Source organism: Gossypium arboreum, chromosome 4 (genome assembly GCF_025698485.1).
Source record: "Gossypium arboreum isolate Shixiya-1 chromosome 4, ASM2569848v2, whole genome shotgun sequence".
Classification (NCBI taxonomy): Eukaryota; Viridiplantae; Streptophyta; class Magnoliopsida; order Malvales; family Malvaceae; genus Gossypium; species Gossypium arboreum.
Window position 1 is genome coordinate 23,715,699 of NC_069073.1, and position 72,089 is coordinate 23,787,787.

Below are 72,089 nucleotides of genomic sequence, written 5' to 3' on the forward strand. Positions count from 1 at the left end.
TAGGGAGAAGAAGTGAAACCCTTATTAAATTAGTAAAAGCATTTAGTGCATATTTAATAGAAAACCAATCTCCTAGTTGAACTAGGGGAGAGGGACTAATAGGGTATACTTCCCTTCATATGTATTATGATAAGGATTCAAGCCTCTCTTGTATTAGGTCCAATTATATGTGCTTTCTGAACTTTTAATCTAACACTTTATAATTTAATCCAATCAAGTATACGCTTTTCTATTTCTCAGAATAGACATTATTTATTAAATTAATTTAAATTAAATTATTTTCTCAGCCTAATTCTAATTCCGTTAAAATCATTACAACTTTATTGTAAAAGAATTTATGAGAAAATATAATTAATTTCTACATTCAAAGGATTTCATAATGACCAATTAATTTAATTCCATTTGAACTTCAATTATTTAATTAAATAATTAAATAATAATTCAAAAAACCATAAGTTAATTCTCAGGCCATTTTCATATTTAGTGAGAAAACCACATTCATTTCTGTATGTGGCCCATTTATCTAACTTTATGATTTCTATCCATTTCTGTTCATTTGGTTCAACATGCAATTCATTTATGGTTTCAACGAGCTAGCAGAAGGACTGATTGAACATATGTGATTAGAGCTCAAATGATTTATTTTTAAGTTTTAGCTTTTTGCCTATTAATTATAAACTTTATTTAGTCAGGAATTCATTCTATTATAGTATCGTAACTGAGCTCTCCCTAATGACATACCATTACAAAAGCTATTTGATCAGTGCTCGTCCAATGATCTTTTCATAAGGGTGTTACCCTCATAGGATATCATTAATCTTTTTGGGTAAATTCGTTTTCCGAATATGATCCTATTTTATTTCATGGTAATTATTACATCTTCTTTAATAAAAAGTCAAGTACTATCAAATAGTAATTAAGTCATTCATCATAAAGACGAATGACTCGTAGCCACGTTTACTTTTCATCTATCAAGTAATGCAAATGAGAGGGTATCATTTACTTATGTCTTGGGCAATAAACTCTATTATTGTGAATGATGCTACATACTACAGAAGTCATATACCCAACGCACCAAATTTTGGCTCCTTATCTATTTGAACTTAGACTTTTACTTACATCAAAGTATACGAGTCAAACATACATAATCCATCTGTAACAACCAATTTTTCAGTGGTGTCGAAAACAGTGGTTTCAGAACCATAACTCTGATGTGTCAGGCCATAAATATTAATTATTTAAATGTTTACAGGGTCGTTAATGTTGTTTTAAATTTTGGTTAAGAAATTTTATTGTTTAGATACTTAATTAAGTAAAAAGGACTAAATTGTAAAAGTCATAAAAGATAGTTTCTATTAGTTAAATTTATCAAGTGATAATGGGAAATATAGAATAAGGGCCTTAAATTGTAATTATTCTATTAGAGAAGTTAGTGGACGATGTTGGCTTATATTTAGCCAAAATTGTATGTGTTAATTAAGGGTAGAATTGTAAATTAGTAAATAAATGATTTTATAACAAATTAATTAGGAAAACATTTCCATATTCTTCATTTTTCCTTCTAAACCTGAAAACCCTAGAAGAAATTAGAGAAAGCTTCGATCAAACTTTGGCCTTTTGATTTGTTGAGTAAACATTGCCCATTTTTAATAATTTTTATGTTTTTAAGTTTGTTGTAGCTTTGATCTAGCTAACCTGGAGACTAACTTGTAAAACAGTAAAATGTTATGGATTATGCCAATGATGAGTTTGAGTTACCCTTGAAGTCTTATGGTAGATTGTTGAGCTTGGTTGTTAGATAGGACTATTTTGGAAAGTAGTTTTTGATGATTTTAACATTTAAGGACTAAAACGTAAAATAGTAAAATTACTTATAATTGATTGAATTAATAGAAAACATGAGCTTTAATGAGCTTCTACATGGTTCGGCTAAGCTGGGTTTAAGTTGAAAATGGTTTCATTGTCTGTTTTGGACTTAGAGACTAAATTGTATAAAAGTGAAATGTTAGGGGTAGTTTTGTAGAAATGTCTAAAGGGCTTAATTGCATAAAATGAGTTAATTTTTCTGTTTGAATTAGTTAATTGAATAAAATTATTATTTTAGATCAATAACAAGTTAAAAATCGAGGAAAAGAGAAAGTTGCAGAATAGGCCCTGTACTTTCGTTATTGTTGCAGTTTAGTTTGGTGAGTTCGTTCAGTTTAATTTTACTACAATTTAAATGTGTGTCATATGAATTTAATTGTTGAGTGTTGAATAATGTATCAGTGCTTGTAATTGAGAATGGAAGTAATGAATTGTTATAGCAATGAGTACTGATGAAATATCCTGAGCCGGATAAACATAGGATAGAGTACGATTGACATGCCAATAGGTTATTTTGCGCGCGGTACGGGATTGGTATAAGATGTGATGATGATTCTTGTATATCTCCTATAACTGAATATATTAAGGCCTTATATTTGTTCTGGACTATCATGTTATATTACAATGTTTTCTGGTGTGTTACTAAGGGCGAATGTTAGCCTACGAGCTAGACACTTAGTGCTGAGGTGTGTTATCGGTTAGATTAGCTCACATGAGCATTTGACTTGTTCTTGGATGGTTAACCGTGTACTCATATCCGTATAACATTTTTCGACAATGTTTTGGTGATAATCAAATGTTATTGATATGTAGAAAAAATTTTATTTATATTCTTGTTAAGCATCGACTCACCTATTGTGACTATGTTGACAAGAAGTTAATTGTTAAGCTTGTACTTAGAATTGATTTGTTTAATTCAATAAGCTTTATCTTTTTAACCTTTGAACTTACTAAGCTTATGAAAGCTTACTTGTGTCCTTGTCACTTTCTTTATAGATTACTATTTTGTGGAAATCGGGAGATCGAATCAACTTGAAGAAATCACACTATCCGAGGATCCTCTTGGTAGATTTTGAATACAACTTGGCTTATATGGCATGTAATAGGAAGATTTAAGTTTCTTTTTTTGTAAATATGCATAATTGCTTATGTTGTATAACTTGTTATGCTTATGATCTTGATGTGTTTTACATTTCCTTGATAAATTATGCGTGACTCTAACTTAGACACAAGTGGATGTAGTTGTGTGAGTCAATTGGTAAGCTTGGTTATCTTAATGTATGCTAGTTGATATTATGTGATCATAGCTTGGAAGTCTAACTAGGTAATGAAATGTTAAGTGATTGAGTTTTGATGTCCTTAATGACTTATTGGTTAGATATTTGGTTGATTGATTTGACATGTTTTAGTTGTTCTTGAATGTGTTTTGAGGCCTTCTGATAATGTGTTAGTAAGTTGGTTTCGACACCTAAGCATTTGGGAGTGAAAATGACAGGTTTTGGGTCAATTTTGGATGCACATAGGCTGTTGTGTCACACATGGCCTACTCACACGGTTGTGTGCTTTATTTGTTTTCAGTACAGGTTGGTCCACATAGGCACAGAGAGTTACACGACCGTGTGACACTAAGTTACATAGTCACAGTGAGTTACCAGGTTGGCGTGCACGGGCGTGTGAGGTAGTAGCATGGGCATGTAAAGTAGCCACACAGCCATGTCTTGAGCCACACGGTCTAGGTTTTGTCACACGGTCGTGTGACCCTTGTTTTGAAAATTCTCACATTTTCCTTGAATTTTCTGATTTGTTTCTATTTGGTCCTCAATTGTTTCTAAACTATTTTTAAGGCCTTGTGGACCCGAATTGACTGTATGTTTCACTTTAAACTACATGATAATATAAATGTTTATAATTAATTAGAAAAATTGATGCTATTTGATATTAAATGTTTTGAATTGCACTCATTATAAATTATCTACAATCCCACCGACGCCTCTAAATAGTTCAGCCCTATTTGACCGGAGTCGTTCGTAATGGACCCATGGCTACCAGATCCAGTATGGGTTTCAACGACCCTTTCCAACACTCTCAACATTGCTTGGGACAGTGCATCGTCTCTAGCAGTCTGAGTCTGAGACCCAGTCTCAGCGGTAGATGTTCCTATGGTCTTATTCGTATCCAAATTGGACATACTGCCCATTGAAGATGGCTCAGCTTGAGCCCCTCTTTACCGCCCGCCGCGTCTACGTGTTCCTCATATACTCATTATAAATTATCTACAAGTTCAGAATTTTATGAATCAGTTTGAAGTTTGGTATCATATATCTTATGTCAAAAATCTTATTAGAATCATTTTCAGTGTTGCTATAGTCTTTAACTAAAGTAAAGTATTTTTAATACTACAATGTTTTTCTAACTAAATAGTGTAACTAAGGTAGAAATACTTATAGGATCAACGCCGGAAACTCGATATTTTTATAACCTTATTTTTTTTTTAAAATTTAATTAGAAAATACATTTTATTCAAAAACACTTTTCATAAAAATTTGAACCCTCAAATCACAGCCCGAGTTTTCAACCTAACTCTAATACCACCAAATGTAACCCCCCAAATTCAGCTTAGACGTTATGACTAGATCTGGAGGTGTTATCTAAGTTCATTCAAAAATCCAGAAACCATTTTGTAACAGTAAAATAATTAAAGTCAGCACACAGTGAATAAAACTCCAGTTTATTTGAGGAAAACATCCTTTTAAATATTCCATTAGTTTTGCTGATAATTACTTGTAAAATCACTTAGTTTTGCAGTGGAATTTCTTAGTTAAATAAAGTTTTGGAAAACACGATTTACTTGCAGAAAGATTTGGCATCGTCTAAAACGTTTAAACGATTATAAATGAAAAATAAAAATAAAACCATATTTAAAACAGTCCAAAAAAATCCAAAATAGTCAAATGGAACGAAAATAAATTAATCTAGACAAAATTTAAGGAAATGCAAAGCAAATATGTAAAATCGAGCTCCCGTCACATCGATTCTCCTTATGTTTGAGGAGTACCTGAGAACCAAACAAACAGAAAGTGAGCTTACAAGCTTAGCGTGTAAGTTATTACATACAATAAATTAGATACACATGCTTTAATAGATTATGGAACTGATACAGACATCGATGCATAGCAAATACAGATTCAGATGCATAACGGTTATAGATTCAAATGGATAATAGAAACAGATTTAGATCCTACCCCCATCTGCTACACACCATTTTTGACCATCTTTACACACTAATTAGGGTATCAAATACCCATCCAACCCCATACACCACTAAATAATCATATGTCACTTTACAGAATAGATGCAGACTACCTACCAAATCAAAATGTAGTAACTACCTGAAATAGATATATTTGACTGAGCCAACAAATACAACATATAAATTAAACTGCCCACACTTCTTCCATAATTATAATCACATCCCAATGCACATGCAAAACTAAACAAATATCATATAAGTGTATGACATACAAGCTTTACACATCATATTCAGATAATATTAGCATATAATAGAACATGCTATCTCAAATATCATACTACGTATGCATTCATAATCTATACTTAACATTAACAGAACATCAGAAATTATGATTTGTAGATAAATCTATACCATACAGACCCTACAAAAGGGCTATATTTGATTCGCATGACGAATACGACCCTAGGGAAAATTTTCAAAATTTGGGCTCACACGTGGACCATACGGCCTGTCACACAGCTGTGTGGTGTCAACAGTCCAGCTTTTCGATTTTCAGTCATTCGAGATTTTTTAGGTTTTCGTTACACACCTTGAATGATTTTGATGCGAATTCACCAACGAGATTACAAAAACTTAACTTTGACAAAATTTAACAAATCACAAACTCAAATATTCAGGGCGTTACACCGCATTTTAATCTAAGGCATGGATTGAAAGTTATGCTTATTTCGATTTTAGGGAATAAATTGAATAAATTGAAAAATATGTATGACTTTGAAATTGAATGTGATTTGATATTGAATTTGATACTGTATTATTATAGAATTATTAGTCGTAGCTAAAGACAATGCAAAACTGTCGAGAGGGAAAAGAAAAGCGAGAGTGGATGACGAGAGACGTGAGTTTTCAATTTTTATTTCTTTGATTCGAGAACCAGTAATTTTCTACATGTCCATCTTAATTTGCATTGTAATAGGCCCAATTCGCTCGACCTATCATAAACCAAAAATAATAAATATAAAAAAGAAAAGAAAAACACAATAAATGGCCCAAAATTAGTCAAAGTCCAAGTTCTTTTACAAATAATAAAATAACCTAATTAACCCAAATAAATCCCCAAACCCAATAATAAATTTAACCTAAATATATATATATATATATATATATATATAACCCAATTAGCCCAAATAACCCATTACCCCAGGCTCAAAACACTAATGATTTTTTTTCGGCAGAAACCCTAGGTCATTAGAAGCTTCAGCCGCTACAGCCTCCAACCGATCCTTCCAAGCGTGCCACGCTCTACGCCCACGAATAACTCCTCCACGCCATGCACACCTGCAACAAGAACAACAACGGATAACAAATAACAGCAAATTCCAGCAAGGAAAATTTGTATTATTTTATTTTATTTTATTCCTATTTTTTGGTTATAAAACCGAATGAAGATGAATGTAAGGGGGGACGCACATTATACGCATATAGATATACAAAAAGTTTGAATAAAAAGGAAAAGAAGTTTCCAAGAGGTGATTTGAAAATATCATTTTTTTTCATTTGATTTTGCTTCTATTTCTTCTTTGATCTTCATTATTGTAAGTGAAAAACAAATAAATAAAGGCGTAGAAGGCTTCGAAATCTTTCTTTACTTCGTGGTAGTCGAAGCTTAGATGAGGATTGAGGTTAGGCCTAGCAAAACTCTCGGATTAGAGGTCGAATGGGGCCAGATTAGGCCTTTGCATGATGACCGTCGGCCGAATATGGAGGAAAAATGGCAGTTGAAGGGTTTTTTTTTGGTTCGGCTGAATGGGAGAGAGATAGGAAGCTTAGGTTCTTTGTTTTGATTTTGTTTAAGGGGACTAAGGGTCATTTTAGGGTTTTTTCTTTTGTTTTTTAGGAAGTATAAGAAACGGCGCTGTTTATGGGGAAGAAGATCCGCGCGTCGACCCATTCTGCGGCCCAGATCCGCGTTTTTACCTTGAATGGTCCATTTGTGTCCATGGTCCTTTTACTTTGCTGAACCATTCAATCGTGCCTTATTAGTTTTGCCTTGTTTTTTAATTTGGCTCTTTAATTTGTGCATGTTTTCATTTTAGTTCGTGATACAGTGCTGCATTTTGGGCTAAGGATGTTTGCAATTCTGGTCCCCATACATTTACGCGCATTGCACATTGATCTTATTTACGATTATTTTATTTGTAAATTATCCTTCTTATTTTGGTTTCAATCTTAATTTGGTCTTTCATTTGTATAATCTACTAATTTAAAACACATTTAATATTTTTGTATATGTTAATTTATTTTAATGATTTTGTTTGTTTTCATTTGTACGATTATTTTGAGGTTTCTTTTATTTTATTATTTTTATATTTTTGCACGATATTTTTAAATATTTTATACATATTAGTATACACATTATTCTCATTGAATTTTCAATTTTTAATACCTATTATTTTGAAGTTTACAATATTTTTGTATATGAGTTGAGACATCCTAATAACTTTATTTTGTTTTATAAAATAATCATTTAACAATTCTTTTTACATTAAGTTATTTTAAATACTTTTATATAACCTCTTGTTTAAATATTTTATATATATTAATATATCTATTACTCTAGTAGATTTTTGTATTTAAAATACTTCTTACTTTATGATTCACTTAGTATTTTTCTTTATGTATAAATGAAACTATTTTAGGAACTTCATCTTTGTACTTGTAAAATTATTATTTTGGAATGTTTCTTTATATTATATTATTCTTATATTTTATATAGTATCCCATTTAAATGTTTTTATGTATAATGGTACGTATATAATTTATAGATTAACTTAATTTTATATATATTATTAATCTCATGCTATTTTTACAAATAATTATTCCTAAATCTATTTATATATGCATGTTTTGTGAATCTATTATGTGTATTATATCTTATCATGCGTTTCATTATTCTTTCATATTTTATATATTATTTAAGTTATCATGTACATTGTCAATTTTAAAATGAATTTGTGTTTAAAATATTTTGCATATAATTTGATTCAAACTTTTATTCTATAATATCTATTTCAATAAATATATATCCTTAGTTTTTATGCAAATTTGTCTACTTATATATTATTCTATAATTTGTGTTCATTAATTCATCATTACTTTGAAAATGTCTTATACCATATTGACTTCAAATTTCCATTTTATTTTGTACATGTTTTGTGGATCGTTTTATATTGTGCCATATTTATTGTTGATGTATATCATTTAGTCATTGTTTTATTCATTATATCAATTGTTCTCCATCCATGATTAAGAATTTGGTTACATTTTACTTAGAATAGTTGTACATAATTGTTGGATTTATTAATTGTGGTTTATTGTACTATATGTGTGCATATTATTTCATGTTCATTAATCCTTTTCTATACAAATGTTTCGTTACAATGCATTAAGTATTCCATCTATTTTTTAAAAAAATAAATGTGTTTTGAGCTAATTTCCAACTTTCCTTATTATTCAAAAATTATGAAATAAGGCAATATCTAATATTTGGGAATTCGAGAAATCGTGCCCTACCGTGTTGGGTATGATTTTTCGGTGAACTAAAAAATTGGATATCCTTTTATAATTTTAGTGTACGAGTTTTTGAAAGTCAAAAAAGTCAATCGTATCTTTGAAGGTATAAAGGATCGTATCCAATCGTGCTGGGTATGATGCTGCATATCTTTGAAATGAGAGAATTTTGCCAATTAACTTGAACTATTCACATATTTGAAAAGAACCATGCTTTGAAGGATCTTTTTTAAAATCTTTGATATAAGGATAGCATCGAATCAATTTGGTACTAATTTTTGGATGTAATGAGGGTGCTCACCCTTCCTCATGCGTAACTGACTCCCGAACCCATTTTTTTTAAAAGAATTTTACAAAATTGTTTTAAGTGGAACAAAATATTTTAATGGGTGACCCAATCCCACCTAAGCAATGAGATTGGTGGCTACTCCATATGTTACTTAAAAGTCGATTTCTGTTTTTTCTTTCAAATAAAAAATGGTTTCGACATGCATCATATAATATTGAGGTTAGTCACTATTGGATTTTTGAATTGAATTGCTTCGATTGAGATTGAATATCGAAATAGAGACTAAATTGAATAGAATAGAAAGTTGTATGGCTTAATTGATATAGGAAATTGGTATGAAATTGAGTTGAATTATGTTATAATATATGATGAATTGATATTGAATTGAGAATGATGGAACGTGAATTGAACTATGTGATGAAATTGGAAATTGGTTACTCTATTAACTGTATAGGTTTATACTTCGGTATATCCGATGATGCACTTATGTACCAGTATATTTTCTTCGGCTTATCTGATAATGCACTTACGTGCTAGTTTGATGACTTCGGTTTATTCGATGATGCACTATGTGTGCCAGTATAATTACTTTGATTCATCCAATGATGCACCTTGTGTGCCAGTTTAATTACTTTGGCTTGCCCGGTGATGTACTATTTGTGTCAAGTATCATTCCTTCTTTTTATTCGATGGTGCATGACGATGCCAAATTGAGATGCAGGTGACGGATCCACGTATTTGATATGAGTCCATGTTGGTTAATAGTGTTAGAAACGAATAAATTGTAAAAATGTTATGTGATGTTATATATGAATTTAAATTGTAATACGCAAAACAAATGGAAAACGAGCCTTAGGAGACGATTAAGTACGAATAAGCTTATGGAATCGAAAAAAAATTAAAATGGTAAGATGGGATTGAGTATAAATATATGTATAAATAAGTTCAAAATGATGAATTTATATCTGTGAATTGAATGGTATGTTTAGATACTCATATGATGAATTGAATTGTAAAAAAGAATTTGCTCAAGTTAAGTAGAAATGATAGTTTTAACATGAATAGGTAAATAAATTGGGATGTAAGACTTGTATAAGCATGACAATATGAAATTGAAAGTGTTTGACATAAAATGGTAAGAGATTAGGTTAGTAATTGAACATGTTCATTTTGCATAATCTTGTTATATTGTCTTGAATCATATAGTTACTACTAAGCGTATTTTCTCGGTGCACGATTTGTTTTTCTCCGTGTACAGGTAAAGTAGATTCCGGTAGTTTGAGCAGTTGATCCAGCATCTAGTAATCGATCCCTGACTCAGCAAAGTTCATACAAATTCTATTTTTTTTCTAAGTTTGGCATGTACTTAGGTTGAGTCATTTTTGGTATAATCATGTCACATGCATTTTGGTTCAAAAAGTTGATGAATTTGGTTAGTTGATTATGGCCTGTAAAAAGATTTAAGTTTAGTTTGAAATGGTATGGTATGCTGAAAGATTAATGGCCTTGGTTAAATAGGTATGAATTTATATAAGTTAAGTGTATTTCAATAGGTATTAAGCTTATAGATGATAAAATATTTGCAAAGCATTTTCATTTTGTTGAGTAAGGCATTAAAAGAACTTGAATTGAAGTTAGAGGGTTACATATGTTAGCTAAATATGAATTGATTGTATTTAGAGATTGATTGGAAGAAAATTGCATTGTGATGTGTATTAAAACTACAAAAGTAATATGTGACGTGGCGACGACATTAGACTTTGGTCTTTGCGTGAGGCTAGACAGTATGTGATGTTAACTCAATGTTTTAAATTTTTTACAAATTGGTCCATTCTATTCTCAGGTTAACTTTGGAGCTTCCGTAAGCTTGTATAAGACCCGAAAGTGGTCGTATATTGTATTGTATGTTTATTGAGTTGAAAATTGAAAATTTGACAGAATGAATTGGCTTTGATTGTTTTTAGTTGCTCCAGAAACGGATGTGATAGCTTATAACTCAGACCCAGTGATTGGGTCAGGTATCAGGGTGTTATAGTTCTACTTTGCTTTACGTGCAAAAATCGTTGGGGAAAATATACCAAGAATATTAATGTAATCAATAGATATTTTGTTTAATCAATTTGTTCAAAAAATACAAGTATACATAGAAGAAAATACTACACTAAGGGCATTAGATCTAACATATAGTTGTGCCATCAGCACCAATAGCTCTACAACAACTAATAAAAACCTTTTATATGTTATCAATTAGTTAGATTAAAGGATGTGCAAGCATTGGTGAGGCTTTCATGATAATGAATACAAATTGATAATATTTAGCATAATACTGTAGTACAATAGGAAACCAACAACAAAACTAGTTGTAAACTACACATTTAAGGAAACACTTTATTGAGGGCAAGGAAGCTAGAAATCAGGGTTGGATTCCATGTGAAGAAAGGCTGTAACAGCCCGATTTTGGGGCTAGTCAAAACTTGGTTTCAAGACCACAAATCTGAAGTCAAAAAAATTATTTTATTATTATTTTGGAGTCATAACATGTTATTAGTAGTGTATAAAAAATTTGGTGAGTTAATTTTGACGTTTGTGAGCCCAATTGTGAAAGAGGACTAAATCGCATAAAGTGCAAAAGTCTTAAATTGATAGCTAAGGGTGTTAAATTGTTAAGAATCTAAATTTGGGGGTCTTTAAAGGGGAAAAATACCCTTAGATCTTAGCTTGGCCGGCCATGGGAGATAAAAATGTTGAAAAGTCAACATTAGGTAATTGGATGACATAATGTGTAATAAAATAATGCCTAAGCCTAGCTATCATCTTTTCTTTCATTCTTTCTTCATTACCACCAATTTTTCAGCCATTCTTGGGGGCTTTGAGCATCAAAAAATTCATCAAATTATTCCTCTTGCAAGTAAGTGATTCACATACTTTTTGTTGATGATTTTTGCATTTTTGGACTCCTTGAAGCATGAGCTTACAAATGAAGGGACTATTTTGAAAAATAGTTGAAAGTCTAGGGTTTTTACATGAGAGTAAATAGGTTGTTTTCTTAAAGTTTATGGAAGAATATGAGTCTTGGTTGTGAAATAAACAATTTTTGTTAAGGGATTTCTCATGAAAACCCTTATTAAACCATTTTGTAAAAGTTGGTAAAATAGATAGTAATTTTGTGAAATATTGGAAATTTAGGGTTGTCATAAGAGAGATTAATGGTAGGTTAGGCTTGGATGATAAGGAAATTTGATAAAAATTGATTTTCAAACCTAGGGGTAAAATGGTTATTTTGTAAAAGTTTAGGGGTAAAATGATCATTTTTGCCCAAATATAGATTTATTGAATGCCTAGATCGATAAAATGATTAAAGCTATGAATTTTGTTATTATAGATCAAAAAATTCAAAATCCAAACTTAGACCGGGGGAAGGCTCAGCAAATTGATTAGACCGACTAGTCGTCATATTTTGTAGCCTGAGGTAAGTTGTATGCAAATAACACAACTACATTGTCATTATATGTGTTGAATTGATTTAGCATGAATTGCTTGATTGTGGAAATAAGAATTTATGAAGACGATTGAGATAGTAATATTCCCAGTTGAACCATAGGAAATAAATTGGATATTCATGCCATGACATATGGGTTATTGTGAGCCAGTGTAAGACCATGTCTGGGACATGGCATCAACATTGAGATGAGAGCTAGTGTAAGACATGTTTGGGACATGCATCGACCTTGATATGTAAGCCAATGTAAGACATGTCTGGGACATACATCGGCTATGAGATGAGCCAATGTAAGACCATGTCTGGGACATGGCATCAACATCCGACCCCATGTTTGAGACTTAATGAATATTCGGTAGTATTCTAAATGGTTCAATGGTGAGAGTTATGGTTTAAGATCATGAGAAAAGTATAATCGTGTTGTGAGTAATACAGTACCTATTTGATATATATAAGATGAGAGTTCGATATATGCTATATGATGGGTATTGGATAGTGATGAGTAAGTTATGCTTATGCCTACTTTTGTATTAAGAGCATGTTGTTAAATGGTAAAGTTGTTATATATTTGTATGCTTCTTACTAAGCTTTATGCTTACCCCCTCTCTTCTCCATTTCCTTATAGTGTGGCCTATATAGCTTGGGAATTCACCAGACGTCGGAGGCTACAATCACACTATCATCCAGAGTACTCGGTATAATTATAATCCTTATTTTGTGTATGGCATGTATAGGACTAGACTTTAATGTTACGTGTCATTGAGAAATAGCCAAATCTAGTTGGCTTAGGATAGATACCTTTAATTTTGTATAAGGCCATGGATAGTGGTCAATATTCATTTTGATATTTATAAATTGAAGATGATATTTTCATGGATGAGTAAATTGTACAAATGAAATGTTTTCCATTGTGGCTATTTTGGCTATGTGATGTATCTTTGTATTGGCATAGAGTGATTTTATACAGGTATGCAAGGGTGGCAAAGAGGCTTGATAAATAGCCTCATTTTACCCACATGGGTAGGCACACAGGTGTGTGTCTAGGCCGTGTATGACACACAGTGCGCCATATGGGCGTGTGATCTTGTCGTGTACCTCCTGCATGTAAAAAAATTTGCAAGTCAGTATGCATGGTAGTAAATGCACGGGCAGAGACACGGCCGTGTGCCTCAAACGTGTGAAGGACACAACCTAGCACACGGGTGTGTGCCTTGGCCGTGTGACCCTTAAGAATTGCTGACGTCAGAAATAGAATGTCCAGGTTTTTGCACACGGGCTAGAACACTGGCGTGTCATGGCCGTGTGAAAGACATGAGCTACGGACACGAGCATGTGCCAGGCCATGTGAAAACCCCTGTAGGTGTGAATATAGAATTTATTCCACACAGGTAGAGGGCACAAGTGTGTCCCTGTATTGCTTAGGTCGTGTGAGCCATACGGGCTAACAGCACGACCATGTCGAATCGGTCACACGAGCGTGTTGCCCTTCCCACAAGGGCGTGTGCCCCTGTGTCTAATAATATTTTTTCGAGTTTGTGGGAAGATCCGAATCATTCCTGAATGGTTTTAAATGAACGTTTGGAGCCTCGCAGGCCTTTGTTATTAAGTTCTTGATAAAGATCAAAAAGTTTTAAATTTGACCAAATATTGGTGACTCGTAAATGTGAGAATGTATGTGTTTAAGTTGGGTAACACCTCGTATTCCGTCCCGACGTGGGGCACGGGTGTGGGGTGTTACAAAGGCAATCAAGTCATACAAATCCTAAAGGGTGGGTTTATACATTGGCATTGGAATAATATGTTTTCAGTAGAAAACATCAAAGTACTGAGGCATCAATGTAACACCCTTTATACCTTATCTAACCCTTGGAACTCGATATAGGAATATTACATTTGGTGCCAAAGAAATCATGGCTAACCACAAGGTTATTTGAACATTAAACAATGAAATTTTAATTTAATCAATCCGAAAATATTATTTTAGAAGTTTAGGGATATTACTGGTTAACCGAGTATGTTTAGAACAAAATCAAATATAATTTTCAATCAATAAATGGGACAAGTATCAATACTGAAACATGAGGCATCGTTACTTATATAAAAGTATCTACACCTCTGATAAGTATCGATACCAACATACCATTCCGGAATTCAGAAATTTTAAAATTTTGATGAAAGGATCAATACCTTAGGCTTAAGTATAGATACCTAGCCTCTAATGTCGATACCAAAATCATTATAGATACCAAAATTTCTTTCTGTTTCGAAATTTTTTTATTTTAAGGCTCAAGTATCAATACCTTACCCCCTAGTATCAATACCTTGGATTAAATTAAGGCAAAATTAGTTGGAAAAATTTCTAAAAACCCCATGCATTGATTCAAAACAACCAAACACTTCAAAACCAATTCAATTAACCTCAAACTCATTAAAGTTCATTACAATAGCCATATAATAACATCATATATGCATGCATATGTTAAACTCTTATAAATTCATTTCCAATACTAACAAAATATATCATTAGATCACCAAAGTAACAAGGTTTCCAAAGTTTTGCATTTTAGTCTGTTTAACATTCACTTATACCAAGAACCTATGTACATGCCATACTAACCCCCAAAATTCATACATACAATCTTTCCACTTGGAGTTGTGATGAGATGGGATGCATTCGACCTCCATATTAGCCCGATGGGATCTACTGTACCCTTGCGTTAGAAAATTAATGCGCTAAGTCTGTAAAAACTTAGTAAGTACTTCAAATTTTTTTTTTTAAAAAAATCTACTACTAATAGAATTAAATTGCATTCATTATATATTCGTATAATTCATATCAAATTTAGTCTCAAAAGTTCAACATATTCTAAAATCATACTTACCATTACTTACCGTAACCCATTAATGGAATATAGCTAAATTACGATACTGTAGCCTGATGTAGACTAGCTGAATGCTTAGGATATATGAAAATGAATTCATAATGCATTGTTAATCAATATCATATATCACTAAGACATGGTGCAAATAATGATAAGCACTGAAGTGCAAAATAATATCAATAAACACCGAAGTGCAAATTTTACAATGATAAGCACTGAAGTGCAAAATTGTAATACCTCCAAACTCGGCCTAGACGCTATGGCCGAATCTGGCGGTGTTACATGTGAGTGCTTTTTAGAAAACCTTAGCATGTAAAAAATCATCCAATTTGTTATCTTTACTTAAGTCGTGAAATCTCTAATCCAGGTATTAAGTGAAAACTTTTCATTAACGCCGAAGCTAAAACATCATTAAGTCATAAATCAAATAATTTAACAAATTAAAATCCCAAAATAAACCAAAGAATAGTTCGAGTCTAAATACATATTAATCCCAAAATAAATATTTAAATAAAGCAGACAAAATAAAGTGTTACTCAAAAATCTGTAAATGTCTACCAGTGGTCACCATTGAGCCCTCCGTCACACCGATCTATCTACTGCTGAGGATTACCTGACAACAAAATAAACAAAGGGGTGAGTTTTCGCAAACTCAGTGTGTACATCCCCACAAACAGCATGCATACAAATAGATAACAGAATACAGTTATTCAGCCTTAGCCATACAGATATTGTATGCATAACAGATTAGATATCAGAAATATCATGCACACCAACCCTGCACACCGTCTCCGTCCAACCCATCACACCATGTGGGGATAAAATCCACCCACCCAGCCTTACACATCAAGTATGGGGATATAATCGACCCATCCAACCCTACACACCAACTGGTACCGTAAAAACAGTACATAAAAAATATAGGCAGCATGGCTGCCAGATAACAGGCTAATTGCCTCTCAGACTTCCTTCTCTTCACAACAATCCCAACCCAATACAATGCAACACAATTGTTATGGCATGCTTATATGCAGATATCAGATCATACGCCATGGTAGAATAGATATACATGCTGGTATTATTCATACTTCTGCATACAATGTAGTAATCAAATAGAGTATAGGGTCTAAGTAACGCTTACTGCCCCTACACTCAGGTCACAGTCAACTTAGGCGACCCGTGCAACCTTACAGAACATTTCAAACAAATTGGGCTCACACGCCTGTGTGCCTTGCCCGTGTGGGCCCAGACACCCGTGTGGCTCATGCGGCCCAGGTTGGCCTTACCCATGTGGATCACACGGCCTGGCCCAAACTTCCACACACCCATGTGGTTCACCCATGTGACCCACACGCCCGTATAGGCCACACGACCCAAAAGGTTGACCCCGTGCCTTGCACACAGCCTCGCCAGCCTCATACGCCCGTGTCTGTCGCACCCGTGTGGCGCGCGCACAGCTTGGCTCGTCAGTGACACGCTCGTGTCTCACGAAACAGGCTACCACATGGGCAGATCACACACCTGTGTGGCATCGACAGGCCACTTTTCGGCTTTTGCCAAAACTCGTTTTCTGCGTAATCGGAGTACACACCTGGTTCATTTTCGCTACTAATCCAACCACGAGCACTCTAAAGCCTAAAATCTACAATACCGAGCCCAATATCAATCACTTAAATTGACTTCCTTAAGAACTGCCGAATCCCGAAAGAGAAATCTACTTACCTTCAATGAATACGGTGATTCCTCATTGTTTAGAACCCCGATTAATGACCCACAGAACCTTGAATATCCCCTAAATAGCAAACAAAAACCTTATTAAACGATCTCCAAAGAAAATCACACAACTTAATAAATCGATACTTACTGAATTGACAGAACCGCTAGCAATGCGCCTAAGCTTATTGAAAAAGAAGAAAAACGAAGGAAAAGGAGAAAAAGAGAAGAGAATTTTCTGCAGCAAATGGGATTTAGGGAAAAAAGAGAAGACGACCAAGAAAAGCTTTTGTTAAAAAAAAAAGGAAATAAGCCCTAATTTCCCCTAAAAACCCCAACTCAGAATTCTGATAAAACCTAACTCTTAGCCAAAACTTATAGCAAAATAATTCCAAAGCCACTGCAAGGATTCGAACTCAGGATCTTGAGCAGCCTGACACTCCTCTTAACCATTAGACCAGCAGGCCCATTCTGTTAAGTTTTTACTAACAATTCCTTAAAAGCCCACTAACCTAAAGTTTGGCTTTATTCAAATAAAACCAAAATTTAGCCCAAGCTAAAGCTTGAACTTGGGACTTCCCAAACACATCCCAGAGTACATAAACACTTAAACCAACATTTATTTTATGCCAAAAAGAAACAAAACAAGAGTTCTGATATTTCTATACTCAACTATCACAAAAGCCGAAATTACAGAAATTTGGGGCATTATAGAAATAGTACGATAAGCGCGCTAATTTTCCTTAATGGTATGCCTTCTATATTCTTATAGTTCGAGACTCGTCTACATGGGCTTTTCTTATTATCAAACCTTTAAATTCATTCACTTGACCATAAAACTTCATAATTTTCACAATTTAGTCCTTATTACAATAATGGCACTAAAACTTGTAAATTTCTATTCATTTTAATCACATACAACACCATACTTTTTGCATTAATTTATCTAAACCCTTTTTCCACATATTCAAAATGTCATAACATATTTGAGTTCCTTTCGATTTAGTCCTTTTTCACTATCATCACAATTCATCATATAATGGTACACCAAAACTACAAATTGTAAGATTTACATTACCTCATAAGGTTAGTAAATAGATCATTACATGTAAATCCCAAGTAACATGGCATATACTTGATAAACATTTAGGCTTTATTCATAATCCATCACCCATACATATATCTACACATATTTTTTATTTAAATCATATGGTTAATAGATAGTAAGTAAACAATACATCTATAAAACATAACATATATTAAAAAAAATGGATTCCATGCATATTTCATCCATCACTCGATAAATTATCATCCATTTTCATTTTGTATATGCATATTCATCTTTTTATATCATATGAACATTAAGTCTTTATACATGTCTTTCCATTAACCTTTTCTTATCCGTTGAACCTTTTCGAATAACATCGGATACACGGAATACCTTATCATGTAAATATAACCTTTCCTTTTCCTTTTCAATAATGGTCACAAGAGTTGTGGGTAGAGACGGTAGCTACATGATGCTGCTTACATGAGCTGTGGAGTATCTGCAACACATGCTAGATCTCAGCCATAAGTAGAACTTCTAAAACTAGCACCTAATACATATACTTCCTAATGACATGTCATTTGTATCCTAAGCATTTTCTAGGCTCAACGGGTCTCTTTTCATATCCTTATCTCTATCCTTCATTCTTGTATAACCACTCATGAAATTTACATGCTCATAAATTCATTATAACTCACTTTAATTATTAAGTACAATATCATCATCCATGTTATACATAATAATCCATCCAAAATTCATTTACCTTAATTTTTGCTTTCTGTTATATATTTTTTTTCAATATACAATTCCTTCACCATAATTCCCCTTTTTATTATTTTACCCAAACCAAACACATTATGTCATTCAATTTAATTAACTTAATATTTTGGTCTATATCACTAGAATATTGTATAATTGTAAATCTAACTTAGTAATTATAAATACGACATACAAAATAATTTATAATAACTTAATCCTTATACGAACTTACCTCGATTGAAACGGTTACTAAAACGGAGTTGACGACTAGCCCGAAACTTTAGCTTTTTCTTGATTTAAATCCAATTATGGCGTTTCTTGATCTAAATTATAATTCAGCCCAATTAATACATTTCCAGCATTCTAACAAGTAATTTTATGCAATTAAACCCTTCCATTAACAATTTACAAATTTGGCCCCAATATTTTAACTTTTATACAATTTAGTCCCTAAACCCGAAACTTGCAAATTTATCATTTTTAGCTAAAATTCATGTTAGCCGATTTTTACCTAGTTTCATAAAAACCCAGATTTATCATCAATTCGTAATATTTTCCTTGAATTTTACCATTTTCATAAATAAGTCCTTAAACTTTAAAATCATCAAAAATTACTCAATAAAACATGTATATTTAACAACCAAGCTTAACAATCTATTATAAAACTTCAAAAATATATCAAATCCATTCATGGCATAATTTATAACATTTAAAAATTTTAAAAATTAACCCCGGGTTAGCTAGATTAAGCTACAACGATCTCAAAACCATAAAAATTACTAGAAATGAATTAAAAATACATACCATGAAAGTGTAATAGCCTTGACCGAAGCTTAGAAAGTTCAAAAATGGTGTTTTTCACCTAAGATTCAGTGGGGTGTTGAAATGAATATGATAAATCATTTGTCATCTTTTGTTTATTTTAATTTATTTATTAATTTACCGTTATAACCTTTGTAATTTAACTAAAGTTGCTTAACTTTACACCTCGAAATCGTCCACTATAATAAACAAGGTATATTTACCTTATAAAACCATTAATTCATTGTTCATTAGCCATTTTGTACAAATAAAATAATAACGTTGACTTTTACAATTTTTACGATTTAGTCATTTTCCTCAATTAACTATCTAAACATTAAAATTTATTAACCAAATTTTAATACGACCTTAATAACACTCTGTAAATATTTAATAAAATATCTACGACTCAGTTTATAGAAACGAGGTTTCAATACCTCATTTTCTAAAACCACTTGACTTTAGGGACATACCACTTGAACCTAATTATTTTTTCATTTAACATAAATCATTAAATCAAATTTTATTTTAACACTATATTTGACTCATAAATATTAAATAGTAATATTTACGGACTCAAAAGTTGGATTTGTGACCCCAAAATCACTATTTCGACACCACAGAGAAATGGGTTGTTACAAAAATAGCATTCTGGAACTCCAAAATTATAAAATTTTTATGAAAGTATCGATACCTTAGGCTTAGGTATCGATACCTAGTCTTCAACGTCGATACCAAAATTGCTTTTTGTTTCAAAAATTTTTTATTTTAGGGCCCAGGTATCAATACCTTACCCCTTGGTATAGATACCTTGGATTAAACTGAGGCAAAATTAGTTGGAAAAATTGCTCAAAAAGCCATGCATTGATTCAAAACAATCAAACAGTTCAAAACCAATTCAATTAACCTCAAACTCATTAAAGTTCATCACAATAGCCATATAATAACATCATATATGCATGCATATGTTAAACTCTTATGAATTCATTTCCAATACTAATAAAATATATCATTAGATCACCAAAGTAACAAGGTTTCCAAAGTTTGCATTTTAGTCTGTTTAACATTCACTTATACCAAGAACCTATGTACATGCCATACTAACCCCCAAAATTCATACATACAATCTTGCCACTTGGAGTGGTGATGAGATGGGATGCATTCAACCTCCATATTAGCCCGACGGGATCTACTATACACACACATTAGAAAATTAATGTGCTCAGTTTGTAAAGACTCAGGAAGTAATTCAATTTTTTTTTTTAAAATATACTAATAATAAAATTAAATTGCATTCATTATATACTCATATATTCATATCAAATTTATTCTCTGAAGTTCAACATTTTCTAAAATCATACTTACCATTACTTACCGTAACCCATTAATTGAAAGTAGCCAAATTACAATACTGTAGCCCAATGTAGACTAGCTGAATGCTTAGGAAATACGAAAATGAATCGATAATGCATTGTTAATACATATAATATATCACTAAGCACATGGTGCAAATAACGATAAGCACTGAAGTGCAAAATAATATCTATAAGCACCGAATTGCAAATTTTACAACGATAAGCACCGAATTGCAAATTTTACAACGATAAGCGCGCTAATTTTCCTTAATGGTATGCCATCTATATCCTAATAGTTCAGGGCTCGTTTATATGGGCTTTTCTTATTATTAAACCTTTAAATTCATTCACTTGACAGAAAATAATAAAACTTTGTAATTTTTACAATTTAGTCCTTATTACAATAATGACACTAAAACTTGTAAATTTCTATTCATTTTAATCACATACAACAACATACTTTTTGCATTAATTTATCTAAACCCTTTTTCCACATATTCAAAATATCATAACATATTTGAATTTCTCTCGATTTAGTCCTTGTTCACTATCATCACAATTCATCATATAATGGTAAACCAAAACTACAATTTATAATATTTACATTACTTAACTCTACTAAATACTTCTCATAACACCATTAATATAATAATTAAACTACTTAATTAACATAAATATCTAATTAACATAACTTAAACAAAATTAACTACTTGAAGTACTTACAACCAAAATTTGAGATGATTTGTTCTTTCCTTCTTACTCTTTGACCTTCTCTTTTCCATTTCCTTCACTTTTGCCCTCAAACTTCTTCTCTTTTTCTTCAACAACATATCAAACACATAGTATTTATATGTTAAAATCTAATCAAACAACTTTCCTATACCATATAGTGAAATAAACATGTATGTTATGAGAGTTTCCATCATTTCTTACCTTAATATATTAAAATCACTAACTAATTCTTACTTTCTCTCTCTTTTAACTCCTCTTTAGTATCTCTTCTCACAAAACAAAGGTATCTACTAGCTTTATCTATTGTTTTTACTAAAGAAACATCAAATAAATGGAAGAAAATAAGCTTGATATGGCTTAGAAATTGAGAAAATACCTAAATGGAATAAAAAAATAAAACTTGGTGAAGATGATAAGGGGGTGACGGTTGGCTTGCTCAAGAAGGAGATGAATGCTTTTCTCTTTCTTTGTATCTTTCTACACATTTCTTAAGAAAAATCTAATGATTTTAATAAAAATGGTAAATTTGCTACTTAGTCCTCCAACCATCAATCTTTACACTTTAGCCCCTAATAATTACACCCCAAAATATATTATTTAATTAATTATTATTTTTCCTTTAATCATTTTCACAATTCCATGTATGAATCATATTTTAATTTGAAAAATTTTCTATTAGACCTTACTTGTTTTTCCACTACTTACATTAATTCTCATAACCTTCTAAATTCCTACTTCCACCATAATAATTTTTATACTCTTTCAATTTAGTCTAAGCTTATACTTAAATTTTCCTATCTTGGAAAAGATTTTCTACTTTCCTATCGGGTCTAAATACTTCCTAATTTAATACTAAAAATCTCTATTTAGTCTATTTCAAAAATTCTCCACTATTTCCTGACCCGATCCATTACTGTACCTAGCTTCGAGTCAAAACTTGGCCGTTACAATCAAGTTCTGATAATGAATTGTAGTCAATAGTAGTTGTCTATAGTAAATGAAGTAAGGAAATAGGCTAACATAGTAACTATAAATAGACTTATGTATATTTTTGTTTAAGCCTACATTTTTATGTTGTTTGTGATAGTTTCCTTGTAAGAACTTTGCTTGCCTTGGAAATAGAAAAAGACAAAAAGGTACTTTTTCTTATACACTACAAGTTTCAACTCACACTCCCATACACACACATATTACACTACCACATAAGCAAACTTGCAAATCAAACCCTGGTCTCAAGCTTGAATGAATCACTTTAGCCAAAACACTTATTACTTGAGTTAAAAAAAACTTCTAATAATATAATAAAGAGATCTCTTGAATATTTATTCCTTTTAATACTCTTTTTTAAGGGTAAATATAATAGAGGTGACCCAACTATTTGGTCATCTAACTACGAAAAATTATAAAATGATCATTCAACTATTCAATTTTATCTTTTTTAGTCACCAACTGGCTAACGTAAAAATGCAAGTACCCTAAAATACAAGATAGTTGGGTGACACAAAAGAAATTTACTAACAGTTAGGTGACCCAAAAATGAAAAAGACCATAGTTGGGTGACTACTAATATAATTTACCTCTTTTTTTTTTTTTTTTTAAAGCAAATCCTTTTATACTCATATTAAGTGCTTGGGTCTTCCTTTTTATACTTAACCAAGATAGCCAACACTGAACCAATTGGTGTTTTCTCTTTAACTTAGTATTAGTGTCATGGGGTTAGAACTTTAGTCTGGCAAACCGCGTGACCTTAGGCGATTTTTTTGGTTCAAATCTGCCTAAGTTAGCCTAATTCTCGAAAAGTGAGAATTCTCGTAGACATTCTTTAAGGCATCGAAAATAAATCAGAAGCAACTCAAAAGTGATAGAGTACTGAAAAAACATGAAAATCCACAAGAAACCAATGCATACCAAGTGTTTGAGTAAATGCTCTCAAATATATATTTTAACTTAAGAATGAAATTACAATGGGATTATTGCAAATGAGGGGAAATACCTCTTTTTATAGTTAAGTTCCCCTAGATCTAACGACATAGGTTGAATTTCATCAAACTGAGATTAGTGCCTATCTACAATATGAGAGTTTTAAGGGATTTAAACTCTATACATCTTTATCCTTTAGGATTTACAATAATTATCTTGGTAACTCTAGTTTTACTGGAGTGTTTCACTAGACTACTAAGGCTTAAAGTAAATAAGCTTCTCCATTTGTTCCACGAACTGAGCCAGTTTAAGTGGGTCAAATGAGCCCCATTTAATTAGTTGATTTCCATGGGACTTTTTGTGCGAATTGGTCAAGAGCTTTGATCCGCGGCTCGTGACATTAGTATATAGTACCGGTGTGCTTTGATATGTCGTTTCAGATTTATTATTATTTTTAAATATTTTTCACACATGTTTTTATAGTCTAATGTTTAGTTTCTTAATAAATTATATATTTTATATATACAAATATATTTCAATTACATTCATATAAATACATTTATATGTAAATATAAGTTTTAAATTTATTAATTAAGTTGAATAATTTAGTCTAATAATTATAATTTAATTTTAAATAAAAATAAAAACTTAAAATAGTTATGATAAAAAGAAGAAGAAGAAGTTTAAAATGTTAAAGATTTTGTATCAATTGGTAAAAGATGGAAATGGAAGGGAAATAAACGATTGAAATATAGCTTAACGCTATACAACAAGTAGGAAAAGTCATTATCGTGTTGGGTAAGCTCAATCCCATCAAATACATACATGCTTGTCAACATGATTTTGCACTTGATTAATATCATCATCTTCAACAAAAATTCCCAACCTATATCTTTAATATAATTATCTTCTAATTTTCCTGCCTGGATTCAACTTATTGAAATTATAGGCTTTCAAATCTTGCCATTATTACTCAAGGTTTTGGTGGTTTTAAATCCTTTTCTTTTCAATTTCACACCCCAAATTACAAAAACAATACAGGAGGGAGGAGATTAAATTTTTATTTTATTTTATAATTTGAGTTAAATTTAATTATGAATCTTTCAAAAGTGATAAATCATTTTTCTTTAATGGAAATATTGACTAAATTATTAATTTTTAACGATATTGGGTGACCACCGTATGACTATTTATATGCACTTCAAGTTGACATAACACTTTGTTTATCTCATAATTAAAAATAATTTTAAAAATTATTAAAATATTAAAATATCTAAAAATTCATAAACATTAATATGAAATACACGTAGATTATTATGATAGTTGTCATGTTAAAAAAATTAACATTTTATTAAAACTAATCTAATTCTTTTTAAATAGTTAATAGTCAAATTTAATTAAAATAAAAATAAAAACTAAATTGATAAAGAAAATAAATTTTAAAATTATATTGGTCATTATACCTTAATCAATTAACATTTTCTAATGTGATGCATGTGATCGATGGGTTTTTTTTTGGGTTATATTATATTTGTTTGTCCTTTTCTTTTATGTTTTGGTCGTATTGTATGTCAATTTCTTAGGGATCTATGTATATGTTCTTTGTATATTTTCATCATTAATGATGTATGAATACATGGTGTTTGATTTTTCTCCTTATAAATTCTTTTACTCTTCTTCTATTTTTTATTCTTTAACAATTTAATTTTTCTATTTTTAGATTTTAAAATTATTTTGTCAAATTTTATTTTATTATAGTCAATTTTAGTTTTTATTTTAAAATATTATACTAATTAAATTTTTTATTTAAGATAGTGTTAATAAATAAATTTAAATTTTAAAATCATAAAAATAAAAATTTAAAATTTGAATTTGTGAAGAGTATTGAAACCTGTAAAACATTTTAATTTTTTATCTAAAAATTTTGGAACTCAACTGTGTAGAAGATTGTTATAGGAATGAGACCACAACAATAACCTTTCCTGTAAATATTCGCTTACAAAAATTAAGTAATTAGAGCTAAAAATACTCCAAAATGCCACATCATTGCATCAATCATTTTTACCTTTCTCTTTTATTAGTTTACATATAAGCATGTTTCATCCGCAAAGCCTGCTCCTTCCAAATAAAAATCTCTTCTTCTGTTTTTTTTTTTTTTTTTTTGGTTAAAAGTACAAATATTTCACAGCTTGGATTGAAGAACAGAAGCCGAAAGCTCTCACAATTAAGAACACTTTCTTCTTTCTCTTGGTGGGTTATTGGAGAATCGCAGAATGGGAAGATTGAAGGAAAGATTTCAGGCTTTCGTGAACAATAGATGGCTGGTTTTTGTGGCTGCAATGTGGATACAATCTTGTGCTGGGGTTGGGTATATATTTGGTAGCATATCACCTGTGATAAAGATTTCTTTGAATTATAATCAAAGACAGCTTTCAAAGTTGGGTGTGGCCAAAGATCTTGGAGATAGTGTTGGGTTTCTTGCTGGTGGTTTATCTGACAGATTGCCTTTATGGGGTGCTTTGCTTGTTGGTGCATTTCAGAACCTTATAGGTTATGGTTGGGTTTGGTTAATTGTTACGGGCAGAGCTCCAGTTTTGCCTTTGTGGGCTGTGAGTATCACTTTAAAACCTCTCTTTTTTATTACTATTTTTAAAGAACAAGATTGATATAATCTGAGTCTTTTGGTTTGTGTGTGTTTGTGTTCATTGATCTTGATTGGAAGACAATTGTTTTGATTGCTTGATTCAAGTCTGTCACTTTGTAAGGTCTTTTCCAGTTCTCCTGTTTCCCTTCTGTTGGAAATGATTTGATTCTCTGTTTCTTCTTCCATTTGAGCATTTTGGTTCATACAGTAATGCTTTTAACATGTCAATTATGTCTTTTAAAGTCTCAATATGAACTGTAAACATGCTTGTTGAGTCATAATTTGATCATTTTAACATTTTGGTGATTGGCTTTTTTATTTGATTGCAGTGATTGAACTCTTTAAAAAAGCAATATGTCAAAACAAGAAACTTGGGTTATGAGGGAAAAGAAAAGAAAGAAGAAATAAAGTAGTATTAGATTTGGGTTAAAGGTAGTAAACTAAGGTGGTTGAGTGATCGATTGATTCCATGTTTTAACTGAAATAATTTCCAGCTGGCTTAGGACACAAGGTTCTGCATCTTGAGAAACTTTTAATGCATACAGCATTTGGCATTGCTTAGATAATTAATCCTTCTTAGAATGCAGATGTGCATCTTAATATTCGTGGGAAACAATGGTGAAACCTACTTCAATACAGCTGCTCTGGTTTCTTGTGTGCAAAACTTTCCCAAAAGCAGGGGTCCAGTGGTAGGGATACTCAAGGGCTTTGCGGGTTTAAGTGGTGCAATTTTGACTCAGATATACACGATGATCAATTTCCCTGATCAAGCATCTTTAATATTCATGATTGCGGTTGGGCCAGCAATGGTAGTTATTGCTCTAATGTTCATTATCAGACCTGTTGGAGGTCACAGACAAGTACGGCCATCCGATGGTTTAAGTTTTACCTTTATTTATAGCGTGTGCCTCCTATTGGCTGCTTACTTGATGGGAGTCATGCTTCTGGAAGATCTTGTTAGTGTGAGCCACACTTTAGTCACAATTTTTACAGTGATTTTGTTCTTTCTTCTTGTCACTCCCATAATTGTTCCTATTGCATTGAGTTGCTCCGAAGAGCCTAAAGATCCGGCAGAAGAAGTTCTTCTACCAAAGTCGGAGCAACAAGAAGCTGGAAAACCTGAGCAGAGTGATCAGGAACATGAAGTGATATTCAGTGAGGTTGAAGACGAGAAACCTGTGGAAGTAGACTTGCTTCCAGCATCAGAACGGCAAAAAAGAATTGCTCAGTTGCAAGCAGAACTTTTCCAGGCCGCTGCTAAAGGAGCAGTAAGGGTGAAGAGAAAGAGAGGTCCTCATAGAGGAGAAGACTTTACCTTGATGCAGGCTTTGATCAAAGCAGACTTTTGGCTCATCTTTTTCTCTCTTCTATTAGGTTCAGGATCAGGTTTGACTGTGATAGATAATCTTGGTCAGATGAGCCAGTCTCTGGGGTATGATAATACTCACATATTTGTATCCATGATTAGCATTTGGAACTTTCTTGGTCGTGTTGGTGGGGGTTACTTCTCAGAGATTATAGTGAGGTACTGACTGATACCTTTATCATATTGATGCCAATGGCTTCAGACTTTAATTTAGTAATGGTTCTGACTCATTTTGATTACCTTTTTGCTGTGACATCACTGTATATAGGGATCATGCTTATCCAAGGCCAGTATCTATGGCTGTTGCTCAGCTTGTTATGGCTGTTGGTCATGTTTTCTTTGCTATGGGATGGCCTGGGGCAATGTACGTCGGTACTTTATTAATAGGGCTTGGCTATGGTGCTCATTGGGCAATTGTCCCGGCTGCTGCCTCTGAGTTGTTTGGCTTGAAAAAGTTTGGGGCTCTGTACAATTTCCTCACGCTGGCAAATCCTGCAGGTTCACTTGTCTTCTCAGGTGTAATTGCTAGCAGTATTTACGACCATGAAGCAGAGAAGCAAGCTCATCAACATCATATCCAGCTGCAGATGTCAGGCTTACTTTTCTCAGGGTTGTATGGTCAGGATGAAGTGCTCAAGTGTGAAGGTTCTGTATGCTTCTTTCTGACTTCCATGATCATGTCTGGATTTTGTGTCATTGCAGCTGTTTTAAGCATGATACTTGTGTACCGTACTAAGACTGTTTATGCCAACCTTTATGGAAAGTCTCGCACTTGATTTCAAGAATGCAATCTAGGAATGTCTCTCATGGATGTTTTGTCCCTTTTAAGTGGCATTTTTTCGTGAAAACTGAGATTGTATTAGTTTTCACTAAGTTTGTGATAACAGTGTTGTAAAGATGGTACTGCAGAATCTGGTTCAGTGATTCCATTTACTTGTTAAAAGACTCTGCTTTAAGTGTTGAAGTGGTGTACTTCACATGTTATTTATACTACGTTTGATTTTGATGATGTATGTTTTTCAACGTTTTCCACTGCAGATGGTCTAGATTCTAGATTATAATTCCATCTTGATCATGGGGATTGTACTTGTCTTGATAATTAAATGAGGTTTTGGTGGTACATTTAGAGATTGCATTACGTAATAGCCATCTCCGTTATTCTTAGGATGAAATTAGCACTTGCAGGGTCCCCGGAGAGTCCATCTGTCAACTGTTTCGATACAAGAATTGGTAAGAAAATCCTGGCATTGCAAAAGAGGAGGGATGTACCAATTACCAAATGAAGAGAACACTGGCCTTCGAGCAGTCAGTATTTCTTCTTCACTCGTTTTCGAGTTCATTTGACCATTGAGAAGATTATGATGAAGGTAAGCAAAAGAATTTAACAAAAGCAGTATTGTTGACCTTACAGATGTTGAAACTCTTGTCGGTAGTTTGACATGGTACGAAACAAGCATTTTTGGGTAAAATAAATAAAAGGAACAATTGTGTAATTCATGTTGGTTTCACATGGTAGAGACCAACAAAGATGCAGAATTCATTGCAAAGATTTTGTTTGAAACATACCTACTAGGATTGAAGGCTGGCTTATCTATCACCAAGTTGATGCAGAAGGAACATAGCAACTTCAGTTTCTTGGTAACATTAGAGATTTCTATTGAAGATAATTTATGATCTCTAGCCAGGTCATTTTCTTGATTGTTATGGAAGGCATTGAGAAAACTATAAGCTTCTTTTCACCTAATATGTATGGAAATTTAAGTTTTTTATGTTGCGGAAATTCTGAATTGTTGGTGAGGAAAATCTTGAATACACTATCTCACCATACAAGTAGTGGTGCCAAATCTTAAGCGCAAATACCACAATAGTTAATTTCAAGTCTTGGGTCGGGTAATTACGCTCATGTGGCTTCAATTGTCTTGAGGCATATGCCACAACTTTACCATCCTGCATCAACATACAACTGAATCCCGTATACAAAGCATCACTATAAACCACAAAATCATTCCCTAACTCCTGTTGAATCAACATGGGTTCCTCAGCTTGTAACACATCTAACCTATACCCGTCGCCAGAACAGGGTTTCGGAGCATTACCAGAACATTCAGAACATTTTCCAATTAATTCATGCAAGTCATTATTCATTAACCGAGATTATTCATAACGTCCCTTAATTGGACCCTCGAGGTCCAATACGAGCATTAGAATCGAATCAGGACTTAATCGGGACCTCTAAGAATTTTACGTGAAATTTCAAAAAATTTTCAAGGTGTAGGGCTCACACGTCCTTGTGGTCCAAGGGAAATGCCCGTGTTAAAGGCCGTGTTCAACCTCGTGTAACTCTTTGACTTGCACACACGGTCATGCCACACGTCCGTGTGCTAGGCCGTGTGGTTAATTAATTTAATTCGAATTAGGTGCAGGTTTCACACGGCCAGGACACGCGCCCATAATCCAAGCCATGTGGCACACACGGCTGAGACACACGCTCATGTCTCTGCCCGTGTGCCCAATTCTGAGTATTTTGTTTCTCAAAATTTAGGTGCAGGGGACACACGGCCTAACCACATGCCCGTGTTACCAGGCCGTGTGTCACATAAGGTCTAGACACACGCTTGTGTGCCTGCCTCTATGGACAAAATGAAGACATTTCCTAGCTTCATTTCTCACCCAAAAATCACCCAAAAACCTGCACTTGAAACTCACAACCAATACCAACCAATTCAAGCATTCTAATTGAACAAATCCATCATTCATCAAGGCATACCATTTCATGCATACATGGTTTCAAACTCACCTTAACTTAACTTAGGCATTCATAACATTAGGTCACATGAACTTAGTATAACACATGTGGATATATATATATACCATAATAGTTTACTAAATCATATCTAAAATGAACCACTACTAGCCATTCCAATGGCTAGGTTACAAAATGACATTTCAAGCCACTAATGATTTCACTAAATATACTAAAAATGCTAGTTGATAGTGTGACGATGCTCCATGATCATCCAACTTTCACGAGCTTCCGAGCACTATAAAACAGGAGAAAAATAAAAGGAGTAAGCATTACATGCTTAGTAAGTTTGTATAACAGAAACTAAGCTTACCAATCTTGTTTATTAAAATCTAGGCATATAATGTTATGTTTCCATCCATTTGGCTAAATGGCCTAATCACATACATTTCATTAAACATGTTAGTCACCAAGTATTCATATAAATCAAGTAATATAGATAAGCTCATGAAGCAATGTTTTTTCAAATCATCATTATTTTATCTCAAGATTTTCATGTTGAGTCAAGAGTTATATGTCTATTGAATTATTGAAATTTCGATGAAGGCTCAAGTAGTACACTCGAGGTGTACGATTCATTAATCCGTCAATTCTTATTGAGGGTACCACTTAGGGTACTTAACCAAAGAACACACTCACGATCCACATGTCGTATAACAGGTTTACCAGTCCAAATTAAATCCTTTATATAATATAGGCTCATAAAAAGCTCAATTAGGGTTACCAGTCTAGGCTAAACCCTAATCATAACGTGTGCTCGAGAGGTATTATATCAGGATTACTCATCCGAGCTAAATCCTTTTTATAACAAGGTCATTGGGATTACTCGTCTGAGCTAAATCCTATCCGCAACAAATGCGGGACCTTATTATTTTCGGGAAAGCATATACATTCATCGGAACTCAATATTCAATCGGGACTTAACCCCATTTTTCATAGTTTCAAGCTTATTTTCATTTTTCATCATAGCATACAAATGAAACACATCAACATAAATCACATTACATACAACACAACAATTAATTAACGTAATTACATGTCCGATTAAGTTACACGAACTTACCTCGACACTTGTTCGCGTAATAATCTACTAATCCAAAATCTTTTCCTTTCCTCGATCTAACCTCGAGTTTTGTTTTTTCGGATCTATATAAATGAATTTAATCATCAATTTCATACATTTCATACTTAGACAGACTCAATTTACGTCCTAGGTAAAATTACCATTTTGTCCCTAACTTTTCCAAAAATTTTTGATTTTGTCCCTAGCCTGGAAAATGAAACTTGTACAAATTACTCCCTATCTCAAGCCTACCCAAAACCCCATTACAAATTTCCCAGCACATATTTACATAAAATTTTAGAATTTTTCCTTCAATTTCACAAGTTTACATTTTAGTCCCTAAATCAAGTTTTCATAAAAAATCACCTTGCAAAAGTTGTTTATCTATCAATAATCTTTCATTTTCTATCATAAATTTCTAGTTTCCAGAATAATACATCCATGACCCATTTTCATACCTTGATAACTTTTCAAATTAATCCCTCAAATAGATAGATTAAGTTATCTCGGTTTCAAAAATACAAAAATTACTAAAAACGGGATAAGGAAACTTACCCAATTAGGCCTTGAAAGCTTCTTTTCTCTCTCCTAAGGTTTCCATGTGTTTTTAGGTTGAAGATGATGAAAATAAGATGATATAATTTCTTTTCATCTTTTAATTAATTAAGTATTTAGGTATTTCCAATTTAGTCCCTTGTCTTTTTCTATAATTCCATGGATGAGTCACCATAAAAATCTACATACTTTTATTAATGGTCTAATTACCATATAAGGACCTTAAGTTTTGAATTCCATAGCCATTTGATCCTCATAGCTATTAGAATTCAACTTTCGCATTCCATGCGATTTAGTCCTTCTCGTAATTAAACATTTGATCGATAAAATTTTCGTATCAAAATTTTTACACGTCATTTCTAACATATTACGGGCTATATGGTAAAATAAAAATAAAATATATTTTGGATCGGATTTGTGGTCCCGAAACCATTATTCCGATTTCATTAAAAAATGGGCTGTTACAACTCTCCCCCCTTTAGGGATTTTCGTCCCCAAAAATCTTACCAGTAAAAAGATTTGGGTATTCTTTTCTAATTGTATCCTCTAGTTTCTAGGCAGCCTCTTCAATACCATGCCTTTGCCAAAGAACTTTTACTAAAGCTACCTTTTATTTCTTAACTCTTTTGTTTACCGAGCTAAGATTTTGATTAGTTCCTCACCATATGTCATATCAGGCTGGATCTTTACCTCTGTCGGAGAGATAACATGTGAATGATCATATCGATACCATCGTAAAATAGTCATATGAAAAACATTATGAATCCGTTTAAGCTCTGGTGGTAAAGGTAACAGATATGCAACCGGTCTAATTCTTTCTGTAATCTCATATGGTCCAATGAACCGTGGGCTCAATTTTTCTTTACGACCAAACCAGAGTACTTTCTTCCAAGGCGACACTTTCAAGAATACCTTGTCACCAACCTAAAATTCTATTTCTTTTCTTTTCAAATCAGCATAAAACTTTTGTTGATCAGAGGCTGCTTTCAAGTTGTCTCGAATTACCTTCACTTTTTCTTCGGTCTCTCGGGCCAATTCAACTCCGTGTAACTTTTTCTCACTGAATTCTGTCCAGTATAATGGAGTTCTACACTTGCGACTGTACAAGGCTTCATACGGTGCCATTTTAATACTAGACTGATAACTGTTATTATAAGCAAATTCAACTAGAGGCAAGTACCTTTCCCAGTTACCTTCAAACTCGAGTACCCAACACCGAATCATATCTTTCAAGATCTGTATTACTCATTTAGATTAACCATCTGTTTGGGGATGAGACGCAGTACTAAAGTGTAACTGAGTACCTAGAGCTTCTTACAATTTGCTCTAGAATCGAGAAGTAAACTGAGGATCTCTATCTGAAATAATAGAGACAAACACTCCATGCAATCTGACTATCTTAGAAACATATAACTCAATCCATACGTACCGGAATAAAGTGTACAGACTTTGTCAACCGATCAAAAATTACCTAAATAGCATCTTTCTTCTTTGGAGACAGGGGTAGCCCTGATACAAAATCCATAGTGATTCTTTCCCATTTCCACTCCGATATCATAACTGGCTATGATAGTCTAAAAGGCAACTGATGTTCAGCTTTTACTTGCTAACATATCAAGCATTTAGATACAAACTCAGAAATATCTCGTTTCATTCTCGGCCACCAGTATATTTATTTTCAGATTGTTATACATTTTATTACTACCAGGATGAATAGACATGTTACCATTATGAGCTTCATTCAAGATTTTCTGCATCAATTCAGAACCTTTTAGTACACATACTTTGCCTCTGAATAACAAACAACCATCAGTCCTGGTTTGAAATTCTGAATTAAGAGTGGATTCACGCTGTACCCTATTGTTTGCAACTTGTTTGAGCTTCAGAAATTTGTAAAAACATTAGTCTAGCTTTTAAATCAGCTATGATTGAACCATCATCAGACAACGACAATCGTGTGTTCATTTCTCCCAAAGCATACAAGGATTTTCTGTTCAAAGCATCGACCATTACATTGGCCTTCCCCGGATGGTAGTCAATAACAAGATCATAATCTTTCAACAATTCTAGCCATCTGTGCTGTCTCAAATTCCAATCTTTCTGTGACATCAAATATTTCAGACTTTTATGATTAGTGAATATGTGACATTTTTCACCAAACAAGTAATGCCGCCAGATTTTCAATGCAAACACTATGGCTGCCAATTCAAGATCATATGCCGGGTAATTCTTATCATGTGTCAGGTAATTCTTTTCATGTGGCTTTAGCTGTCATGAAGTATAGGCTACTACCTTACCATCTTGCATCAAAACACAATCTAAACCATTTAATGATGCATCATTGTAAACTGTAAATTCCTTACCCAATTCAGGCTAGACTAACACAGGTGCTTCTATCAATAAATCCTTTAATCTATCAAAGCTTTATTGATATTTATCAGTCCACTCAAATTTTACATCTTTCTGTAGCGAACGAGTTATCAAAGAAGCTATCATTGAAAAACCTTTTACAAATCTCCGATAATAACTGGCCAGTCCCAAAAAACTTCGAACTTTAGAGACATTTTTCGGTGGTTTCCAATTTATAATCGCTGAAATTTTATTCAGGTCTACTCGGACACCTTCAGCAGATATTACATGCCCAAGGAAACTAACTTCTCATAGCCAAAATTCACATTTACCGAATTTGGTGTACAATTATTTCTCTCGTAGGGTTTACGACACTATTCTCAAATGTTCAGCATGTTCACTTTCATCTCGAGAGTAAACCAAAATATCATCTATGAATACCACCACAAACCTGTCCAGATACGGGCTGAAAATTCTGTTCATCAAATCCATAAACACTGCAGGTGCATTTTTCAAGCCAAATGGCATTACAAGAAACTCATAGTGTTCATATTTGGTGCATTTGCCCATATTACAAGTCATATTGTAAAATAAAAATAAAATATATTTTGGATCGGATTTGTGGTCCCAAAACCACTGTTCCGATTTCACTGAAAAATGGGTTGTTACACAACCAGAACTGCCTTAAACTGCTCGAAGCTTTTTTGTCTTTTATTCATCCATTCAAACACTACATTCTTCTGCAGTAACTTCGTTAAGGGTGCAAAAATAATAGAAAACCCTTCAACGAATTTAAAATAATTAACCGCGTGTACTTGTTCCCATAAAACAAATGATTTTATAAAGTAATTTTAAAGTGCGGTTTTACTGCAAGTGCACAAGTTAGTTGTAATATTTATAATTTCGATAGAACACGAAGTATTCCAAGGGGTCAAACCCAAAGGTTTGGATATCGTGATACCCAAAGTGGATATCACGATATCACTAAAGGGTGGTCTCTAATCTTCAAGTCTGTTGGAGGTATCGTGATTCTAAGGTTTGGATATCACGATACCCTTTCCTTTGGTACTATTTTCACTCTTTTTTAACCTCCAACACGCCTCTATAACACTCAACCACATGTTAGGGCCCTCAATGGCACTATTGGCTAAATTGGGTTACAAAAATGAGTAAAAACAAGACATTTACGCTTATTAACCTAAAATCTAAAAATTAAGAAAAACTACGAAAAAGATACTACTTTGCTTGAGAATAAGATTCTTAAGTATATCGGGAAAGCTTAGTTTTCCATTCAAATTATGGAAAATTAATAATAACCAGTTATACCTAAGAAACTTTATACCTCAGAAACACTTTTTGGCGGTTTCTATTCCAAAACGCCTCAACCTTTTTCGGATCCACACGAATTTCATCTACCGATACAACATGGCCTAAGAATGTCACATCCTTTAGCCAGAATTCGTACTTTTTCAAATTTGCATAAATTTTCTTTTCCTGTAATATTTGAAAAACAACCCGCAAATGTGCATTATGATCCTCCTCAGTACGTGAATAGACTAAGACATCGTCTATAAAGACAACTACAAATTGATTTAGAGATGAATGGAAAACACAATTTATTAAGTCCATAAACGTAGTAGGAGCATTTGTTAAACCAAATGGCATGACAAAAAACTCATAATGCCCATACTGAGTCTTAAATGTAGTCTTTAAGATGTTGACTCTTTCTCCTTAAGTGGATAATACCCTGACCTAAAATCAATTTTTGAAAACATAGTCGCTCTTCATAATTGTTCAAATAGGTCATCGATTCGAGTCCAAGGATAATTGTTCTAGATGGTCAACTTATTCAGTTGTCTATAGTCAATGCACAACCTTAATGCACCATCCTTTTTCTTTACAAAACCAACACACTCCACAGAGATGCACTTGGTTGAATGAAACCTCGGTTAAGCAATTATTGCAACTGCATCTTCAACTCCTTAAGATCTTTTGTTGTAATGCGATAGGATACAATAGACACTAATACAGTACCAGGGAAGAGCTCAATGTTGAACAATACTTCACGACCTAGTAGCAAACTAGACAACTCCTCCAGAAACATGTCAGGAAAATTCTTTACGGTACGAATATCCTAAACTCTCAGTTCTTGGTTGCCCGAATTTAGCACATAAGGCAAATAAAGGTTATTGAAACCACATTAGATAGAAATTCGGGTCTCTCCCTAACAACTACGATCTCCATCCCATCACTACTTCGCAAAGTAATCTATTTTGACTCAAATTCTACTTTTTCTTTATGCTTGGTTAATCAATCCATACTAAGAATCACATCAAATCTATAAAAAAGGTAACTCCATCAAATTTACAGGAAAGACATGTCCCTAATTATCAAGGGCACCTACAGTGTATGTAATGACCAGCCAATCTCGAGTATCAAAAAGTGTATTTTCGGGTCTCTGTTTTCGTAAAACAGATTCGTAAATATTTATTAAAAATATTTATGAAATTAATTGTATGGTTAATTAGTTTTGGTTAGGTGAATTTGCTTGAATTAAGAGTAATTAGGTAAAAGGACTAAACTGCATATAGAATGAAAGTTGATTATAAATTAAAAAAAGTAAAGGGACTAAAGAACTAAATAATCCTTATTCCAACAAGTGTATGGTAATAGTAAATACATGTGTAAAAATAATATACATATGTATAAATTAATAAAATATGTATTACCTAATATTTAAGTATATAATAATAATAATAATAATAATAATAATAATAATAATAATAATAATAATAATAATAATAATAAGTAAATGATATAGTAATAAAACAAAACAAATAAATAGAAAAAGAAACAGAGATAGAAACTAAAACAGAAAGGGAAAGAAAGAAAAAGAGAAAGAGAAAGAAAGAAAGGAGAAATTATGGTTTCAAAGTTCAAAGCTCAATTGGTGAATCAATTTAGTCCCTTTTTCTTGTAATTTTTATATTTTTAGAATCCCGGTATTAAATATTACTTGACCTATGTCAAAAATTTTGAAAATATTGAGATTTTAAATGTTTTAATTTGAATAATTAGAGTATTAGGGACTAAATTGATAGATTTTAAGTTAGAATTGAAAAGGATTTAATTGTGGAATAAATTGTACATTTTGAGTACAAGGGACTAAATTGTAAAAAATTCAAAATTAGGGATTTGAGTGAAATTAAAGAGTTAAATTTAGTTAAAAGTGGAAATTGAATGAAAATATAGAATTAATTGTTAAGAAATAAAGTTAGTTTCGATTTAAGGACTAAATTAGAATTTAGGCAAATGTTAAATTAAAAAAATTGAAATATTTAATGTGAAATTGAATTGTATTGTATTGATGAATTTTAATGCTTCAATTCCGTAGCTAATGTTGTGTCGGAGACTTCGACTAAGAAAGGAAAAGATAAAGTCGACGAGGAGTAGCTCGAAAGTTCTGGTTTGTATTTCTATAATACGAATCTAATTATTAATTGTTATATTTTAATTTAATATTTATGGTAAGTGATTGAGGTGGGTGATTAGCATTTTAATATTGAATTGAATTTATAAGAATTTGTGATTAATGTGAAATGTGAAATGTGAAATGTTAAATGTGAAATGTGGATATTGGATATTGATTGTTTTTGAAATGTGGCAATAAAACCCTATTAACTGTATCGGGCTAGGTCGGATATAGTTGGCATACCATAGGGTTGGAAAAGTATAGGGATTACTTCGACCTCAAGTCGATGAGACATTGGGTGTCAATCTATTACTTCAGGTTAATTCAATGAGACACTGGGTGCCAATTTAATTCCGTTTAGTCTATGAGACCCTGAGTGTGAAATTATTATTTCGAAACATCCGATAAGGCACTGGGTGCCAAACTAGAGTGTTTTGGTTGGATCCGTGTATCTGTCTGTGTCTGAGTCATGTTAATAGGGGTAATTAAATGAAATGATACTACGATTGGTATTGTGAAACATTGAATGTGAAATGAAAATAAGACACATGGATTGTGCATCATATTGTGAGAAGCTATTGAGATAGCAAATTATGAGAATTGAATATGTTATGAATGATTCATTTATGAATTATTAATTGAAGGGCTATTGTTATTGTATGATTAAATGAGTATGTTATGTTAATTTTTTTTAAAAATTTCAATTATAGAAATACCACTGAGTTTTTATTCAGCGTACGGTTTTGTTTTCTGTGCGCAAATTAGGTACTTAATTTTGATCACCGATTCAATATCCAACAATGATCCCAAACTCAAATGTGGTGATGTTTTTCCTTTTGTTGGCATGTATCTAGGGTGCCTAAATAATAATCATTTTGTGGATTGAATGTAAATGAGATTATAAGATAATGTTTGTTGGCATATATCTATAAGCATGTGCTTGTGTTTGAAGCCTTAATATGGTATGTTAAATTAATCCTTAAGTGTTCATGATTTACGTAAAATTTTATTGAATTTGGTGTGTTTGAAATTTGGAATTGAATGGTACTTTGATTATATGTTTTGATGATGTAATTGTCGTACCATTAAGGGTACATTGGTTAGGCACCTAGAATGATTGTTTTGACATGTTTTCGATGTGTTCGATTGTATTTTGAATTGGTTAAACGAATAGTTTTTGAGTTGCTTAGTATGCAAGCTTGCAGGGAATGGTAAACTTGTTAAAGGTACATTTTGAGTCCACACGGCCAGACACACGGGTATGTGACTTGACTGTGTGAGACACACGGGCATGTATCCTCTGTTTCTTTGAAAATTTTTGATATTTTCAGAAAAAAATTGCTGAGTACTCGGTTTAATCCCGATTTGTTTCTAACACATATTTTGGGCCTCCAGGGCTCATAAAAGGGACAATATGATTAATTTATGATATTTATGTTAAATGATATGTAATATCTATTTTTGATCTGAAAAGTCCAGTAATGCTCTGTAACACTGTTCCGGCGACAAATAAAGGTTAGGGGTGTTACAGTATACCTGATTCACCACAATGCTTCACTGAAGGAACTAGTGACAATCATACCCAGACTAATAACCTCTACTGGAATCCCAGCTCACTAGCCAAATCAATTGAGATGTACGAATATGTAGAATCAGAATTAACCAAAGAAAATAAGGAAATAGTCTGCAAAGTAAAAGTACCTAAAATAATGTCAGTTGAATCTCGATCCTACGACTTCCTAATAGAAGAGACTTGAGTTGGTCCTCTTGTCTCAACTTGAGTAGAAATAGTGTGAGCAATAGTCTGCTACCCAGCTTGTCTTTCATTACCACTTCTACCTCGGCCACAACCTCTAACAGGCATGGTGTAAAACTTTGAATCTGTGAAACCTTGACTCTTTTTGGACAATCCTTTACATATATTCCTTAGAGCCACATCTAAAACATCTCTCAGTTAGTTTTTGACCAGGGTGCCTATGGTCACAATGTCCACAAAATAGCTATCCTGAAACTCCCGATGTCCTACTAGTACTAATCACAACCTTTTTACTGCCTAGACTGACTCAGTTGAAACCCACGCTTATTACCACTATAGAACCCTGAATATCACACCTTCTCTTAGACGGTTGTCTAGATGCACCAACCAATGTCTCTTCAACAGCCTTGGCATACTCAGCCAATGTCCATTGATCACGACGACTCAACCAATGTCTCTTCAACAGCCTTGGCTTTCTAAACCATTTCATCAAAAATCTTAGTACTTTGAGCCACCAGATGAACTCGAATATCCTGATTCATCCCAAAACGAAACCTTTTGCATAAGTCTTTCTCAGTAAGAACCATCTCAGGAGCATATGAACTGATTTGCACAAACTCTGACTTGTACTCAACCACAGTTTTACCTTCTTGAACCAAGTCAAGAAACTCACTAGTCATACCCCAAACCCGATTGGGACAGTCCGACTTGAATTTGGCACGACACATTAGTCACTGAAGTGACCTAGAACACAACACAACATTTTCGCATACCATTAACTGATCGTTTTATTTTTCAAACAATGACGAGAGTCTTATGCATGCATTCAACTCATATATATATACATATACATAACTAAACAATTGAAACCTAGTCGAATATTTTTTCTAACAAAATTTACTCAAACGAGGCATAAGGGCAAAAATATCATTTCATGTCCAATTTACGCAAACACAGGTATATTTTAATTCTAAAATATTTTTAGGAACATTTGTTAAGGAATTAGTTTAATTCGACTAGCAATTCTAGGTTAGTTTTAAAAACAAATATCTTATAGACTAAAACGAAATAATGAAAAAATATTAAAAATAATCAAATTATAGAATTATAAGTATATTTACAAAATGAAACAACTAAGACCTTATTACGCAAAATTTTAAAGTATTTCGTAAACGTTTGGAACTCCAATTACATTACCAAAACCTAAGGACTAAATTACAAACATGTGAAAACATGTCATGGACAAGTAAGATGCCACATCGAGACGACACGATGCAGTATGTCAGGACGAGCTTTGAAAGAGGTCCCTCATTGAGATGACTCAACAAAGGAAGTCACGACATCGATTCTATGTCGAGACATCACCCGAATGAGGTCGAGACGTTGACCGCAATTCTAGTCCGAAACTTGCATTTTTCAAGTTTAAACACTACCATACATACCATTTTGTGCATTTGAGGCAATTTCTTACTTTAAACATGTCATATTACTTCAAACAACAATTAGAATATGCTCACATACACCATAACATATCATAGCGAAATTTGACATACTATATAACCATCATGCTAGCAACCATACTTTTATTCCAAGAAATCATTACTCAACACAACAAATCAGTATCTCAAGGTTTCCTAAGGATCCTAAATGTCCATTTTGAACCATTTGGTCATTTTAAACATGCTCAAAATTTCCAGAATACTAATTTAAGGCCATTAACACTTTTTAACCATTTTACATGCCACTTTATTATATATTTATCAAGAAAACATCACATACATCCTCAATCTCATTCCCAACCATTAAAATATCCACAATCAAAGTCCAAAACATTATCAACAATCCATGAGACTAGTCCCAAAATAACAACCACATTGCCTTTATTCAAAATTTTCAAAACCATAAAAACATACTCAACTATAATGCCTTGTGCAAATCACTTCCTTACCCACTTCACACTTCCTGATTGCATTATTTTTCTGCAGAATTTAAAAGAATAGTGTGAGCTCAAACAAGCTCAGTGACTGTTCATAAGTACCACTGAGCATACATATTAAAATAAGTTAAAAAAGAGCATATTAAAAGTAAGTACACAAACACTTTCCCATCATGTCAAAACATTAGTTTAACGTTTCACTTATTCACATAAATAGACATATATTCTTTCACAAGACACTTGAGTTACAAATTATACATTCCATTTTGATATATTGGCTCCTTGAGATTATGAAACATAAGTGAACCTAATCACATTTATTGGATAAACGGATCTCCAACACACCAATGACTCAAAGAGTCTAACATGTCCTATTAAGTGTAGCCTTAAGCTAAATACTCTCCAACATATCAAACATGTCCCGTTGAATAGATCATAGCTCAACATTCCCTTATTTCTCCAACCTATCTCGGGGCCTCAGTCGCTCTATCATAAAACACAAGGATGAGTACTTACAATCATATGGCATGCCAACTATATCTAACGGTCTCAGAAGATCACAAGGCCAACATATCCACATTAACACAAGATTACTTACTATTTCATTGCACAATTCCTCTGTTTTGATCATCATATACACAACACTATTACTTTCACATAGCATGCTTATCATACGCACAATTGATGCACTTACAAGTGCTAATACAATGCTCAATGAGGGACAATATCATTAGATCACATATGAGTGATTAAAACCAATAAATCCCATAACACTTACTGACATAAACCGTGTATCACATGTTGTTTTGTTGCATCAATTACCACACCTCGCAACACATAATCACCATTTAATAAAAAAAAGAGGCACAAAGAATAGGAAAGCTTACTCTCGGGGACATAGGATAGGTGTTTAGGCTAACCTAAGCTATCGATTAACACAATGAATTGTGCATACCAACAACGACTCCAGAATACTCAACAATTTTATTTTTTTTCTTGCTAGCAAAAAACTTAAACAAGCTTTGCCTTGCTATTAGAGGACTTCGACAGTTCTGAAACTTCATAGGCATAATACACAATACAAATCATTAACATATGCACACACATCAGAAATCAAACAAAAACGCAGATTCAATCTAGCTCCTCTTAAACAAAAAATTTCGACTAGTTTAGTTGAATCCTAAATTTCTTGATCTGAATTTTTTCCATTGCTTGGAACTTATTCTAAACTTCTAGATAATCTATTTATAATATATCTAAACCACTTAGAACCCCTAAAATCTCAAAATGGAATTTTTTTCTCGGAACTCCCCTGTGAGCACTTTGAAGAAAAATTATCAAATCTTTAAAAATTTCTTAATGATTTGTTAAATTAAGATTAGAATCCTCTTAATCTTATCAAATATATTAAAAACCAATTAAAAATAGAGGTTTAACTTAGAGATTCGAATTTCACCATTAATACGATCAATTTCGGCTAAAATCGTTAGATCCATAACATTCTTGATATCATGGATCACAACTTGATTTGAAAAGCTTAATAATCTTATAACTTAACAAGGAAATAGAAACTCACCTTGATTCGAGAAGGAAAATGAATTGGAGATTGAATTTCGTGAAAATCCTATAGGAAACGAATGAAGAAATGATGTTGTTCTTGATGGTTTCCTTTGAAATTGGGAGAGATTTTATTGTTTGGGAGAAGTGAAAATCAAATTGAAGAATTTGCTTGAAAGAAAATAGGCTGATTTAAAAACAATGATACAATTGTATTTGGGCTACTCCCAAATTTTACCATTTTCCAAATCATTTCCCTTTTCTGGTTAAAAGTCTTTTTCTCGTTTCTTTTTAAAATTGATTTTGTTTTTGAAAGCCGTTTAAAGGATAATATTTTTCGATTACTTAATTCTGAATCCCCAAACCTAATTTTGGCTCTAATTTCTAAAAATTAATTATAAGGCCTAAATTGATAAAACTCGGTTCACTAACATGGAACTACTAGGTCGAATTTTGAGATGTGACATTTTATTTATAGTTATTGGAACAATATATTTATTTTAATAATGTTCCAAAATTTCCCCTCCCATTTTTAAAATATTATAGATTTTAATAATATTGGAAACCAATCTACATAAATGAAGGTATCTTATAATTGAACATTCACTTAGTAAAAACATGTTAAAGTTAATTGAAATTGCATGATGACATTTACTTTTTGATATGTCGTCCAAATGAAATCTCATTTCTATTTACATGAATTCTTATATCTCTTCATAGAGAACTAACTTTTCAATAGATATCTTTTCTAAATAATTACACTCTTAAATAATATCTCTTAAAATAAATATAACTATTCAAGTACATCTCTCAAATAGACTTAAATAGTTATAATTATTTGTTAAAAAATAAAGTGATATAACTCTTCGTATTTAGAAGACATAACTCATTATTATAAATAAACATAACTTGTGATTAATAATCAAAATCTATAATTATTTTATTACTTACATCCTCTCATGTACAATTTATTAGAACATTATATATATATATATATATATGTATTGTTGGACAACCAACTTTCTTTGAGCTACTTATGTGGCATGTATTTGAACATTGAAGTATGGAGTAAGATTCTCAAAAAAAATGAATTTCTTTATCCGTTATGACATTCATTTATCATGGAAATCACGTTATTTATCTCACCTAATTATAAAATTTTGTTCAAATTTTATTATTTGTTTTGTATTGTTTGTTTGTTGCACATTATATTCTAATTTTGTTATTTTTAATTAATATATTTCTAAATTTAAAATTTTAGTTCTATCTTGAATTATAACCGTTTAATTACATTATTTTCAAAATATTGTAATAAATCATATGTTATGCCACATTGCTTTGCTATTTTCATGTAATATGCACAAAAAAAAAAGGATCATTTTAGTTCATGGATTTAATCGTTACCAATTGAGTTAAGAGTAGTTTCAAATTTTAAAAAATAAAGAGAATAAAAATGAATAAATTGGAGAATATAGACTTACGCATGGTATAGGACTAATAACGAAATTTGATCCTACTGAATTTTATTGATACCGCTTGAGTAAAATTTGTATAAAATTAAAATAAAATAAATTTAAATCGAAATCATGGTGGGTGTTCACCTTCCAAAATTGTTATATAAAAAGAAAGTGAAATTAGAGTATCTACAAGTAACTGAAACTTTTTTTTCTTCCCATATGCGATGCGAGTTCAACGATATCTTCGATCTGGATTTACAGGATACAAAGGTCAGCCTAATAAGTAATAATTTTCTGAAGGCACATGGCATTAGCAAGAATTAGAAAATTCAAACATTGTGAAAAGAAAACTAATCTTTTGTTTAAAGCAACACTTGGGTTCAAAATTACATATTTATTCTTTTTTCCAATTGCATGGCCAATTAAACAAGTTTGCTGCCAGCTAATGGAATACTTTATTGCATAACAAAGACAAGTATACAAGTTTGTAACTGCAAACTGTCCTTTTATTGTCTAAATTACAATATATGTAAATAAATGATCAAGAATTAATCATTTTGAATGAATGCTTATTATCTAATGAAGACAAACAATGAAAGGTAATATGAAGCTCCTTAGTTAAAGGCTGTGCAGTCTACTCTTATCTCTCCGTGTTTACCAGTCTTAACTCCCACCCTTCCAAGCTTCCTCATTGCTGCAATGAAGGCTTCTTTAAACACATTTTGTTTCTTCGAAAATCGAACCACTGTTGGTCTAGATGCTCGATTAGTGTACAGCACCTCGTCTGATGTAAACAATCCCTTCTTAGCAACCAGATTCTTGAAGTACTTATTGTCAAAAGTTCGTGGGGTTACAGGATCCATGTTGATGGCGATACTGGGGTCTACATTCTGAGGACACGCTTGCTTTAATTGTTTCACGTATGTAGGATCGAGGTCGGGATCCACGGGAGAAGACGGTGAAAACGAATAAAAGCGGTTTGCGAAGTGACTGCAGTGGGAGAAGCCTACAGTATGAGCACCTGAGAGTGCAATCATATCAGTTTGTGTAAGGTTGTGTTGGGCAAACATGGAGTTGAGTTGACTGAGATTGAAATTAGCCCCCGGTAGCTGTCCGGCTACCCTTGATGCTTTCGATACAAATCCATCACGACGTCCCAATTCTACTTCGAATGAAGGACCTCCAGCCTGGACATTGAAAGACAGCAAGGAAGATATATGAGATTTGTTTCTCAGGGATCATGTATTTCAGGTAAAATTGTTGGGGCATTTCTTACCAGGACTATAACATCTCTAGTGGCAATGGCCAATATGTCTGCACAACAGACTACTTTAGGACATTTAGCTTCCACTGCTTTCTTGGCCTTTATTACGGTATCGAATCCATCTCCTGCTAGGGACAGATTGTCTGGAGCATCCTTCTCTGCATCCCCATTTGGCGATGCGATCATGATCGATGCATCACAACCCTGGAAAAACACAATAAAAGAACTCGAACTTAACTCAATTGGTTCATGTAGTCAATCGTAAGAAATTGATTGATGGTACTAACGTACCTCGACAAAGCAGTCATGGAAAAACAGTCGTAGGGTGGCGGGGACGGTGACGAAGGTTTGGCTAAACTTTTCCTCTACAACCTTTCTTACAATAGATTCCACATTTGGACAAGTGGAGTTGTAGAAGGCTTGAGATAATTTTCCCTCTCCAACCTGCAGAATTATGACAAGTATGAACAATGTGAAACATCTCCTAATTATCTCCATTTTCTTCCTTAGCTCGAACTTCTCTTTGACTTTCAACCTTTTCACAGGCATTGTTCATATAAGAATGATTATATATATATATATATACAAGGAAGATACAAAGAAGTAAAAGTCTTTTGATTCTGTTATAAGTTGCTTGATGTGTTGATTAACTGGCCTAAGCCTATAAATATGTATTAATTCAAGAAGCAGCCATATTAAATGTTTTTAGTCCTTTGTTCAGAATTACTCCGTTTCTTCTACGAACGTCCAAGTGGAGAATTGCAGATGAGCTTAAACCCTGAAGTGCAAATCCCCTGCTTGTAATTAGATATGAAAGCAACACGATACTGGCAATAACCAAGTCAAATCATCATTTAGCCCTTCACATGGGCCAAAAATATTATTATAATAATAAGGGTTAATACATAGAGTGCTCCAACTAGGTAACCTGTACTTATTTGATATCTAAATTTCAAACTCTGTTGGAGAAGTAATTAAAATATCTTTTATATTTAAAATAAAATATATTATTATTATAATAATATTTTTATATATTTTTTATTTTAATAAAACTAACAATATCTTGCATAGGATGAGTTTGAACCCTTGACACCAATAGCATTATTATTTTCACCAAAACTCTTGCTATAGAAAAATACAAATATAAACTAAAAAATGTTAGGTTTTTGAACAATTTATTTGGAGGAAGTATGAAGCTTAGTCAATAACTTGGGTAACAATGTAATAAATCTGGATAAAAAATGGCAAAAGCTTGAAATTCAAGTCTGGAGGTTTTTGAGCAAACGAACAGAATCTGGCATGAACTATGAATGCAAAAAATTGAGAGAGTATTTTTCTTTAATTATTTCTATTGAAATTCATTAATTAAAAAGATGGCATAATGCCAATACATGTATGAGTCATAAGTTGGTCAGCTTTTAACATATTTATTATTTTTAGACTTCATTGTAACTTGCATCGCTTGCAGATTGTAACTTGCAAATTAGGTAAGCTGATCTATCAATCTTATCAGCACCGAATGCATTAAATACATTACCTACTTGGTTCTAATTAAACTAAGTTACAAAATATTACTTAAAGTAACAAAATGAAACCGAAATTGAACAGTAGCATCAACTTCAGTAAATGCATGTACTTTATCTAGAAATGTTACAGTAGCTTGATCTTCATACTTCATCCACATAACTTGGACTGTATGTACTTCATCCGCATAACTTATGTGGCATTGTCTGCTCCGTGCCTGTTTCATGTGTTGCATGCAGGCCAACTTCAACAAAAAACAATCGCATTGTATTCAATATTTTTAATCATATGTGTTAGATTTACACATATGCAATAACAATAATTTATTAAGGTCAAATGCAAAGGTTTTCACAGTTGGCATGAAGCATTCCAACCTTCTCTCCGACAACTAAACCATTGTTGGCAATGGCATGTTACTTGATGAAATGATTAATTGAGAAACATAGTAAATAACTTGATAGGGCAATTAATTAATGACGTTTATTGTATGTGTCGAAACCATTTTATTTTATTTTATTTTGAAAAAACGGGCATTAACTTTTCAAAACCAAATGTGGAGTCGCCACCAATCTTTTGTTTTGGTGTGATTGGATCACCTTAATAAAATATTTTATTCCATTTAAATCAATTTTGACCTACGAAATTTGAGAAAATGGGTTCGGGAGCCGGTTACGTACGAGGAAGGATTAGCACCATCGCTATGCCCAAAATTGGTACCGAATTGATTAAATAATGTCTTTATGTCTAAAAAAAATATTTTGAAATACGATTTCTTTTAAAACACTTGAATGACTCAAATTGGACGTCAAGATTCACTTGTTTCAAAGGAATACAGTATCACATCTAGCACGTTAGGACACGATCCTTTAAACCCTCGAAACTGCAATCAATTCCGATTTCTAAAAGCCCATACACTTGAAAATTACAAAAGGATGTTCGCTTATTTGATCCAACGAAAAAAACGAAACCCAGCACGGTAGGGCACGATTTCTCGAATTTCCAGACATTGAACATTGCCTTATTTTAGAATTTAGAAAATGCGGATGAAATTTCAAAGGAATATTTGATTATTTTGGAAAAACGGAAAATCGAAACCCAGCACGGCAGGGCACGATTCCTCAAGTTCCCAAACATCAATCATTACCTTTGTTTTAGTAAATTTTCAAATAAACAATTGTAGAACTAGCTCAAAACGCATTAATTTGACTTGAAATAAAATGGAATAATTAGTTTTAAAGAGTTGAAAATTATAAAGCGACATTTATAAACCAAAAGGGAAAAATAAAAATATGGGATAATATGCATGCACAAAATACGATAATGGATGAATGAAGATAATATAACCTTATTTAATCAATCAAACCAAACAATCGAATATAATTAATCTAAGCAAAATGAAACCAATTTTCTAAGCATATATGGAGAACAATTGATATAACAAAAACGAATAAATAACATGCGATAATAATATATAGAATAATATAAAACAATCAATACCAAATGTACAAAACAAAATAAAAATTAAAAGCCAACATGATACAAAACAATTTTAAAATAATGATGAATTGATGAACACATAATATACATAATATATGAATTGGTCAATTGATGAATTTGAAATAATTTATATAAAAACTAGGGATATATATATATATATATATATATATATATATAATCGTTAAAATAGACGTTATAGAATGAAGACATTTGAATCAAATAATATGCAAGATGTTAAAAAACATTTATTTAAAATTGACAATATTCATATAATAAAGGAGAATTTAAATAATATACAAAATATGGCATGATAGCAAAAATACATAATAAAATATAATATTAGTAAATACACATAATAGATTTATAAAACATACATATGCATAAATAGATTTAGAAATAATTATTTGTAAAAATAGCTTGAAATTAATAATGCATTTAAGATTAAATTAATCTATAAATTATATATGTACCATTATATATAAAAGCATTTAAATGAGATACTATATAAAATATTAGAAAAATATAATATAAAGAAGAATTCCAAAATAATAACTTTATAAATACAAAATGAAGTTCCTAAAATAACTTTACATATACATAAAGCATGTAAGATTTTCCTTGAAGTAACAAAATTATATAATAAAGTAGGTGAATAAATTTAAAAGAAATCATATGTATAAAATAGCATGAAATTAATAGTATGTTCAAATAAAATTAATTTTATCATGAATTATATAATATATATATATAATAATATACAAAAAACATTTATAAAAATATTATACAAAATGTTAAAATGATATGATATAAAAAATAATAATGACTTTAAAACAAAACACAACTATCAAAGTACCTCAAAATAGAAAATAATTAAACAAGAATTAAAAAAATGAATGTGAAATAAAATTAAAAATGATGAAAAATTTAATTGAAATAAAATTAAAATAAAAGGGACAATTTACAAATTCTTGAAATTAAACTGAGGACTAATGCGTAATGCGCGCGAATTCACAGGGACCAAAGCTAGAAATATCCCCGATCCTGAAACGCTGCGCTATATCGCGGACCAAAATGAAAATACGCGCAAATTATAGAGCCAAATTAAAAAAAATAAAGACAAATAAGGCGCAATTGAATGTTTGCGCGAGGGGAAGGATCTAACGCGCAAATTCCCCATTTTAAACAAAAGGGTGTGGTTTTTGATTCTGATGCTAAAATCACTATATTTATTTTTCTTTCAAAGCACAAATAACCTTTTAAATTTTTAAACAAAAAACAAAACACTTCATTCTGTTTGGTTCATTAAGCAGTCGCCCAAACCACAATCAACCCGATGGCTGACGGCGCACAAATCGCGATTAGATCTTGCCAAAGAAAGCCTCGCCCATGAAGGTTCGGTAAGTGTACTCCTTTTTCTATTTTTTTTGAAAAAAAACCCTTAAAATCCTATACTATTCTGTAAAAAAAAAAGAGAAATCCGACGAAAAAATAAGAGAAAACAACCCTAGCCCGAATCACCATATTTCTGAGACATATGGGCTTTCATCGGTGTTGTTTCAATCATTCTTTTCATTTTCCATGTTAAAAAATTGCAAGCAAATCGAAAGAAAAAGGGGGAAAAATATATATAGGATTTGAAATCACCTTTCGATAACTTTTTTGATTTCTCTTTTTCTGCTATTTAGTATGCGTATTTCAGTGTGCGTAAAAAAATACATTGATTATTACATGGCTTTTATAACCAAAAACAAAAAAAAATGAAAAGAAAATACAAATTCTTTTATTTGTTCCTCTTTGTTGTGCTATTGTTTTTGCATTTGCTTGCAGGTGCTTGGCCAGCTGTGGCGTACGGAGGAGGTGATGTGGCGCGCAGTGACACGGAGGGTACAGAGCCAGGCTATGGGTGCACGGAGGCCGTACATGGGGTGTTGGCTGCGGCGCAACTAAGGAACCTAGGGTTTCTAAAAATGTTTTGATTTTTGGCCACTTGAGCCTTGTATTGGGTTTGGGTTTAATTAATGGGCTGCTCTAATTTGGTTTGTTTTTTGTTTAGTTATTTTCTGTTTATTTGCTTTGTCTTGGACTCGGGCTAAATTGGCCTATTACAGCTGCCCCTCTTTGCTCATTGTCGTGTAACGAGAATAGAGCAAAGACTTCAAAGAGGACCAATTTTACCCGGTCTCGCCGAATCATAACTTCTTTAGTGCTTTTCTTCTTCAAGGTAACTTTGTTCCAATCCTTTGCAACTTCAGGGGTATAGGAATTGTTGCTCCGATCTAATCCGCTGTAACTCTAGAGAGACTAACCTTGTAGCTTTTAATCTGCTCTACTGCAACTGCTCCACTGCAACTTCATGGAGATACGGTTGTGTATTTTTATCCTGCTCTACTGCAACTTCAGAGAGATAAGGATTGTGACTTCGATCTGCTCCACTGCAACTTCAGGGAGATAAGATCTGCTAACTTCAGTCTGCTCCACTGCAACTTCAGGGAGATAAGACTTGGGTAATGTCATCCTGCTCTACTACAACTTCAGAGAGATAAGGATTGTGGCTTCGATCTGCTCCACTGCAACCTCAGGGAGACAAGATCTGTTATCTTCAATCTACTCCACTGCAATTCTAGGGAGATAAGACTTGTTTCTTCAACCCACTCTACTGCAACTTCAGAGAGATAAAGTTTGCGTATTTTTATCCTGTTCTACTGCAACTTTAGAGAGACAAGGATTTGTGGTTTCATTGGTTTGTTATGCCGCTCTCTAGGGGACATGATCTGTAGAATCGATTTTATGGGCCTATGCTTATACCAAATGATTAAGATGCTTTGATCAAAATGGATCGAATACTCCTAACTAGGTGTGTATGATGTTTGCATGAATACAGAATGTCGTGAGAATGATCCCTTTCAATATTTAGGTTGTCATTGCTCATTGTTCATCAAAGTTCTATCACTGATGTGTTATCCTGTCTCCTTTGCTCGACTGGTATCTTTGGCAGAAAAATCCAAAAATAATCACTATTTGCTTAGCTGGTTTGCTCTACTGCATCCTTAGGGAGATAGAATTTGTGGTTTTTTCTATCCATCCCACTACAACCCAAGGGTATAGGATTTTAATTTTCCCTCATCAATTCGGTCTGCTACATTATTCCTCGGGTTTCACGACTAGACGTGTATGCCTGATATTTTCATGAATGTAAAATATCATTTTTCTTTTTTCGAGAGTGACCTCTTTTTACACTGATCATTTCTTATCGAGATTGCATCATTGACGTAATATCTCGTCTTTTTGTTCAATCACCGTTTTGGACCAAAAATCTAAAGAGATGGTCTCAACTTAAACCATTCCCACTCAGATATTTCCTTAAGCTTGGTGAGTTCTAAATAACAGTTCCGTTTTAGATTCTTGTATTATTTAGAAGCTTTCCAAAGTAATATGCGAAACTCTTTTTGTAAAAGTATTATTAGTCCATTAATCATTATTTCAATGCAACATGCTTGCAAATCATAGCAATGGATAAGAATGGAATTTAATTATGGCATAACTTGAAATAAATAAATTATAGAAGATAAAAATGAAAGTCTATTGGGGATGCATATCTTGAAAATAAAAATATTTCAAAGGTAGCTGATTTATTATGAATAAGATGAAAACTAGGTGCCCCTGATATCGTAGCCTGAGTTTCTCTGTACGAACTTCCTGAAGACCAATTTAGACTTGATATGTGTTTAGGAGATCAGAAGCACTTTTTCAATGCCCCAAGATACGGCATACCCTTTCCCTTGTTAATTCAGGTATTGCAAGATCATCGCTTTCCCCATTTTGACCAATATCTGAGCCGCTCTTTTTTGAGTTTTCAATTCAAATTCCCTTTAGTCTTAAGGCGCCCTTTGCGGGTTTTCACCTTGGCCTCTCTCTTTTTTTTTTTTTTTTTTAAGGAAGGTCTCAAAGCTCCCTTTTCGGGTTTTCACTTTGGCCTCTTTCCTTCTTTAAGAGTAATACTTTTTGACTGAATCCGAGTTCACTAGATTAGATAAATTTTTTCCATCCATTTCGGCTAGAATTAATGCTCCTCTAGAGAAAGCTTTCTTCACCACATAAGGCCCCTCCCAATTGGGCATCCATTTTCCTCTAAAATCATTTTGTATAAGAAGGATCTTTTTCAGAACTAGATCTCCTTCATGAAACTCTCTTGGGCGAACCTTTTTGTCATAAGCTTGCATCATTCTTTTTTAATACATCTGACTATGCTGAATAGCTCTTAGCCTCTTCTCCTCAATCAAATTCAACTGATCATATTGAGATTGTATTCATTTTGCTTATCTAACTTCAACTCTGACAAAACTCTGAGAGAAGCTGTCTCCACCTCAATAGGTAGAACTGCTTCCATTTCATAGACCAATAAGAAAGGCGTTGCCCTAGTAGAAGTTTTTACAGATGTTCGATAAGCATAAAGAGCGAACGGCAACTTTTCATGCCAATCTCTGTAAGTTTCAGTCATTTTTCCCACAATCCTCTTGATATTTTTATTGGCTGCTTCTACTGCCCCATTCATTTTTGGATGATATGGTGATGAATTATAGTGTCTGATCTTAAACTGACTACAGACCTCTGCTATTGTGCTATTGTTCAAATTCAATGCATTGTTAGATATGATCCCTTCAAGCATCCCATATCGACATTCATCTCCTTTTTTAGGAATTTGTTTACAGTCGATTTTGTAACATTAGCATATGAGGTCGCCTCTACCCACTTGGTGAAATAGTTAATGATCACAAAGATGAACCGATGCCCATTTGAAGCCTTCGGTGACATTGGCCCTATGACATCCATGCCCCACATGGAAAACGGCCATGGGGAAGTCATAACGTGCAAATGCGAAGGAGGTGCATAAATTTTATCATCATAAATTTGACATTGTGACATTTCTTGGTATAGTTAATGCAGTCTCCTTCTATGGTAGACCAATAATATCCGAATCTCATAATTTTTCTAGCCATTGTGAAGCCGTTAGCATGTGTTCCACAAACGCCTTCGTGAACTTCTTCCAAAATTTTCTTGGCTTCCACAGCATCTACACATCTCAATAGTACTTGATCCTTTTTTCTTTTATACAGTATTTCCCCATCTAAGATATAATTATAGGCTAGCCTTCTCAACGTCCTTTTAACATTCTCAGTTTCCTGATTAGGGTACTCACGATTTCTCAATCGCAATATATCTTGATACCAAGGGTGATCATCTCTCTCCCCTTTTTCCATGTTGTAACAATAAGATAGGGCTTCACAAATACTCATCTGAATGGGTTTTACATCTTCTTGTTTGCTCACATTAATCATAGAAGCCAAAGTAGTCAAAGTATCCGCTATCTGGTTCTCATCTTGCAGGAGATAATTGAAAGTAATATCATCAAAATCCTCAATTAACCCCAGCACTATGCCTCAATAATTAATCAATATGGAGTCTCTTGTCTCCCATTCACCTTTAACTGGTAGATCACTAGCACGGAATCTCCATATACTTCTAACACATTGATCTTGCGTTCTATGGTTGCGCGGAATCTCCATATACTTGTGACATTGATATCCAGGAACCTATTACAGGTACAAAAATATACAAAGAATGAATGAATTTAAGAATTATTGTTTGCATGGTATGATTATGAAGGAATGATTGAAGAAAGTCTAAAAGGACCAAGATAATTACTCAGACGGAAAGAATAAAACAATTACTTGTGAAAAGAATGAAAGAATATTTGCTCAAAATGATAGCGAAAATGTACTTCGTTGAAATAATGATGTTTGAACATGAGCCTATTTCACAAAGAAATTCTTATTGCCTCTAGGTTTAAAGTAACAAGATTGTTTCGAACATTACTTTGAGTAAGCTCTAAATACTACAGGAATGTCTTCTGTAGTCCAATTGCCTAGAACACTCCCAGGTTCATAAGGACGAATATCTGACAATGTCCTTTCTTCAGTTGCTTCTTCGAATATGGCATTGATGTGCATATCCTTCAACATTTCTTCAATATCTTTTTTCTTTGACGTCCTTCGTTCGGGATGAATAATCCCTCCCGATACAAAAGTCTTCGATATGTGAGGGATTACCATGGGTTCCCACTTGATTTCTTCACGGCTCAATTGTGCCTTTCTTCTCTCCTGCCTTTTTTCTAATTCTTTCTTCCTTTATCTTGCACCTGGCCTGAACCCCAAACCAAAACGGTCACATTTTTCTTTCAACATCGAAACTTTAATTCTTCTCTAGAGATGTCTTCCAAGCCCCTTTTCTGGTAAAGCTCCTTTCCCTACCATCAACTGTAGACCCATCCTCGTAGTTTTGGATATTTTCAGTGCCGGAATCTTGCTCCCTTCAGTGATGAATGTTGCATTTACAAACTCCAATGACCGAAAAGAACATTCGATTGCTTCATCATCTATCTCCAAATATGGTGCACCACTGCTTACAGCTGCAATGATATCCTCTTCAGCATTTATCATTATCAACCGATCCTCTGATACTAACTTCAATTTCCGATGCAACAAGGAAGGCACTACCCCTGCTGAATGTATCTAAGGTCTTCCTAACAGGCAGTTGTATGAGGGTTTGATATCCATAACTAAAAAGTCCACTTCATATGTAGTTGGGCCAATCAACAAAGGTATTTCTATTCTCCCCATGACTCTTCTTTCTATGCCATCGAATGCTCGTACTATATTCTGACACCCCTTCATGTGCGAGCTATCCACCGGTAATCTATTTAATGTAGACAAGGGCAATACATTCAATGCCAACTCATTGTCTATCAAGACTCCTGGAAATGTGTATCCTTTGCATCTGGTAGTAATGTGCAGAGCTTTAGTGGACCCCATACCTCCTAGTGGTATTCCGTCATCGTTGAAGAAGATGAAATTATTAGCACTTATGTTATTAACCAGCTGATCCAATTTATTGATAGAGATATCATTAGTCATGTACGTCTCATTTAGCACTTTCATCAATGCATTTCGATGGACCTCTAAACTTAGGAGCAAAGCTAGTATAGATATGCGAGCTAGTTGTTTATGCAACTGTTCCACTACGCTATAGTCACTATGTTTCAGAAATTTCAAGAATTCCTTAGCTTCCTCTTCTTTCACTGGTTCATTAACAAGCAACTCAGACTCAATAGCTTTTCCTTTCTTTTGTTCCGCTATCAGAGCTTTTCCTTTTACAGGTTTTGTTCGGGCATTTACCAAATCATAGCATCTTCTACTATGCGTGTGAGAACCTATATCTTGGTCCTCCTTAGCTGAATTCTCCTTCCCCGAGATTGTCAATTACAATCATAATTTCAATAGACCCTTTTGTTGTCATCGTAAGAGAAAGCTGCTGGTTTCTGAATTATAACCTTTGGTGCCATTCGAACTCCTGCTTCATTTTTCGGACGCATAATGATGACCATAGGATAATTGACTTTTGGGCCCTTCGACGTTGATTCTGATGTGCATATACACCCCTCATCTTTAGCCTCTTCATAAAATTCTATCTCCTTGTTGTCCATTAGGCCTTGAACCAAAGCTCTGAACTCTTCACATTCTTGAATTCTATGTCGCTCTTCATGATGGAATTCGCAGTAGCTCCTCATCTCTTTGCCGCTCCTTTCTGGATCCGAAATAACTAATCCCTTTTTTGCCATCTCCTTCCAAACCCATTTCAAAGGAGTTTTCACTTCTATAATGTCTGCCTTGACCTTTCTCCCCATATTTTCACTTATCATGTTTACCCCACCATTGGCGTGATTAGGTAACGGGTTTTCTGCACTGGGTGCATTATCAAACTTCACAATGCCCACTTTAATAAGTCTTTCAACCACTTTCTTAAAAGTCGTGCAATTTTCTATTGAATGTCTCGAAATTCCTGCATGGTAGTCATATTGAGCGTTTGTGTCGTACCATCTAGGGTATGGGGGTTGTAGTGGCTTTAAGTAAAAAAGGGCCACCACATATGCATCGAAGAAACTTTGATACAACTCTTTATATGACATTGGGATAGGCGTAAATTGAAGCTTCTCAGTATTTTGCTTTGTACCAGATTCTTGTCTTAACGAACCTTGAATCCCAGTAGTCACTGCTCTCGGCTGATTAACGGTAAACGATTTTGAGTACCCTATGTTCCTATTGCTCACCTCGTTTTTCTTTTTTGCGGGGCTGGCCTTTTGGTATTCTCTCCTGCCTCTATCCTTCCACTTCTAATTGCATTCTTGATCATTTCTCCAGTCATTACCATGTCTGAAAAATTTTTTTGTGGCGCTTCCCAGCATGTGTGTAATGAACGGGGCCTTCAAAGTGTTGATAAAGAGCATCGTGGTTTCTTTTTCTAAAAACAGCGGCTGAACTTGTATGACAACTTCTCTCCATCTTTGTGCATATTGTTTGAAACTTTCATTTGGTTTCTTATCCATATTCTGTAGAGTAATCCTGTCAGGAGTCATATTCGTCACATGGCTGTACTGCTTCATGGACGCTTGGGCCAAATCTTTCCACGAACTAATCTTGGTATGACTCAGCTGATTGTACCACTTAGATGTTGCCCCCACTAAACTGTCTTGGAAGCAATGAATTAGTAGTTGATTGTTGTTAACATACCCAGTCATTCTTCTGCAAAACATGGTAATATGAGCTTCAGGGCAGCTCGTTCCATTGTACTTCTCAAATTTTGGCATTTTGAACTTGGGGGAAAGGACTATGTCTGGGACTAAACTCAGATCCTTAGCGTCAATTCCATGATGACTATCAGCGTTTTCCATTGCTCTGAATTTTTCCTCCAGCCATTTACACTGTTCTTCTAATTGCTTTTGTGATTCTATCCTCGCCTTTTCCTCTTCTGCAACTTCATCCAAATCAGGAACAAGTGGATAATTTGAGTTATTAGCAGGGTTAGAGCCTGAGCCAGCTTGGAAATTCATTAGTACCGAAGCTCCGGCCTGAATTTATTAAGGCCTGATCGTAACAGATGGTCTCTATGGGTTCATCTCAGGTTGTGTCTGTACATGTATTGGAGTGAAGCCAGGAGGATATTGAGGGTCTTCATTACTTTCCCCAACATTATCCATAGGACCTTTTCCCTTATCCATTCTTCTTATCAACAACTGGGACAACTAATATCCATTCTTCTTATCAGTAACTGGGGCAACTAGCTCATCATCTCTCTTTGGGACTCTATCATTTGATCTTTCATCTCTTGCTGAATCTTAGCTAGCTGCTCTTGCATCTGTGACTACATTTGTTCTTGCATATCCTTTTGCATTTGCTCTAACTTTTCCAGTCTTTTGTCCATTGACTTAGTTTTTTTTCTTATGCCGTAGGGGTGCGTACTTGGTTGGTTTTCGTTGGTTTCCAGATTACTGAAATAATTTTTAACTAATTAGAATCTTTTTATGGCCTTTAATGCATATGATGTAATGTAATGTAAATGAAGCATCAATTTTGATTCAATTCTATTTAGAAAACTTTACTAGAAAATAAAATTCTTTACATAAAAATGAGTTACAAATAAGACTTCGCCCTAATGCTCAGAGCCTTAATTTTCCTAAGTAACGAGGCTAGCTCCTGCCCTCGATCTGACTCCAACTCGTATTTCATGCTCAGTATGTTTGCTTGTATCGCTAAAGCTTGCAAGTAATCGGCTACCTCTTGAATCCGGGTTACGGTTTCTCCCATAATATAATCCTTGTTTCTAACTTGGTCTTATGCATAGTGAAGCTGTTCCTTCCAACGCTCCTCACTTGCTTCGAAAATTCAATCCGTATTTCACAGCTTTATAATAATGCTTCTAATTCTTCTATTTTTCCTTTCATTTCTTCTACCTTACTCAAGCTTGCTCTCAACTCTATTGTGGTATTACGGCTTCAATACAGATGAAGAGATTTCTCGAGTTCTGCCACTCTAGACCTTAATTCACCTCGTTCATTTCTGCTTTCTGATAGACTCTTCTCTAAGTCCTTATTTCGTGCCTGAGCCTCTCGAAATCTCCTTTCCTATCGATCGACTTTGGTCTTTTCTTCTCGAATTTCCTGACGCCATTGTTTTAAAGTTTTACCTAACCCAGTAGTCCTCATAGACAGGCGTAACTTCTTATAATCTATCTTCAAACTGTCCAGATCCTCTTCGGCCTTACTTTTACCTTTTCTCAACTTCTCAGCCTCTGACCTCTGAACATTTACGTCTAATTTTAGGTGTATTTCTTCTTCCTCCAACTGTTCGATCTTTTTCCCAAGCTCAAAACTCTTCTTCTCAAAACCCTGTTTTATAATTTCCAACTCTGACGGGGCAACTTGTAATTGTTCCTCCATAGGTCAAGTATCTTTTAAACTTGGCCTAGGAATATTATCATTGACCCTTTTCCTAAACCATCCATTGTATTTAGGTGTCACGATGGAGCCGACAGCCAACCTCTTCATCTAGCGAGTTTGCTTCCAAGCATCAGGCAGTTCCCGAACCTTCTTCTTATAGTGGTCACCTTTATATGAGAATTCACACTGAGTAAGCCCGTGAGTCGTGGGTACAAACTGCCTCGATTTATACTACCTTAATGCTAGCAAATGAGTATATCCAGTGGCTCCCCAAATTCCTGACAACGGTACCCAATCAAAGTTCCCACATCGATACAGGATCTCATCAGGAACCATCCAAAAAGCTCTCCACTCTATATCCCCCTCCTTGAGGTTTTGAAAAATTCCCATCCACTTCTCCTCTGAGATATCATCACTCCTTTGCATAGCCACCTCCTCCTTTAACGGGGAGTAACTTTCAGAAAAGACCTGGTAAGAAACCTTGTTCACCTTCCAAAAGTGCCAATGAAACCACACCATCAATAGCTGTGCACATCCAATAAACCGCTTCTCGCCTGTCTTCGGACACATGCTCAAGGATCTGAACGTCTCAGCCAATATTACAAGTACATGTGTGATTCCCTTCTCAAGACGATCGAATAAGTTAGTGACCGCCTCATCCACATGCCTTAAAGCCTTACGAAAAATCACCAATCCATAGATGCTTAAGGCGAAGATAGCGACCCTCTTCCTTTCATCCGGATGTGTTAAAACCAAATCTCTCAAATTCTTCCAATGAATACACTTACTAACCCCCTTTTGTTGAATTCGAGCAGTGACCCAAGGCTTGCTCATCCCCTAAATAGTCATCAATTTCTTCACAAATGTTGGACCATTAAAAAGCTTAGCATAAGCTTTTCTGACTTGAACTTTTGGACACCTCAGCAAGGTAGTATATTTCTCCATCGTAGGCACCAAATCCACTTCCCCAAAAGTGAAACAATTGTAAGCAGAATTCCAAAGCTGAGCCATAACTCAGAACAGATGCTTGTCTACCTTAATATCGAGTAAGTAGGCTATATCACCATAGCTCTGGTAGAACAACTGTTTGGTTCCCTCATCCCAACGAGCCCATATATCTCTCAACTCTTGCAACTCATTCTGCGTTATATTGATGCGAGTGAATTTCTACAACTCTGATGTATATCCTTCTGTCAGGCTATCCCCTTTCTCTGATTGTAACTTCTCTGACCATACACGGACGACCGCATTATCCTCAACTTTATCAAGAAATTCATTCTTCATGTTAAATCTTCTAACTTAGTAATCGAATACGAATCAACACCTCCTTTTGTATGCAATGTTATGCAAAACACAATCAAAATAAAACATAACAAGTTAGTATCAAATATTCATAATAAGATACAAGCAAAAACCAAAAATAATCAGAACACAGATATGGGCAACTACTAAGGCTTAACACAGCTCTACCTAAGGGTAGCTCTTAAGGTTCACTCTATGTGGTTCGATTCTAAAGAGAAGGTACCTGAACCAATAGATTCTTCAATCCTCATCCATTATAGGCTCATATGGATCGAGTTCGGTTTAGGGGAATACATTTCCCTATGACCATGCAGAGATAAAAATCTCACGAAATCATAGGTACAGATGTATCCCGGAAGCAATCCATTAGCCCATGCGGAGGCAAAAACCTCACAAAAGCATAGTTTCTTACTCCCACTTAAAGGTATAAACACAACGGTCATGCAATGCAATGCAATATTATTCTATAAGACTCGAACCATAACAATCATACAAATAAATGCAATCAAAAGAATCATGATTTCAAAACAAATTTTCAATTCTTTGACAAAAGGACAACAAATAATCAATTTTATGGCTTGACTCTCTTGTTCAATCCCCAGTGGAGTCGCCAAGTTGTCGAAACCATTTTTTTTTATTTTATTTTGAAAAAATGGGGATCGACTTTTCAAAACGAAATTTGGAGTCACCATCAATATTTTTTTTTGGTGTGATTGGATCACCTTAATAAAATATTTTATTCCATTTAAATCAATTTTGGCCTACGAAATTTGAGAAAACGGGTTCGGGAGCCGGTTACGTACGAGGAAGGATTAGCACCCTCGCTATGCCCAAAATTAGTACCGAATTGATTAAATAATATCTTTTGTCTAAAAAAAATTTTTTGAAATATGATTTCTTTTAAAACACTTGAATGACTCAAATTAGACGTCAAGATTCACTTGTTTCAAAGGAATACAGTATCACATCCAGCACGCTAGGACTCGATCCTTTAAACCCTCGAAACTGCTATCAATTCCGATTTCTAAAAGCCCATACACTTGAAAATTACAAAAGGATGTTCGCTTATTTGGTCCAACAAAAAAAATGAAACCCAGCACGGTAGGACACGATTTCTCGAATTTCCAAACATTGAACATTGCCTTATTTTAGAATTTAGAAAATACGGATGAAATTTCAAAGGAATATTTGATTATTTTGGACAAACGAAAAATCAAAACCCAGCATGGCGAGGCACGATTCCTCGAGTTCCCAAACATCAATCATTACCTTTGTTTTAGTAAATTTTCAAATAAACAATTGTAGAACTAGCTCAAAACGCATTAATTTGACTTGAAATAAAATGGAATAATTACTTTTAAAGAGTTGGAAATTATAAAACGACATTTATAAACCAAAAGGGAAAAATAAAAACATGGGATAATATGCATGCACAAAATACGATGATGGATGAATGAAGATAATATAATCTTATTTAATCAATCAAACCAAACAATCGAATATAATAATCTAAGCAAAATGAAACCAATTTTCTAAGCATATATGGAGAACAATTGATATAACAAAAAACGAATAAATAACATGCGACAATAATATATGGAATAATATAAAACAATCAATACCAAATGTACAAAACAAAATAGAAATTAGAAGCCAACATGATACAAAACAATTTTAAAATAATGATGAATTGATGAACACATAATATACATAATGTATGAATTGATGAATTGATGAATTTGAAATAACTTATATAAAAAACTAGCGATATATATATATATATATATATATATATATATATATATATATAATCGTTAAAATAGACGTTATAGAATGAAGACATTTGAATCAAATAATATGTAAGATATTAAAAAAAACATTTGTTTAAAATTGACAATATTCATATAATAAAGGAGAATTTAAATAATATACAAAATATGGCATGATAGCAAAAATATATAATAAAATATAATATTAGGAAATACACATAATAGATTTATAAAACATATAAATAGATTTAGAAATTTGTAAAAATAGCATGAAATTAATAATGCATTTAAGATTAAATTAATCTATAAATTATATATGTACTAATATATATCAAAGCATTTAAATGAGATACTATATAAAATATTAGAATAATTTAATATAAAGAAGAATTCCAAAATAATAACTTTATAAATACAAAATGAAGTTCCTAAAATAACTTTACATATACATAAAACATGTAAGATTTTCCTTGAAGTAACAAAATTATATAATAAAGTAGGTGAATAAATTTAAAAGAAATCATATGTACAAAACACAACTATCAAAGTATCTCAAAATACAAAATAATTAAACAAGAATTAAAAAATGAATGTGAAATAAAATTAAAAATGATGAAAAATTTAATTGAAATAAAATTAAAATAAAAGGGACAATTTACAAATTCTTGAAATTAAACTGAAGACTAATGCGTAATGCGCGCGAATTCATAGGGACCAAAGCTAGAAATATCCTCGATCCTGAAACGCTGAGCTATATCGTGGACCAAAATGAAAATACGAGAAAATTATAGAGCCAAATTAAAAAAAATAAAGTAAGACAAATAAGGCGCAATTGAATGTTGGCGCGAGGGGAAGGATCTAGCGCGCAAATTCCCCATTTTAAACAAAAGGGCGTGGTTTTTGATTCTGATGCTAACATCACTATATTTATTTTCCTTTCAAAGCACAAATAACCTTTTAAATTTTTTAAACAAAAAATAGAACCCTTCATTCTGTTTGGTTCATTAAGCAGTCGCCCAAACCATAATCAACTCGATGGCTGACGGCGCACAAATGGCGATTAGATCTTGCCAAAGAAAGCCTCACCCACGGAGGTTCGGTAAGTGTACTCCTTTTTCTCTCTTTTTTTTTTGAAAAAAAAACTTAAAATCCTATACTATTCTGTCAAAAAACAAAGCAAAATCCGACGAAAAAACAAGAGAAAACAACCTTAGCCCGAATCACCATATTTCTGAGACATATGGGCTTTCATCGGTGTTGTTTCAAGCATTCTTTTCATTTTCCATGCTAAAAAATTGCAAGCAAATCGAAAGAAAAAGGGGAAAAAAAAAGAAATAGGATTTGAAATCACCTTTCGATAATTTTTTTTTATTTTTATTTTTCTGCTATTTAGTATGCGTATTTCAGCGTGTGTAAAAAAAAAATACATTAATTATTACATGGCTTTTATAGCTGAAAACACAAAAAAAAATGAATAGAAAATACAAATTCTTTTGTTTTTTCCTCTTTGCTGTGCTGTTTTTTTTGCATTTGCTTGCAGGTACTTGGCCAGCTATGGCGTATGGAGGAGGTGATGTGACACGCGGTGACACAGAAGGTACAAAGCCAAGCTATGGGTGCACGGAGGCCGTACATGGGAGTGTTGGCTGCGGCGCACTTAAGGAACCTAGGGTTTCTAAAAATATTTTGATTTTGGACAACTTGAGCTTTGTATTGGATTTGGGTTTAATTAATGGACTACTCTAATTTAATTTGTTTTTTTATTGAATTGTTTTCTGTTTATTTGCTTTGTCTTGGGCCGGGCTAAATTGGCCCATTACAGTATGTATGAACAAATAAACAGTCTTGAAATCTACTTCAGCAAGGTATTCCTTTTATTTTATGATGATTTAGAAAAGAACAATCGCATCCATCTTTAAATGCATTGACAAGCACGCACCACGAACACAATCACTTTTAGGCATCTTGATCTTCATCCACTTTTCATGAATTAAATTTTGTGCAGTCCGTTCTTATCTCTCCTTCATTCCCGGATTTGACTCCCACCCTCCCAAGTTTCCTCATTGCTGTGATAAAGGCTCCATTAAAGTTGCCAGGGTTGCTAGCAAAATCTCTTACAGTTGGTTGAGATGCTGGATCACTGAAAAGCACCTCGTCTGAAGTGAACAAGCCCTTCCCAGAAACAAGATTCTGGTAATACACATTGTCGAAAGTTAGTGGGGTTTCAGGGTCCATGTTGATGGCAATGCTGGGGTCTACATTTTGAGGGCAGGCTTGCATCAACTGTTGTGCGTAGTTTGGGTCCAAACTAGGATCGACAACTGAAGATGAAGAGAAGGAGTATAAGCGATTCGAAAAGCGATTGCAATGAGAGAAGCCTAGAGTATGAGCTCCTGAGAGGGCAATCATATCGAATTGCGTAAGGTTGTTTTTAGCAAAAATGGTGTTGAGTTGAACAAGGTTGAATTCTGGATCTGGTAAGTTCCCTGCTACCTTGGATGCTTGGGATACGAGGCCATCTCGACGTCCTAATTCTACTTCCCAAGAAGGGCCACCAGCCTATGATTTTATTCACAAATAATCAGTATGGTTATGTATTGCGAGGGACTAGTTTTAGTTTTGCCAGGAAAATGGTTGAGCATTCCTTACCAGTACTACAACATCCCTTGCTGCAAGTGCTAAAATATCGGCACAAGAGACAATTCCTGGGCATTGTATTTCCACTGCCTGCTTTGCCTTGATTACGGTGTCGAATCCATCTCCTGCGAGGGAGAGATTGTCTTGAGCATCCTTTTCTGCATCTCCATTTGGTGATGCTATCATGACTGATGTATCACATCCCTGCAAAAGACAGCACTTTATATTAATGTGTCTGTTATTGACAACAAAACAGGTGATATCATGTGTTGTTAGACCTTCCCTGTTTCACCATGTCCAAGTCGATCAGCCTCCAATTATGACCATGACTAAAAAAAAAGTAATTCAGAGAAACAGGAAAACACCAACCATAACAAGTTTTGATCTTTTTCAGCTACTTTTCATCAGGGCTATAGGAATTAAGGATGGTTGCACTGTAAATATATCTATTAATGTGTGATACCCATATTATACTCCTGATCAGAACCTACCCAATACTCAAAAAAATCAAAGCAACATTCGTGTTCGAATATGTGCCAAACATGAATATTTTACGAAGAATAAAGAATCGAAGCAACAGAGCATTACAAGCATGCATGCAGGGGTGACATACAATTTTGCAGGTAAATCATAAATCCATTGAAACCAAAGACAAACTGCATCCAACATCTAAAGTAATCATGCTACTCTTCCAACGTACCTCGACAAAGCAATCATGGAAGAACAAGCGCAGCGTTGCAGGGATCGTAACAAATGTTTGGCTGAACTTGATGGACACTACTTGCTTCACTATCATTTCTAGATTCGGACATGTACCCCTATAGAAATTCTCAAATAATTGCCCCTCTCCTCTCTGAAAAACCATGAAAACCATTAACAACACCAACCCTCTCTTTAATACCTCCATTTCTTTTTTCTTTCTCTAGAGCTTTTATTTCCCTGTCGGCCTATCCACAAGCCATAAGTGAAACTGTGAAACTCAAATATATAGAAGAAACATATAACAGGACAGATTTAACAATAAACTATTAGGTTTGCCTTGGTAGCTAATACTTGGTCTAAGATAATCTAATATACCTAAACATGCTTACCTCCTTTCTTGTTAGAATATCTAATCAATAATGCAAGTATTTTTATAATAATAATAAAATTTTTAAGTACAAACAAAGATCACATTAATCCATATCTACAAAACTTGAAGTTGCCAATGTTGTTAAAAAACCAAAAAGTTAGCCAAATACAAGGGGTGTTGCAAGTAGTAGAAAGGCAGTTCCCTTTCACCTAAATTTTGAAAAAAAAAAAATGCTATAATTGACTTGGTGGATGATTTGGTGTTTGCAGCTCATCCTATTTTCTAGATGAGCTGAGACTTTTTTTAAAGATGAACCTGGATTAATTTCTTGAAGTGCATAATGAAAGGGACATGGCAACAAATCAGTGTCTGAACTAGAACGTGTAAGATTTCACATGGGGCATATTTGATGATCGGGGTTAATGTTGTTCAGAATCATGATACCGTCTTATCAATTTCAATTCAAATTTATAAACAGGAATATGTATAAATTTGGAGAATTGGATTACAATTTCCAATCACAAGCACGCTTAATATTTATGAATAAAAGTTTAAACCTACCCCCCCCCCCCCCATGAATGAGTTGCGTCTCAAAGGGGTATTGGTATTAATTTAAGAGTTTCGTATTTTGACAAAACCTTCCTTTAAGAAACTGTAGTGTATGATGACGTCCTTGTTATTCGTTTTGGTGAGCTGTTCTTACTGATTTTTCTACCATATTTTTTTCTTCTTCCACAAATAGAGTCTCGCTTAACGACTTTGAATATGTAAATCCATAGCTGCTACAATGTTGTATTCCGGTTTGCATTACTGTTCTCGAGGTTTGAATATATACGTATGGTTATGAATAATACATATTAAAATATATGGATATATTTTTGTTAAAATATGCAACTCTCTATAAATTTAAAGTTTAATTGCTAACACTTTTAATTTTTTAAATTGGGTGGTGTAATATTTTGAAATAAAAATATATTTGTTTCTTGACAACATATCTAAAAATAATGACGTTATAATAAATCTGAATTTAATAAAATAATGTTATCGGTGTTAAAAGTTGGATCTGAATTTTAAAATCATGATTAATTTTCTAAAAATAAAATAAAAATAAAAACTAAATTCTAAATTTATGAAAATAACAAAACTTATGACATATTTTAATTTTTTCTGCTAAAACTTCAAAATGCAGGATTCTCTTTTCTAATTTGTTAACAACTCAATCCAATTCACTCAGTCATATCATTAATAATGTATGTAATTTTGGGATTCGATATATTCAAATAAATTGGTATTCTTATTTTTAAAATGTTGAATTATAATTTATTATTTCATTTTATCTTTGAATTAATAAGTTGAATTTCTATATATTTATTTACTTTTATCTCTACAAATAATTATTTTTATTAATAAATCAAATATCATTATTTCAGTAGTAATAAGAGCATAATCCAAAAGTATTCTCTTTGGGTTTCTACCACTAAAGTCATATTTTCAAAAAAAAAAAATTGCAATTTAAAGAATGAATATCAATTGATCTGGCTAGAACAATTGATTTTTATATTTTGTAAAATGTAGTATATGTTTGAGTTTGAATTTTAGAAATGTAAAAGTAACAAAATTTTAAAAGTTTTGTGATTTTAAAAGAAGAAAACTTCAAAGTGATGACATTTTTTATAAGATTTTGTTGAATGGGACATTTTATATTTAAAATTTGTTACTAACTTCACAAATATATGAAAATGGTGAAAAATTTTAAAATAAAAAGGGATTAGAATGAGTTAGAAGTATAAATATTATAATCCTTGCTCAGATTAATAAAATTTCATAGCTTAAACCATCTAATGATTGATGTCCAATTGACCATTATATTAAAATGAATTGACCTGGAATTCACTAATATTAACAAATTGCAAACCTATCTTAGTTTCTTACAATTAAGTATTTTTTCGTCTTGTTAAGGAGAATGATAATAGTACCCCAATAAAATAATAGCATTCAAAAATAATTTGAATGTATATTATTTAATTTATTATTCACTGTTACCGACTCGTTACCCAGTTATTCAATTAGATCCTGACCCATACTCTACGCGGTTTTTAAGTTCAAATTTAAGGTGCCCGCACCCTTCTATGAGACCGCTCGATGTGAGTTACCATTTTCATGTAGGTGAACCCACATCTAGAAAATACGTGTTAACCCTATAGTAGGGTACGTTTTGACATGCATGAGAACCTACCTATAATATGAACACATAGTTTAACCCATCTGAACGACACTCGCTCTAAAATACTCAACAATTTGGTATGGTGAGCTTGGACAAACTTCTGATCTTCATATTTTCAAATTTCTAAAAAGCCAAAATGACACCCGAACGAGAATTTCTCCACTCATTTCCCGTCAGGCCAGGTAGGAGGTTCTGGTAGTGGCAATCAACCCAGTGAGGTAGACCTTTTTGCTACTCAGTTTGCTGATTCACCAGAGAATTTGGGTAACTTAGGCCATGCAGGTGCTTCCAACTCTTTCGATCTCAATGCTCCATTTGGTCAAGGACCATCATTTCCCACTAATCAGGGAGCATCGCTGTAACAATTGTTTGGTTTGTAGAAGTAGCTGAGGTTGATGAAGGAACAGATGGTTCGACCAAGTGCTAGGTTCAAACATCAACAAGTGTTTCAGTAGGAACTGTTAAGATAAAATGAAGAATTGAGGAGGAATATGTAGTTTAACAACTCTGATCTTCAAGATCATGTTATGCCTACCCAAGAGGAGGCTGTAGGGGCATATGCAAAGCCATGACAGAATGAAATGGATGTTTTGCATAGAGATGTGTGAGCATTGCATCCTGATGTGTAAGACATTGATTGGTTATTTTGTTCTAACAACCTATTGTCTTCTGAAATAACAGCTGTGAACCTACCAATTGAGTTTAAGGTTCCAAAAGAAATGCTCGAAGGAAGAAGGGATCCTTGAGCACATCTCATGCAGTATAATGATAATATGAATGTGTTAGGGGCTTTCGATGCAACAAAATGTAAAGCTTTCTCGACGAACCTTAAAGGAAGTGCGAAAGATTGGTATTTTTTTTTAACCACAAAGTTCCATTCAAAGTTTATCGTAGCTGGGCCAGATGTTCTTGGGAAGATATCAAGCTCATAGAATAATAATGAGAAATTTTATGGGTTTGATGTCAGTGAAACAGATGGATGGAGAATCTTTGCAAGATTATGTCAAACAATTTCATGCAACTATGTTAAACACAAAGAACTTGGAGGAACAGTGGGCTATTGATGCCTTCATCATAAGAACGCAAAATAAGCATTTGCAATATTTGTTTACTGATAATAGGCCACAGAGTTTGGCAGATTTGTATGAAAGAGCTCAAAAGTTAACCGAAACAAAGGGATGACAGATAATTTAGAGGTTGACAGGGAGTTCGTAATTATCAAGGTCCTCTTTCTTAGAGTCTACACGTACAATATGGAGGACAACAAAGGAACTATTCATAGAATGAATCACCGAGGGCATTTCAGAGACCTCAGGTTGAGCATATAAGAAGGTATGTTCCTCATGCAAGTTTGAAACTTATAGTCCCTTAAATGCTACACGTGCTTACACTCTTAGTCATGTAACAGTCCGGTTTAGACCTAGTCAGAATAGTGGTCTAAGACAATAAATTCGAGTAAAAAATATTTAAATATTATTTTATGTGCTTATAATATGTGAATTTACATGTGTGAAAGTTTCGTATGAAAATTTGATATTTGTGTGCTTAATTTGATAAAAGGACCTAATCGCGTAAAATGAAAAATTTTCATTCTATTTGTTAAAATGCCTAATTGCTATGTCTCTTTAATTGTGAGGTCCTTATGTGGCTATTTGACCATGGAATGTATTGAATGACATTTGTAATAGCCAAATTTTTCAGTGGTGTCGGAAACAGTGATTCGAGATCACTAAATCCGACGAGTAAGTTTAGAAATTTTAACAAATAATAATTATAGGCCAAGCGCGAACTTAAAAGAATTATTTTTAATTAGTGAATTTTGCGATTTTAAAAGAATTAATCAGGTAAATTGGGTTGAAAACGAGGTATCGAGACCTCATATTCATAAACCGAGCAATAAATAGTTTTATAAATATTTATGGAGTGTTATTAAGTTAGTATTAAAGTTTCGTTAGAAAATTTTAACGTTTGGTTAGTCAATTAATTAAAAAAGACTAAATTAAAAATAGTGCAAAATTTATTAAATTGTGATTAAATAGTTTAAGTGATTAAAAAGGAGGGATTTAAAAGGCAATTGGACCCAAATTGTATGGGCTGGACGGTTGGGCAAGAAAATCAGCAAAAAAGACAAGGAGAAACAAGGGCAAAATGGGAAATTTTGCAAATTAAACATATAAAACAAGACAAAATTAAAAAATCTAGAGATATCATCATTTTTCTTCAGCAAAAATGCCATGGGAGGTCTCAAAGCTGATGGTTTTTCATACTTTGACATATGTGAGTTCAAATTCTTGCCCTTTTCTTTGAGATTTTTATGTTTTTGTGACTTTTACAATTAGGTCCAAGTGTTTAATTCATTAGTTTTTGATTTTATGGACAAAATTAAAAGCTACCATTGATAAGTGTTGGCTGTTTATGATGAAATAAAATGAATTTTAAGCTTTGATTTTGTTGTTTGATGATTTTATCAAGTAAATTCAATAGGAATTGATTTTAGGACCTAATTGTGAAAAGTTGTGAATTAAGGTTTAGTGTTATAATTCTGATTTTCAAAGGTTGTGTAATAGTTTAAAATGATGAAATAAAATGTTAATTGAGAAAAATTAGCTTAATAGATGGGCTAATTGAGCAAGGACTGAATTGTATGACCTGTGAAATTTAGAGGAAAAATGGTAATAAACATCTTGAACTAAAATAGCTTTGGACAGCAGCAGTAGGTTAACTTTGAAAAATCACCATAAATTGTAAAAATCGAATTAGAGGATGAATAATATATGAAATTAAAGCTTATTGGGTCTAGTTTTTCATAGAAGAAACGGTGTAAGCAATTGAATTGTAAATTATGAGATATAATGAATTTTGTGAGACAAGGTCAGGATGAATTCGGGTTCCCCTGTTTTGACTTTGGAAAATCACCAAAAATTGGAGAAAATTAATTAGAGGCTAAAATTTATATGCTTAGAATCCTTAGTGAGTCTATTTTCAATAGAAATCAACGAGAACATTATCTGAGTTCTGTACTGTGATATAATTAATTTTTAGTGAAGAGAGGTCAGAACTATCGGATAGTGAAACAGGGGAAACTTAAATGAATAAAATGTACTAATTGGCTAAACCAAAAATTTTGAAAATTTTAGGTGGAATGATATATGAGTCTAGTTTCAGGAAAAATTTACGGATCTTAATTTGGAGCTCTGTAGCTCGAATTATAAATAATTGAGTGACTATGACTTGTGTGAACAGTTTGATGTGAGCATTAATAAGTAAATTGTGAAATCATACTTACAAGAATGTTATATACATTAAGGATATGGAATGGAGAGGAGGAGGAGGAAAATAAATGATATATGTTTATAAGAAAATAGTATGAGAACAATACATATCATGACATGTATATATATGACTAGTTTCAGTATGATGCTTGTTGGGTATGAAGTTGGATTGAAATGTCTAAGGCAAGTAATTTATTCTGCGCATCTGAAATGTGGTATTTTATAAAGATATGATCTAGTTTTAAATATGAATGCTTGATGATTAAGCGAAAAATTTTATGAGCAATCAATGAGTTCACTTGATTTTAATGTTCATGTTGGGCTTGAGGCCCAAATAAAGGTTGTTATATATATATATATATATATATATATATATATATATATATATGATCTCGAAAGTGAATAGTAATGTTTTGATTAATCAGTAAATCTTCAGTATGTACTGGTAACTTGTAACACTTTGTAACCCTGTTTTAACGACGGATACGGGTTAGGGGTGTTACAATATTAATGGCCTTGATATTAATGTTTTAAATGTTTATAATGTGAGGGTAAA

The 72,089-nt window shown here is 33.2% G+C and overlaps 3 protein-coding genes and 1 long non-coding RNA gene across 5 annotated transcripts; 1 reads left to right on the forward strand and 3 right to left on the reverse strand.

Moving 5' to 3' along the window:
• Positions 1-25,628: 25,628 nt before the first annotated feature.
• On the forward strand, positions 25,629-28,703 carry LOC108460798 (protein NUCLEAR FUSION DEFECTIVE 4-like). The gene is made up of 3 exons (XM_017760453.2): positions 25,629-26,293; positions 26,916-27,853; positions 27,963-28,703. Exons 1-3 carry the CDS (start codon positions 25,958-25,960, stop codon positions 28,468-28,470), a joined length of 1,782 nt encoding a protein of 593 aa, XP_017615942.1. The 5' UTR covers positions 25,629-25,957; the 3' UTR covers positions 28,471-28,703.
• Positions 28,704-41,414: 12,711 nt separating this feature from the next.
• Positions 41,415-43,546, reverse strand: LOC108458081 (uncharacterized). Its single transcript, XR_001867242.2, has 2 exons — positions 43,205-43,546; positions 41,415-41,671 (listed from the first exon to the last, which is right to left on the reverse strand). It is a non-coding gene; the product is annotated as an uncharacterized LOC108458081 (long non-coding RNA).
• A 1,448-nt stretch (positions 43,547-44,994) lies between these two features.
• Positions 44,995-46,447, reverse strand: LOC108459258 (peroxidase 45-like). 2 transcript variants are annotated; one of them, XM_053027307.1, is made up of 3 exons: positions 46,198-46,447; positions 45,925-46,110; positions 44,995-45,829 (listed from the first exon to the last, which is right to left on the reverse strand). In XM_053027307.1, the coding sequence occupies exons 1-3, from the start codon at positions 46,402-46,404 to the stop codon at positions 45,257-45,259; spliced, it is 966 nt and encodes a 321-aa protein (XP_052883267.1). In that variant the 5' UTR covers positions 46,405-46,447; the 3' UTR covers positions 44,995-45,256. The 2 variants fall into 2 exon arrangements, with proteins under 2 accessions (XP_052883267.1, XP_017614094.2); XM_017758605.2 differs by having other exon boundaries at positions 45,919-46,110.
• Positions 46,448-64,052: 17,605 nt separating this feature from the next.
• LOC108458154 (peroxidase 55-like) lies at positions 64,053-66,546 on the reverse strand. Its single transcript, XM_017757439.2, has 3 exons — positions 65,666-66,546; positions 64,978-65,169; positions 64,053-64,887 (listed from the first exon to the last, which is right to left on the reverse strand). The coding sequence occupies exons 1-3, from the start codon at positions 65,870-65,872 to the stop codon at positions 64,312-64,314; spliced, it is 975 nt and encodes a 324-aa protein (XP_017612928.1). The 5' UTR covers positions 65,873-66,546; the 3' UTR covers positions 64,053-64,311.
• Positions 66,547-72,089: the final 5,543 nt, after the last annotated feature.

Bases quoted from the DNA above. Each gene is read 5' to 3' on its own strand.
- LOC108458154 (XM_017757439.2), bottom strand. From the start codon at position 65,872: ATGGAGGTATTAAAGAGAGGGTTGGTGTTGTTAATGGTTTTCATGGTT. The intron at 65,170-65,665 runs GTACGTTGGAAG...TGTCTTTTGCAG, and splicing joins TCCATGATTGCTTTGTCGAG to GGATGTGATACATCAGTCAT. The intron at 64,888-64,977 runs GTAAGGAATGCT...ATAAAATCATAG, and splicing joins CAAGGGATGTTGTAGTACTG to GCTGGTGGCCCTTCTTGGGA.
- LOC108460798 (XM_017760453.2), top strand. From the start codon at position 25,958: ATGGGAAGATTGAAGGAAAGATTTCAGGCTTTCGTGAACAATAGATGG. The intron at 26,294-26,915 runs GTGAGTATCACT...CTTAGAATGCAG, and splicing joins CAGTTTTGCCTTTGTGGGCT to ATGTGCATCTTAATATTCGT. The intron at 27,854-27,962 runs GTACTGACTGAT...CACTGTATATAG, and splicing joins TTCTCAGAGATTATAGTGAG to GGATCATGCTTATCCAAGGC.
- LOC108459258 (XM_017758605.2), bottom strand. From the start codon at position 46,404: ATGGAGATAATTAGGAGATGTTTCACATTGTTCATACTTGTCATAATT. The intron at 46,111-46,197 runs GTACGTTAGTAC...GTGTTTTTCCAG, and splicing joins TCCATGACTGCTTTGTCGAG to GGTTGTGATGCATCGATCAT. The intron at 45,830-45,918 runs GTAAGAAATGCC...TTCAATGTCCAG, and splicing joins CTAGAGATGTTATAGTCCTG to GCTGGAGGTCCTTCATTCGA.